The sequence below is a fragment of the Pelodiscus sinensis genome, chromosome 1, assembly GCF_049634645.1.
Source record: "Pelodiscus sinensis isolate JC-2024 chromosome 1, ASM4963464v1, whole genome shotgun sequence".
NCBI lineage: Eukaryota > Metazoa > Chordata > Testudines > Trionychidae > Pelodiscus > Pelodiscus sinensis.
The window spans coordinates 173,328,614-173,400,702 of record NC_134711.1 but is presented as its reverse complement, the minus strand read 5'-3'; the positions used below and the strand labels follow the sequence as shown (position 1 = coordinate 173,400,702).

The following is a 72,089-nucleotide window of genomic DNA, read 5'->3' as shown; positions in this document are numbered from 1 at the left end:
AGACTATAGAAGAATTTCACCATGATTTCAATAGCTTCCACCCCACCATCAACCTCAGCATGGACCAGTCTAAACGGGAGGTCCATTTCCTGGACACCACGGTGCAAATAAGTGACGGTCACATCAATACCGTCCTATACCAAAAGCCTACCGACTGCTATGCTTACCTGCATGCCTCCAGTTTCCATCCCGGACACACCACACGATCCATTGTTTACAGCCAAGCACTGAGGTACAACTGCATATGCTCCAACCCCTCAGACAGAGACCTACACCTACAAGATCTTCAACAACCATTCTGTAAACTACGATACCCACACAAGGAAGTGAGGAGACAGATTGACAGAGCCAGATGTATACCCAGAAGCCTTCTGCTACGGGATAAGCCCAAGAAAGAAACCAACAGAACACCACTGGCCATCACCTACAGTCCTCAGCTAAAATCTCTCCAACGCATCATTAGTGATCTTCAACCCATCCTGGACAATGATCCTTCGCTTTCACAGGCCTTGGGAGGTAGGCCAGTCCTTGCCCACAGACAACCCGCCAACCTGAAGCATATTCTCACCAGCAACTACACACCGCACCATAATAACTCAAACTCAGGAACCAATCCTTGCAACAAACCTCGGTGCCAACTATGCCCACATATATACACCAGCAACACCATCACAGGACCTAACCAGATCAGCCATACTGTCACTGGTACATTCTCCTGCACATGTACTAACGTAATATATGCCATCATGTGCCAACAATGCCCCACTGCTATATACATCAGCCAAACTGGACAGTCCCTATGTAAAAGAATCAATGGACACAAATCTGATATAAGGAATGGCAACATACAAAAACCTGTAGGGGAACACTTCAATCTTCCTGGACACACAATTGCAGATCTAAAAGTAGCCATCCTGCAGCAAAAAAAACTTCAGGACCAGAATTCAAAGAGAAACTGCTGAGCTACAGTTCATCTTCAAGTTTGACACAATCAACTCTGGATTAAACAAAGACTGTGAATGGCTTGCTAACTACAAAGGCAGCTTCTGCTCTCTTGGAATTCACAGCTCCAGATCAGCTACTAGAAGTGGGCCTCATCCTCCTTGATTGGATCCACCTCTTCATCTCCAGCCTGATTCTGGCCTGCATATTTATACCTGCCTCTGGAAATTTCCACTACATGCATCTGACGAAGTGGGCCTTTGCCCACGAAAGCTTATGCAAACTTGGTATTAGTCATTAATGGTTATGCATTACTGGCTGAAGATACCGTTAAAGCTGCACATATGTTTATTTTAATTAAGTAAAAAATGGGGACTGCAGACTGGATCTACAGGAAGTCCCCGGGTTACATGGATCTGACTTACATCGGATCCCTACTTACAAACGGGCTGAGGCAACCCCGCACTAGCTGCTTCCCCCCAGCAGACCAGGGAGACACGAAGCTAGCGCCCCCCCCCCCTCCCCGCAGCAGAACAGGGAGACGCGGAGCGGCTTTTCTCAGCAGACACCTCAGCTTGAGAATAAAGGACTGAGGGTATGTCTACACTACAAAGTTAGTTCGAATTAACTTTGATAGGCGCTACACTAGCAAACTGCTAGTTCGAACTTAATTCGAACTAGCGGAGCGCTTAATTCGAACTAGGTAAACCTCATTCCACGAGGACTAACGCCTAGTTCGAATTAAGTAGTTCGAATTAAGGGCTGTGTAGCCACTTAATTCCAACTAGTGGGAGGCTAGTCCTCCCCAGCTTTCCCTGGTGGCCACTCTGGGCACCACCAGAGAAACACTTCTGCCCCCCTCCCAACCCCGGAGCCCTTAAAGGGGCACGGGCTGGCTACGGTGCCCATGCCAGGTGCAAGCCTGCCAGCACCCAGCCAGCAGACCCTGCACCTGGCATGGCTCGAGCCAGCCACCCGCTGCCACCCAGCCCTCCGCCTCTTCCTGGGACCAGACTGGCGGCTCCCGGGAGCCTGCCCAGGTCCGCAAGAGGCGGGCACCCGCCTGGTCTAGTGCAGACATCGTGGACCTCATCCATGACCTCCACACTAGGCACAGGAAAGTGGCCGTCTAGGGCAGGATAGCTGCCAGCCTGGCCACCCAGGAGCAGGTGTGCATGAAAATCAAGGTGGCCCACTGAGACCCCCGACCCTGAGCCCTGAGCTTAGAATGGCCATACTGGGTCAGACCAAAGGTCCATCTAGCCCAGTAGCCTGTCTGCCAACAGCGGCCAACACCAGCTATCCTGGAGGGGATGGACCGAAGACAATGACCAAGCCATTTGTCTCGGGCCATCCATCTCCAGCCTTCCAAAACAAAGGCCAGGAACACCATTTCTACCCCCTGGCTAATACCACTCCATGGACCCAGCCTCCATGACTTTATCTCACTTCTCTTTAAACTCTGTTCTAGTTCTAGCCTTCACAGCCTCCTGCAGCAGGAGTTCCACAGGTTGACTATTTGCTTTGTGAAGAAGAACTTTCTGTTATAAGTTTGAAGCCTGCTACCCATTCCTTTCCTTTGGTGTCCTCTAGTCCTTCTATTATGGGAACTAATGAAGAACTTTTCTTTATGCACCCTCTCCACACCACTCATGCTTTTATAGACTCTATCCTATCCCCCCTCAGTCTCCTCTTTTCTAAGCTGAGAAGTCCTAGTCTCTTTAGCCTTTCTTCATATGGGACCTGTTCCAAATCCCTGATCATTTTAGTTGCCCTCCCCTCTCCCACCCTCTCTCTTCCCCTCTCCCACCTCCTTTTCCCAGTCTCCCCCAGTTTTGTTCAATAAAGAGAGTTTCTATTTTTGAACACACGTGTCCGTTATTTTGTACATCAGGAAGGGGGGCTAGGGAGGGGTAAGTGGAAGGAGGTGAGGGAGGAATGGAGTACGAGCCTCCAATGGGGAGGACTGGGGTGGCTCTGCGGGCTCCTCGGGGTGGAAGCTCTCCTGCAGCCCCCCGATTGACCCCTCTCCCCGGATGGCAGCCTGTTGCAAGTGCAGTTGGGCTGATGGCCGAGTGCTGTGATGTGCCAAGTGTGAGCACTCAGGGCACTCCAAGCCAGGACTGCTTTGCTGTCCCTCATCGAGTTAGACAATCGAGTGGGGAACCCCTGATAACTGTCTGACCGGGGTGGGGGTTGGGTCCCTTTAAGCACAGCCCTCGGCTAGCCTGAGACAGCAGCTCCACGCTCTAAGTCCTCATCTGATGCCCTGCCGGCACTGCTTCCGGCCATCCTTAACCTTGGTTCAGGGTCCACTTAATGTGGACATGCTAGTTCGAATTAGCAAAATGCTAAATCGAACTAGTTTTTAGTTCTAGACGCGTTAGTTCGAATTAGCTTAGTTCGAATTAACTAATTCGAATTAAGTTAGTTCGAATTAGTGCTGTAGTGTAGACATACCCTGAGGGAAGTGAGGTGTGGGAGAATAAAACTGAGCTCTGGAGAAATGTTTGGCTAGAGTTTCCCTTACAATATGTACCAGTTCCGACTTACATACAAATTCAACTTAAGAACAAACCTACAGTCCCTATCTTGTACGTAACCCGGGGACTGCCTGTATTAATAGTGTGTGGATCAGTTTTAGAATTATTTAGTGATCTTGAAACTCTCGGAATAATGGCAGAGAAGAGAATAAAACGGTTAATATGGGTCTGATACAAAACTACTTGAAGTCAATGAGAAATCTCCCAGTATGTTTAAGGACAGTTTAGTTACATCCTTGAGGTCAAGACCTGGAATTGCTAAACCCATCTCCCACTGCTGGCACGGAGATGTACTCTGACTGCTTGTAGTGAAGCACTGACATAGTATTTTATTATGAAAATCAGAGGCTCTCACACTTTCCCAACTATAATATCCTTTTCCAGGAGTCTGATTTGTCCTGCATACCCCAAAGTTTCACCTCAGTAAAAACTATTTGCTTACAAAATCAGACATACCCCGCCCCCCCAAAATAAGTCACAGCACATTAATACTGAAAAATTGCTGATTTGCTTATTTTTAACAAAAAAAAAGTGAAAGAAATATTGTACAGGTTGGACCTCTTTGGTCCTTCACCCTCGGGACCTGAGCCATCCCAGACCAGGGAGTTTGCCAGATCTGGAGAGATCAGTGCTCCCCTGCTAGCTGTCCCACTGCCAGCTCCTCTCCCTAGGGCTCTGAAAGCTGGGACTCCCTGCCCTGCTGCCCCCCGCTGCTGCTGGGGGTTCCCAGGAGTTCCCCAGTCAGGGCCACCGGCCACTGCCAGCCCCGTTCAGCTGCTGCCAGCCCCACTACCTCTGGGATTTCTGCAGGGTTTTCTGGCCATGGGCCACCCAAATGCTGGCAGCCATGCTGCTGTGGCCCAGCCCTACTGCCCCCAGTGTTTCCCAGAGTTCCCCAGCCAAGGCAGCAACCAGGGATTCCCCTGCTGCCATCTGGCCCCACCACCAGGGTTCCACAACCAGTGCTCCTGGGCTGCTACCTGTCCGTACTGCTGCTGAGGGTTTCCCAGTCAGGTCTGCTTGGCCATCACAGCCCCACTGCTGCCAAGGGGTTCCCAGGATTTCCCGGCCAAGGCTGCCCAGACACTGCCAGCCCCACTACCAGGGGCTCTGCAGCCACCTGATGCCACTAACAAGGGGGGTTTCCTGGCTGGGGCGAAGGCTCCCCAATGTCACCTGGCCCCATTGATGCTGGGGTTCTCCTACCCAGTTGCTGCTGGCCCAGCCAAGACCCCATGTTCTCCCGGCTGGCTCCCACTCCTGGAGCTCTTTGGTTCAGCAACACCCATGGCCTTGCATGCTCACAGATGTTGCATGACCATAGAGTTCTGGATTTGGAAGGTTCAACCTGTACTTATATTTAAGTACACAGCAGTATAAACACTTGTATGACATTGTAGTTCGTACTGACTTTGTTAATGCTTATGTAACCTATTGTATAATTAGACAAATATCTAGATGAATTGATTACCTTCTGAAAGACCTCTGAGGACCCCCAGGAATATTGGTACCCTTAGTTGAGAACTACTGGTCAAAATCATAACCAAGAGTTTATCAAATTTAAAATGCAGAATATCCTAGCAAATCTCAAATATTGGCTGTGTAACCAAAAGGTCAGTCATTTCACACTGTAATCAGAACTGATTCACCAAAAATGCATTTTTTATTCAACACAACTTCGGTTCCACTGAAATATGCCCAGAAAAGTTTCAATCAATGGGCCAGATCCTCAGCTGGTGTCAATGATTTACAAGCATTTAGATCCATCAGCCAATGATCTGGCCCATTGCACTTGCAATTAGTTTGTATCCCCTTTGTTCACTCTGTTGAGAAAGGGATCCCCAGGGGGCCAAATTTGAAATAGAAGCACATCATGGGTGATGTTACTAGGGAATGAAAAAGACTTCAACAGAACATTTGATAAGGGTATGTTTCATATAATCTTCTTTTCTCCCCTCTTAGCTTGGTTCCAAGAGTAATGAATAGTATTTTATTTTATTTTATTTGAGCTATGCGTATTCAGATGTCACTGTAATAACATAACAATGTAACGCCATGGCAAACACCTGCTGCCAGGTACATTGATTGTTACCATCAGTAGGTCAGGATTAAAACACTATTCTCCAAAGCAAGTGTTTGTAAGACCTGGCCCTTACTTATTTCATGATAGCATCATTCACAAAAAGTCTCTTAGAACTCTTTACCAATGGCTGGAGTCAGGCAAGCGAGACTAAATTCTTCAGACTGCAAAACAGATTTCTTCAGGTAGCTTTTGGAGACCAGAGATGAAAACATGGGAGATTTCAGAAGCCAAACAGACTAAAGGATCATATTTCAACTAACAGGTTAAAGAAGTCATAAAAGCCCGTTTTAAAAAAAGCACAAAAAAGTGAAATAGTTTTCACAGCTCTCTCCAGTTCTCCATTTTGTAAAAATGAGAAACAGTTTGTCTAGGTATGAACGTATAGTTTTGCCCTAAACTACTATTGTCAGTAGTGGAAGTGGCTAATATTTTAGTTTGCATCACATTTTTCACTATAAAAATCTCAATGGATATTTGAAAAGTGAAAATTAGCTGTTTCCAACAACTCTACATACTGACACATCATAGCACTATCTGCAGCCTATTATCTTTATAGCCTGCACCAAACTACTTTTGGTCCATTTCACATAGAATTCCGACAGAAGATTGTTAAATAATAATTAATAGGTTCCTTAATATGTTTTCAGCTCTAATACATGGGAAGGTCATTCTGCTGATCTATTAAATGATGCACTTGAAATTTGAATGGGCATAAATAATCTTTATATCTCAGCTCTGAACCAAAGGTCATGTGCTCTGATAATCCTTTTTGTTGTCCATACTGAGAATTATTGAGTCCTATTGTGAAAAACAAATAACAGGTGGTAACCCTTCAGTGCCATCTGACAGTGCAATTATCCCACTCCTTTGCATATGTTACCTTTGAAATTAAATGTAATTGATTATAGTTTTAATTTGTTTTTCAATCTGCAGTTGAACTCTTACTGGTAACTACATCTTCAATAAAGAGACACTAATCTCCTGTAGCTGATGTTCCATTTTCCATGTCTATTTACCTACACAATCCCAATTCATTAGGATATTTTACACATTATGAGAAAACAAGCTTCTTAAAGCACTAGCAAAGTGCCACTTCCTCCATTCTCCTCAAACCAAAAGTAAATAGTTTATCACCACGTTTGTTCTGAAAGGAGAAGCTATGTCTCAGAGCCTTGTTCACAACACAATTAACCACCTTTATAATTAATCAAGTTGGAGAGCACTGCTAATCAACAACCTTCTTTTAAATATATGACATGCCATTAAACTCAGTCAGGGCACGTATCCACGGCAGGGAAAAAGTCGAATTAAGCTATGCAACTTGAGCTATGTCAATTGTGTAGCTTAAGTCAAAATAGCTTAATTTGGCTTTTGGCACTGTCTACACAGCAGGGAGTCAAAGGAAGAACACTTCCTTCAACTTCCCTTACTCCTTGCAAAATGAGGGTTACAGGGGTCAAAGTAAGAAGTCTTCCAGTTTGCCATTATTTCGACATATTGGCTTGGAGCGTAGACACACTCTGTTATTTTGGAATAAGGTCAGTTATTCCGAAATAACGCTGCTGTGTAGACATAGCCTCAGTGATTACCTCTCTTTCAACTGTGAATACTGCCCCATACATCTAGAAAAGTAGTGGTTCAAATGTTTTCATGGGGCTGAGGTAGCTGACAATTTTCTCATTATTCTCCACACACCCTGATACTTTATAAAAGAAGAAATAAGCTTTGTTTTCAGCCCCTCATCTAATCCCCCAGTTCAGGAAAGCATTTAAACACATGCACAACTTGTTTTTACTTAAATCCCATTGCCTTCCATGTGAATTAACCATATGCTTAACTGCTCTTCTGAATATGGGGCTTGCCTTAATAAGGATTTGAGTCTTTTTTACTGTGCAGAAATGGGAGATGACACCCCTCTGCACTATGACTTTGATAAAGATTCCTACATTACTGACATACCTCGTAAGGTATTCTGTGATTAGGTACATCTGTTGAACTAACGTCAATCCCCTTTAAACAACAGCCTCTTGTGTGAATTTCTTTTATTTAAGATATATACTGCAGTATGGTTGATAAGGTCAAGATCATGAAAAGAGTCTGTTGGGTGCTGTGTAAAACTCACAAAGTCCCTGCCCTGAAATGTTTCACAATCTAAGGTGAAAGACAAATAAAACTGGGTCTACATTAGAAAGTTATATCACTTTATTTATACTGGTATAATTAAAGCAGTATAAAATCCCCTCATCTCCACCACTACAAATGCATTTATGAGATGTTTATACTGGTATACCTATTGCCTCATAGATTTAGGAGAATAAGATGTATGGGTGTAAGTCACTTTTATATTGATATAGCTGCACTCACACTAGTGATTGAGCTGATATAATTGTTTAGGTTAAAAAAATAACAAACACTCCCTCACCCATCTCCAAACTCAGATAGTTACACTACTACAACTTTCAAGTATAGAGAAGGCCTTTCCAATAGTAGGGAAGAAGGATATTATAGGTGGGCGTTACTGGTAACATTGCCTCTACATAAGATTGCCTCATATTTCCCACTTAAACCCCTGTTATTAATTGACTATAATGTTGCCAAATTTTAACTATTCTGGCTGATGACATATGGGATGAAAAAGCACTAAGGAAAGACTAGGAATGGCTGAGGAGACTAGGAAAAGTAGGTGAGAGACTGGGACTGAGAGCGGGGTGGGGAGAGGATGGGGAGGGGAAGACTGGGATTGGATTAAAAAATGGATGTAAAGGTGAGCTGGGACTCAGATGAAGAGCCTGGGGGAAGGGAGCAAAGATTGGGATTGTCTGAGCAAGGAGGGGTGGCAGAGAACTGGGATAAAGGCTGCATGAAGAGACACTGGGAATCAGGATTGGGGAAATGATGGGAACTCTAGAGTGGTAGACTGGGGCAAGGAGCCTGGCTCAACAAGGTGCCTGAGACTGAAACAAGGATGAGGAACCAGGAAGATAGGAGAGGACAGCAACAGAGGAGAGAGGACAGGATCAAAAGGTATGATACTTGGGGGATCATGGACAGAAGGTTTTGTGACTATTAGACCTCACTGTTCATCTGGTGTCAGCAAATAGCTATGAAACTCACTGGTGAAGTGCCTCTCTCACCCCTTTGTGGTTGGGTGCGCACAACCTTAATTCTGCTTCCTTATGCCTCCACCCTATATATCGAATAAAGCAGGGGTCCTGTGGAAAAAAATAGCAGATGATCACGTAATTAAGACTCTATCCATAAGGTATAATCACAAGGGAACTGAATACAGATTGCACAAGCAAACTCAAGTCTCTCATTTCCTATCTTTTGAAAGCTTGGTATTGAAACCTGTGGGTTTGGTTTGGTCTGAAGGTACCTCAACTAGCCTGCCCTCTTCTCCTCCTCCAGTTACTGCTGCATCAGCAAGTCCCAAACATTCTCACTGCAGCATCTTCTACTCCTGCTTTGGTGATGGCATGAACCTACTCTTGTGAGGAATACAAATAGCAGAAGTGATTTTCAACCATTTATGTTGTAGCAAATGGGATGGAATTTCATAAGACACGGAAAAGGCACTTCTCTAGCCTAAAGAGTTTCTCTCTATTCAGTTTCAAAGGCCTGTTGTTAACAATGGAGGTCATAGAATTTCACAATAATCTTTATAATGGAAAATGTTAAGAAACCAAAATATACCAAGTCACTCTATCGTAAACATATTTTAATTTTTAAAGTTATACAAAACAAATAAGAGTGTCATAAATCTGAAGACTTCATGCTGACTTAAAAAATTATGTTCTGTTTCTGTTAAATTGCACTGTGAAGCAGGGACATTCAAATAATAGAAAAAACACTTCAATCCTTCAAATTACAGTGTTATAGAAGAATTCTGAAAATTCAATGGTTAAAGCATGTAACCTATGAAAAGTATTGCAGATGGTTGGAACGCAACAAACACTAGAGCTTTTATGAAAGAGAGAACTGATTAGCAGGGCATATTTTAAGAGTTCCAGTGAGCGATGTATGGTTATGGGCACTGGAAGAGAAAAGCTGATGGCAGAAGAACACGAGGCACTAAAACAAGATCTTGGACTGACAATGTAGTATGCTGGGTGGATCAAAAACTCTGTATATCGACAAAAGATTAGCAGAGAATCATACAGACTTGGGATATCATATTTGCAAACCTGAAATAAGGGAGATGCCACATAAGAAGAAAACAACCATCTAACCCTTTTATGTCCCTCAAACTAACCAACATTAATTTTCTTGTTTCTTATAGGTATCACGGCAAAGGAGGATTTTAAGGAAGGATTTGAAAAGGAGAGTCATGACCTTACAAATCAGTTCAGCCAGAGTGTTCCTTGTATAAATCTACATCTTCAATACTGAGTTAATTCTTGTGACTGGAACTTGGGTCTGAGCACCTAGTTTTGCCATAGTCTGTGTGTAAGCAACACAATGGGGCTATGGTGTCCTTGCTGGGGCTACACCCACCCCTATGTGTATTGTGAGAAATTCTGGGTGCATATTCAATGATTCTCTTTGCTCCAATAAGCTGAGACACTCTATGTTTCTTTCCCAGTGAATTATGGGAACACTTATCTGTCCTTCTGAGCACAAAAGGGTGAATTATGGGAAGACACTAGAGGATTATCAGCACTCAAGTAGGTTAGCATGCATATACACCACAAACTGGCTGGGGGTTACCAGCTGAGTGAAAACTTTACTTACGTTTTAGCCTTTTCTTCAGGATAGGCATGGTAGCCCAGGTTGGAAGCAGCACCATACTCAGCTGAGAGGGTTGTGTGTGTGGATGGGAAGGAGGTTAGAAGCCACACTCAGGTATAAGCCTGGATTAGCTCTGCAGTGAAGACATACCCTAAGGGAAACAGGAATAAATCCCAGAGATGTTCATATAAGAAACTATGTTAATATAAGAAAAATGAGCAGGAAAGGCAGGCATTATTAACAGAGCTGGGGTAGCTGAGGCATGAGGGGCAACATGACAGATGCAAAAGCAGACAAGTTAAAGTGAGGCAGAGTTGTTTCAGTGCCAATATCAGGTATAACAAAAGGAAAATATACGTAACACTTTAAAGACTAACAAGATAGTTTATTAGGTGGGTCTGGCCCACGAAAGCTCCTCACCTAATAAACTATCTTGTTAGTCTTTAAAGTGCTACATATTTTTTTCTTTTGTTTTACCAAGATCAGACTAACATGGCTATCTCTCTATTACTAATATCAGGTATAGTGAAAGAAGATCTCTAAAGCCATAAACCAAATAAAGAATAAAATAAGATATATAAATAAATAGTCATAAGCTATCTGAAGGAAATAAACCTCCATGCTCATTCTTTACCTTTCAAATGAAGCAAACTTGATTTGCGTGTTTCCTAAATCTACTTAAGAAATTTTTCAGATAGAATGTCAGACATCAACTGCAATGGTCCACTTATGTATGATCTTACGTAGCACCTCACCCTCTTGGATTATCATCTGCTAATCTTCCTAATCATGTCCTTGCACATCCAACCATGTTATTAAGACAGCTACTCCAGGATGAAAACTACGTCTTTATTCCGACTCAAATCTTGCCCATTACAAGACTTTCTTGATCAGTGTGACTAAAAGGAAAATTTTCAAATCACAGTCAAAGAGCATTATTTTATTGCTATTCCCCAGGAATTAAAGGGATTCGCTCCCTCAAGTCCTCTTCAGTTCCTCGGACATTGTTTCTCTTCTGAGTACACCTCAGTTTGCTGAATTTGTGCCAACCTGAACTTGACAGTTCCCACGTAGTTTTCAACTGAGCATCCATTAGAAATCTTCTAAGATATGTATCAGATTGTGACATTGTGATGCCATGAATGGTTTCCCATGGGCATCCAATAGGTGTCAGAAAACATCTCTAACATATATATTTCTAATTTGATGTATAAAGAAAATAAAAGAATAAAAACATAAAAAATCCTGTCCATCTGGGATTTGCTAATTTTGTTTGACAGGTGCCTTATTCCCACTCCATTACCTAATGTGACAATGGATTGAGAGAGTAGAAAGCTTTTGTCTTTTTACTCACAGCACTGAAGGGATGTGTTAATGTCTGAAGCCAGCAATTTTTTAAAGCATATGGTTCAGATGGATTATCCTACTAATCCACTCCTAGCCAGCCTTAGTCCAGATTAGATCATGAAAAGTAATCAGAAAATGAGCAACAAGAGCCCTACCAATCTCCCACATGCTGCAGCTGCACTGCCTGTCATTTCGGCTGTGTGTGCCATTTCAGTGCTCTGTGATATCTATGGCCAATCCACTAGAACATTGCTTGGTCAACAAGCAGTTAGAGAAGATTAGATTGCAGAAGTAGACATGTCCCCTTCCTCCCCCCTAGAAAGAAGGGAAATGTATCTAGGCTTGTGATGTCATCTGAACCATTATCTTTTATTTTGTGGATGAGATGAGTAAGGAGAAGAGTACTGTTATTGTGCAGTAGGTCCTTCGGAGACAGACAAGCATGAAGAAAATGTCCTTAACTCTGAGAGAAAACAACATAAGCAAGCAATTTATAGACAGATGGTTTGCAACTGAAAGTCAGTTAGTTCTGCTTGGAGTTTAGCATGTTCCTCATAAGCATCATGATTTTTGTTTCTCTACAAGACTTTCAGATGTCTCTTCTGTTCACACTTCAAGAGACAGCTAGGGTTTCTGGCAGTGGCAACTGAAGACAATCTGCTGCTTGACGCAAAATATGAATGAGACACCCTCTGCGACTACCCTATTAGTTCCACAGCCAGAGCTTTTACTTAAGACACATGAATTTGCCATCAGATGCCTACAACACACATTATACAATAATTTTCATTGATGTAAAGATTTATACAACTTGCATCATTATCTTCACACTACTCTAAAGGAAATGTGCCGTCTTAGAGTGGTGATTTTCTAAATCCCTAAAAGTTAGACACCACAATGCAGGGTGTTGCAATGCTTACATTGTTTTCTGGTGTTGGGCCTGAGCCTTTTAGCTCAGGTATTTTAGCTCTGGAGGCCCTGGGTTCAATACTCAGCAAACAATGACCAAAGTCATTACACCTGCTTGCGCTGCTCCTCCCTACTAACAGAAGGTGAATGAAATGCTTCTTCCAGATGCCAGCAGGTATTCATGTCCCCATCTAAGCTAGCAATCCCTTGATGGTGAACAAGACCAGTGACAAATCCATGCTGAATTTTTGGGCAGGAGCGCATGTGGGGATCAAAGGTCGTATCGTGAAAGTAAATGGGTGCGCCTTGGTACACAGCTCCAGCAAGAGCTGGCTGAGATGGGGCAAAAGCCATCAGGGAGCTATTTAGGGTATGTCTACACTACAAAGTTAATTCAAATTAACGGATGTTAGTTTGAATTAACTTTGATAGGCGCTACACTAGTGCTCTGCTAGTTCGAACTTAATTCGAACTAGCGGAGCGCTTAGTTCGAACGAGATAAACCTCATTCTACGAGGACTAAGCCTAGTTCGAACTTACTAGTTGGAATTAAGGGCTGTGTAGCCCCTTAATTCGAACTAGTGGGAGGCTAGCCCTCCCCAGCTTTCCCTGGTGGCCACTCTGGGCACCACCAGGGAAACTCTATTGCCCCCCTCCCGGCCCCGGAACCCTTAAAGGTGCACGGGCTGGCTACGGTGCCCGTGCCAGCTGCAAGCCTGCCAGCACCCAGCCAGCAGACCCTGCACATGGCACGCCATGAGCCAGCCACCCAATGCCCCCCAGCCCTCCGCCTCTTCCCGGGACCAGGCTGGCAGCTCTCGGGAGCCTGGCCAGGACCTCAAGAGGCGGGCACCTGCCTAGTCTAGTGCAGACATTGTAGACCTCGTCCACGAACTCCGCACTAGGCACAGGAAAGTGGCCGTCTAGGGCAGGAGAGCTGCCAGCCTGGCCACCCAGGAGCAGGTGTACATGAAAATCAAGGTGGTCTACTGAGACCCCCGACCCTGAGTCCTGAGCTTAGAATGGCCATACTGGGTCAGACCAAAGGTCCATCTAGTCCAGTAGTCTGTCTGCTGACAGCAGCCAACCCTAGGTACTCTGGAGGGGATGGACCAAAGACAGCAACCAAGCCATTTGTCTCATGCCATCCATCTCCAGCCTTCCACAAACTTTGGGCAGGCACACCATTTCTACCTCCTGGCTAATACCACTCCATGGACCCAACCTTCATGACTTGATCTAACTTCTCTTTAAACTCTGTTCTAGTTCTAGTCTTCACAGCCTCCTGCAGCAAGGAGTTCCACAGGTTGACTCTTTGCTTTGTGAAGAAGAACTTTCTGTTATTAGTTTGAAGCCTGCTACCCATTCCTTTCCTTTGGTGTCCTCTAGTCCTTCTATTATTGGAACTAATGGAGACCTTTTCTTTATGCACCCTCTCCACACCACTCTTGCTTTTATAGACCTCTATCATATCCCCCCTCCGTCTCCTCTTCTCTAAGCTGAAAAGTCCCAGTCTCTTTAGCCTCTCTTCATATGGGACCTGTTCCAAACCCCTGATCATTTTAGTTGCCCTCCCCTCTCCCACCCTCTCTCTTCCCCTCTCCCACCTCTTTTTCCCAGTCTCCCCCAGTTTTGTTCAATAAAGAAAGATTCTATTTTTGAACACACATTTTCTTTATTTTGTACATCAGGAAGGGGGGTGAGGGAAGGGTAAGTGGAAGAAGGTGAGGGAGGAATGGGATACGCGTCCCCGATGGGGAGGACTGGGCTGGCTCTGCGGGCTTCTCGGGGTGGAAGCTCTCCTGCAGCCCCCCGATTGTCCCCTCCCCCCGGATGGCAGCCTGTGGCAAGTGCAGCCGGGCTGATGGCCGAGTGCTGTGATGTTCCGCGTGTGGGCACTCAGGGCACTCCAAGCCAGGACTGCTTTGCAAGCGGGGAACCCTGAGAACTGTGTGTCTGGGGTGGGGGTCGGGTCCCTTTAAGCACAGCCCTCGGCTAGCCTGAGACAGCAGCTCCACGCTCTAAGTCCTCATCTGATGCCCTGCCGGCACTTCTTCCAGCCATCCTTAACCTCTGTTCAGGGTCCACTCTGTGTGGACATGCTAGTTCGAATTAGCAAAACGCTTATTCGAACTAGTTTTTAAGTCTAGCTGCGCTAATTCGAATTAGCTTAGTTCGAATTAACTAATTCGAACTAAGTTAGTTCAAATTAGCGCTGTAGTGTAGACGTACCCTCAAAGAGTAGGCAGGATTTTGGTTGCAATAGGACAGTACCTGCAAGAAATTTCAAGTTACTTTCACTGGTGGGGGCACCGAGAAATTTCCTTTGTACTTTCTTTCCTTGGCTGCACAGGGTGGATTCTATCTGAATCATATTTCTCCTACTTTTTCCCCTGTATGGGCTAAGTTTCTACAGGCCTTAAGGAAGAAAATTGGGTACTTGTCCTATGAAGCTTGCTCTGTTTCACTTGATCACTGAGCTCTGTTTTCCCTGAGAGCAGCACCCTATGGCCTTTCTCATATTTAAGACTCTAACATAATTTCAAATGAAACAAAATAAGTATTTATGGTCAATTAGCAGAAGAGAGAGAAAATAAGTTTTAACACATGTGAACGGCTGCTAGGAAAGGAGCTCTTCTCTTCTCTTCTCTTCTCTTCTCTTCTCTTCTCTTCTCTTCTCTTCTCTTCTCTTCTCTTCTCTTCTCTTCTCTTCTCTTCTCTTCTCTTCTCTTCTCTTCTCTTCTCTTCTCTTCTCTTCTCTTCTCTTCCCTAAGGACTTGAGTCTTAACATTTAAGTTCTAGAATACTGTAGTGTAGGACTTCCTTGTTTATGTAATTTCAGAAACTGATCTGGCTTATTATGCTAGCTGGTTAGAGATACTGTTTCTTTGGACACATCCTGGTACAGGCCAGGTCAGAAACAGTGTTCACTTTAAGCTGTGTACTTGTGTGGTCACTCAGGAGAAATGCGAATGCCATCCAGCTGATCAGCAGAGCGTCCACAGCTAGGTGTTTCGTTTCTATTGGTGATGCACATTCACACATGCTTTGGTGCATATAAAAATGTATTCCTCATGTAACCCTTCCGCCAGGTGGGCCCGGCAGCAACGAGGGCTGGATTCAATATCTAGGAGTCCATCTCTTACAGAACCAGCTCGAGCCTCCCCCCCCGCCAGTAGCCTGGGAAATTCACACACCCCTGGGTGCCTCTGAGAGGCAATGCTTCCTCACTCACAAGCACAGAGTCTGAGTGTCGAAAAGAAACATTGCATGAAAGAGAGAAAGAAGTCACATGGCATTATCTTGGGAAAATACCACAAACAGAGTTCGTAGCCCCCTCCCCCACGAGTAACTGTCTCAGCTCAAAAGGATTGAACAATGTCTTTTGCCTCTCAGGATCACCAGTCCAACAAGGTAAGGGTTCTGTTCACTTACCCAAATTTTCTCCGTACCCCACATCAAACACCCCACTTACAGCTCTGTCCAGTCAGTGCAGACCCTGACACATCATCCTGATGACTCTACTCCTTGGCTGTGTTGAGACTGGCCAGTGTTTCCGGAAAATCAGCCGCTTTTCCGGAAAAACTTGCCAGCTGTCTAGACTGGCCGCTTAAATTTCCGCAAAAGCACTGACTTCCTACTGTAAGAAATCAGTGCTTTTTGCGGAAATACTATGCTGCTCCCGTTCAGGCAAAAGTCCCTTTTACACAAAACTTTTGTGTAAAAGGGCCAGTGTAGACAGCTGAGATTTGTTTTCCGCAAAAAAGCCCCGATCGCGAAAATGGTGATCGGGGCTTTTTTTGCGGAAAAGCGCGTCTAGATTGGCACGGATGCTTTTCTGCAAAAAGTACTTTTGCAGAAAAGCATCCCTGCCAATCTAGATGCTCTTTTCCGAAAATTCTTTTAACGGAAAACTTTTCCGTTAAAAGCATTTCTGGAAAATTATGCCAGTCTAGACGTAGTCCTTGAGTCGTTCCCGCCAGCCGCTCTGCTAGCCACCTGCTAGTTGTTCCCACCAGCTGCTCCACTGGCTGCAATGGGTCTGGCTCCCAGCCAAACCAGTGATTTCAGCTCTTAACGATTTCAACTCTTTAGCCCCCAGTTAGGCTGGCCAAAGACTCTAGCTTCCACTGGACTAGCAAAAAGACTCCTCATGAAGTCTGCTTTAGGTCTGTCCTTAAAACCAGGGGGAAAGGGGCAGGTTGAGCCAGTCTTACAGCTCACACGTGGCAGGCATGAAGCAGGCTGACTCAAGCCCTCTCCTCCCTCCCCCAACTCAGTTCACTCAACTCTGGCAGGGGGGAGGGTTATTCCTCTGAGACCTTTTACAATGATGGTGTCTCTCCTGCAAGCACTGGTGTCATATTTTACAGTTCCCACATTTAGGGGTAGCATGATTTGTGACCCCCCTCAACAGCCCCAAATTAGTTACAATATATCACATTCCATTCCAACACTGATCCTCCATCAGCCCTGGCTGAATTAGATTTACATAGCCACACCTCGGATTCCTTCCCCCTTCTGGCATGAACTGTATTTACATATCAACAGTTAATTATCTTGATGAGCTAAACAATTGGAGTGAGCACACCCACTCCCAGAGCAGCTCTCTCCTTTTAGCTGGCTGGTAGCATGCAGTAATTCAGCCCCGGCTTACACTCACATTGATGGAAAGATTTATTCCTCACATTCTTGCACATGGATGGAAAACATTAGAAGGAATATAGCTCAGAATTAAGGTGCTTGCTCCTTTAATTTGAAAAAAAGTGTAAGGAATGATATACAGATGTTTCCTTTTATTCTTTCTTTCATCAGGCTTTCGTCAGCTGTATAACCAAATTTGTTAACTGACATTCAGAATACATATACATGTGTGTTGAGTATCGTTTGGTTTTCCAAGTGCATAACTAATAACTATATAGAATATTGTTTTTAAAAAAAATCTTTATTAACAAGTAAAATACAATTGTATACTAAGGCTGCTTGATCTGATTCTCACTGAAGTCAGTGTAAAGCTCTAAGATCAGACAGATCCTTTGTGCTCAAGGTGAAATACAAACAGAGCCATCCTGTCCACAAGATGGTTTGGGGCAACCACTCTGGGCCACCTACTTTGAGGAGCCTCATGGCAGCCACCCCAACCATCCTGTGAATGAGATGGTCCCCCATATTGAGGTTAGCCCAAGGGGCTCAGGGTAGCCTGCCCTATAAGTTTACCTGTGGGGCCTGGGGCTGGCATCAGGAGTCACCCCCCCCACCACCCGTGCTCACCACGGCAGCAGGAGCCGCGGGAAGTGGAGCCGCATAGCAGCCCGCTCTGTTCTGCTGTCATCTCCCAGCTAGGTCACCCTGTCTCACCACTGTAACTACCCACTGGGGAGTTAATCACTGCACTCAGTCCCTGTACCCATCAAGTTTAGCTCAAACAGCAAGGCTGTATATTTCCTGGTGTCCTATGCAAATCTGTAAACATACCTAGTCCTCATCTGCTCCCTTTCTTTATCCCACGGCGTGTTATGCTGTGTCTCTGTCCTTTGGTGGTTGTTTTTTAATAAAAGATTTGTTTTGGTGTGCAATCTTGATTCCAGTAATTGAAAGCAAGCATAGCACAACACAGTAACTTGCACTTTTCTAATCAGAGCATTGTACAGAGCAATCACAGTCACCTACTAGCAAAGCACCCCAACCATCCTGTCAATGAGATGGTCCCCTATATTGAGGTTAGCCCAAGGGGCTCAGGGCAGCCTGCACTCCTGTGCATGGCAACAAATATTACTGGCTTTCAGCATCAAATTGCGGTATCAGGGCACCTATGATCCTTATAGCCCCATGCGTTGACCCTTTAATAGCCATATTCTCTGGCTGTTCAAATTGGGTGCACCTATACTGCAGGGCTTATCTTGAAATAAGCTATACAAATTGAGCTATGCCAATTGCATAGCTTATTTTGAAATTGAAATTGGGAGCGTCTACACACCACTTATTTCAAAATAGAGCACTCTTCCTCTGACTTCTCTTTTTCCTCGTACAATGAGGGTTACAGGAGTCGAAGTAAGAAGTCCTCCTGCTTGACAGAATTTCCACATTATTTCGAAATAACTGCCTACTGTGTAGACGTGGAATAAGGTATTTCAAAATAACGCTAGTTATTTCAAAATAATGTTGCTCTGTAGATGTACCCATTCAGCCAGCAGGTGCTGAGCCTCTGTGGTCCATCTTGAGTGAAGCTTTCCCCCTTCCCTTCACAAATATTCTGAAGGGTACAGCATGTGGCTAGCAGTACAGGAATGTTGTCATCGGCCAAGTCCAGCTTCCTATATACACATCCCGAGTGGGACTTTCTTTGGTCACAGACACATTCCACAGTGATTCTGCATTTGCTCAGCCTGTTGTTGAACAGCTCTTTGCTTCTGTCAAAGCTCCCTATGTATGGCTTCAGCTGCTATGGCATTAAGGGGTAGGCAGGGTCTCCCAGGACCACAATAGACATTTTGATTTCCTTTACAGTTATCTTCTGGTATGGGAAGAAAGTCCCCATTTGCAGCTTCCTGAACAGGCCTGTATTCTGAAAGGTGTGAGCATCATGCACCTTTCTGGATCAGCCTGTGTTAATGTCCACGAAACACCTGAGGTGATCCACAAGCTCCTAGAGAACCATGGAAAAATATTCCTTCCAATTAATGTACTCAGTGGCTAGGTGGTCCAGATGCCAGAAATGGAATATGTGTGCCACCTCTCACATCTCTGTAGATAGGGAAGCTCATTTGTGCAAAGCCATCTACAATGTCATACACATTGCCCAGAGTCACGGTTTTCAGAGCTGGGTGCAATTAATGCTCTGCACACTTCCATCAATGTAAGTCCAATGGTCGACTTTTCCAGTCTGATTAACTGATTAACGACTAATCAGCTTCCACAGTACAATTGCTACATGTTTCTCCATTGGCAGGACAGCTCTCATTCTCGTCTCCTTGCACCACAGCTGGGGGCGAGCTCATCCAATAGTCCCATGGAATTGTGATAGAAATGTAGCAATGTTAGTCTGGTGTAGCTGAAACAAAAAACAGGACTATGTAGCACTTTAAAGACTATTAAACCATCTTGTTAGTCTTTAAAGTGCTACATAGTCCTGTTTTTTGTCCCATGGAATTGGCTTTCCTCATCCAGAAGTTCTGCAATCATTGCTTGTCTTCCCAGACTTGCATGATGCTGTGATCCCACCACTCCATTTTTTTTCCTGGGCCTAAAAGCAGTGTTCCACTGTGGTCAGTACTTCCATGAATGCCACACATCTTAACATGTATTAGCTATGACACACGGCAAGATCAGAGTTGGTGTCCCCTTCTTCACTTTGTAGTTTAAGGATAACTTGACTGCCATTTGTAATTTGTTGGTGAGACCTATTAGCATTTTCTTTAATAGTTCAGGATATGTTCCTGCAGACCAAAGAGACAGAGCACTCAGTACAAAAGCCAATGAGAGATGACACCAAATGCAGATGGAAGGACAGGTTTTACCAGGATTTGAAGTAATGCATCATAGGGCACTGGGACAGGACCTAGGATGACCTGTGTATTCCCCTGTGTTCCCACAAGCCTCAGCAGCAGAAAAATAAAAGATGCTTTGTGGGAGAACTGCCCAGAGTATAGCACTCTGAATGAGGCTGCAAGCGCCACAGGTGTGGTCTCGCTAATACACTGGCAGCTGACAGTGTGGATACATAACAGTGGTTTCCTAACTGCAGTTGAGTAACTGCAGATGGAAATGGGCATGGGGTTTGCTGCCATAGTTATCTGGGCATCCAATTCACTGAGGAGGAAATATCCAGTTAGCACAGGACGTAAAATCCTTGATAAATATATTCTCATCAAAATAAGTAAACTAGTCCTGATAATAAATGGAAGTAATATCACAATGTCTTGGTTGATATGCATGCATACAACTGTGTACCAATTATTTCTATTGGATGGGCTCAACTGCTTAATCCTTGATAGTGGGGGCACATCTACACAGCAGGGCTAAAGTCAAATTAAGCTGCCCAACTTCAGATACATCAATTGTGTAGCTGAAGTTGAAATTGTTTAATTTGGCTATCTGCACAGCAGGAAGCCGAAGGAAGAACACCCTTCCTCCAACTTCCCTTACTCCTTGTGAAATGAGAGTTACAGGAATCAGTCAGAAGTCCTCCAGCTCAATATTATTTGGAAATAATGGTTTTCTGTACAGACAGACTCTTTGTTGTTTCAGAATAACATCAGTTATTCCGAAATTACGCAGCTGTGTAGACATAGCCTGGGAGACCTAACAGTGTTCCCTTTTAGCTCATGGATTTCCCCTTCTAGGGCAGGGGAGTCCAAGTTCTCTTTCTAACAGAGCCTTGAAGTTCCAAATTGCTATGGCATGCAACCATGGCTTTCTTAGATAACAGTGTGACGGATCTCCCCTCCATGCTTTATGAAACAGACTTATGGACATGAATTTATGTAATTCAAAGGTGCTTTGAACAAATGATTTCATGTAACCCGTCAATCTTCATGTCATGAGCTGCTGATTCTGTTTATCTTACTTCGATGTATGTATCATGTGTGTGTGTGAATTTTGACATATGGAGTGGAGAATTCTTTGTGTGTTTCAAATGTGTGAATGAGAGACATAGAGGGTGTTAACCTTCAAAGTCTTGATGAGCAACTGTTAAACAATCTTTTTTGTCCTTAAGTCTGAGCAGTGGTAATTAGGGAGTAACCTCAATTCTTTAACAAAAAGAATAGGAAAGCAGAGGCCTTGGTCATTTGGCCCTGCTGTACCTGAAGGAAAGGAACTAAAGATCTCAGGGGCGGCGGGGACACAGCCCTGTTTTGGAGGAGTAGATGGAAAAGAGGTTTTAGGGTGAGTTTGTATAAGTTTGTACTGAGGTTTCAGTGTAGAATTAGCTAAGCCTTTTTGTTTCTTTTGATTTGTAACCTACTTTGTTCTGCCTGTTCTCACTTACTATCACTTAAATCCTAGTGCTTGTACTTAATAAAATCATTTCTCTTTTCTGTCAAATCCAGTGTAAATAATTGTTACCTGGGGGGAGGGAAGGGGGGCAACCAGAGTGTACATTCTGCCTTTCATTGTTAAAGGTGGCTTACCCTTATCTAATTTGGGGGGGGGGGGGGTTATCCCATCTGGGAGTAGTGTCTCAGGAAGCTGAGCCCTAAACTGCACTTTCCTTGGGCCTGAAGAGGTTCAGTGTCTGTACTACTTCTCGATGGGGGCAGGAACCTCAGCTGAGGGTCTTGGCTGGGGGGAGCTGGCCTGGCAGGACCGGGCAGTGAGGAGCCCCAGAGAATGGGAAGATGAGTGGCAGTGTCCATGTCAGCACCCTGGAAGGTACCCCCGAGAGGTTGTCTGTGACCGCACCCTGTCACACACAGATTTGTTGCAATTCTGATTTCTTATATTTAAAAAGCAGCTTGGCAAAACCGTTATGAAATTTTAACACCCAGGCATAAAATGACCTTGTTCACTTTTTATTGTGTCACTGATAACAAAAAAAACATCTCTCTCACCCTCGACCAATTGCTTCCTGGGCATGTAGTTCAGTAGAATTTTGTAAGGCTAGTCTAATGCTTTGCATTGAGGCTCTTAAGGCACTTTTGCACATTGATTTCCAGGTGATTAAATTTAAGCAATGGACAAAGCAAGTCATGTGAATAGAGCCCTTTTCCTCCAGACCTTTTCTTGTGTATGACTCATTATCAGGAGAAGCATTCAAAGAAGAAGAAAAAGTGACATTCTTTTTTTCTCCACCCTCTAAACAACAGTGAAGTGATGGCTTGATATAATCATCAATGGCTCTCCACACTGACTGAAGCCCTGATGCACAATAGAAAACCCTCAAATATTAAGTGGTTTAGTAAGTAACAGGTAGCACAGGCAGGCTCAGCTCAAATAGCACAATCTGTATCTCACTGCCTAAGGTCTCGTAAAGCACAGGGCTAAGAGGGGTATGGGTGAGTTAGATGGATAAATAGTCCAGATAGTATTGTCAAGTTGCAATTCCCTGTTGCCAGCATACTTCATGGTCCATCTTTTCTTTTCATATACATGAAATGTCCAAGGGTGAAGGTAATAAAAAAGTCATGTCTAAGGCCAGTTCCTGAGAGCACATGCAAATGCTGTTGGTTTCATCTAGCTTTAATATTACACTTTTCATCTGTAGAACTCAAAGCACTTTGCAAAGGTGGGCAGTGTCCTTATCCCCATTTTCCAGATTGAGAAACTAAGGAAGGAAGCAACTTGCCCAAGGTAATGCAGCAGACCAGTGGCAGAGCTCAGAATTAAATCAACTCTTGAGTCCCAGTCTAGCACCGTAGCTCCTGTATTATGCTGAACAAGTGCCGAGGGGAGACACGTTTGGTTGGTATCTCTCATCATTTGCCCTGTAGTTGTATGGAACTAGACTTTTTCAGATCACAAGCACTGTGCTCTTTTTGTTTTCTTTTTCTGGGAGATGTAATCATTACAGAAGTCATTGTTCCATGTGCAGGAAGCCTACCATACAAGGCATATCAATGCTCACCATTTAAAATTGTGTTTACAAATAATATTACTTGGGTATTTGCAGGATCCTCTATACTAGAGAATAATATGAATGCTGCAATAATATTTAATAAGCAAAAGTTAAAACTGTAAAGATCTTACTGGAATCTAATAGAGTGTTCTGGTTTCAGCTAATGAATAGGGTGAATAATTGGTCCTAGGGGCCAGATACTTAGCTGGTATCAATTACCATGGCTTCCTTGAAGGGAAGAGGCAAACCCATAAAACCACATTCCCAGACACCCTGCCAGCCTAATCCCTTTTCATTTACGAAGGCCGAGATCATGGACTCAGCTGGTCTGATATGCCCCTACAGTATGCCAGAATTCCTTCTAGCTTCTCCCCTCTACTAATTTTTGAAGCCTGTTTCAAGCCAACTCCCTACAACTGTCTTTCACAGCCGACACACACAGCCACCAGACTGACTGAAAACTAAACTGACGAGGTGGAAGTCAGAAAAAGGTCACCCTTTGAAAAGCCTTGCTACGGCACAATTCTGTCTGTGGAGTCTGATCTCCATTATGTTCAGAACACTAATTCCTGCCTTACAGCCATTTGGACACTGCAATGACTGTCACATTAGAGCAGATAGTTTTAGTTAGTGAACAGAACATGAGAAGGAAAGGAAAGCATTTGGCACAAAACCCATAATACCCTACTATCTGATTGACAGGTTTTTGGATGGATGCATGCAGCCCAGGACGCTCTCCTGGTACTGAACATGCTCTAGCTCCATTATGTTTATAATATGTAACTCATTTCCTTTGCAAGAGACCTCAGCCTGTTCTTTGGACCGTGATTACTTTCTCTCATAATCTTTACAAGCTCCCTGCCACTGCTGATCTTTTCTAATGGTGTGTCTACCCTAGGAAAAAAAAATACTGCAAGCAGCAATGATACAGCTACTGGGCTAAGCCACCAGGGTTCAGCTGATTTAATTTAAAACAGGTTCTCATGAGGCATCCAAGCCCTGTTTAATTTATCAACCCTCCAGGTGTCACCTCATATGCCTCCTCCACTGAGCTATCCTTTCATTTATCAAAATCAAATCTGACTCCAGTTGCACTTGCCTTGTTTTCTGACTTTAACTTAATTCAAATCATTCCCAGGAATAGTTCAGAATCACTGACACATTTTGGCCCTTCTATCGGCTCTACCATCCAAAAGTGCCTGCTGAGAATAATCCTGATTTTGGTTTGACCAGCAAGAGGATGGGCCTGGTCTGGGGTAACATTGTCAAAACAACGACATGGCTTAGGCACCTGAGTGCCACTTGTGAAAGTGCCTTAGGCACAGAGGAGCCTGCACAGCCGTGGCTTTTACTAAGTCTTTGGCTTGTCCGTGCCTTAGTCACTTTGGAAACTAGACTTTTGTGAATCAAGTCAGCACTTTTGAAAACATTAGCAGTGGTTCTGAAAGCCAGACATCCTGTCCCAGCCCTGCTGGGTCTCCTGTATGCTGCTCCATTGCCCTCCCAAACAGACATGGTGGCATGGTTAGAGATTCAAGAAATGCCACTTCTGGGTTAAAAAATACTGTAATTGTTGCAAATATTTTTTCACTGAACATCCAACCATGCCCATCAATAGTCGCTTTCTACTGCCTACTCTTTGATCTTCCTTTCCATTTGACCATCTGGCTGCCCAGCTCTAATTGTTGGCTCCATCACTTTTCAAAGTTACCTCTCACTCCTCTAGCATTGCACTCTCTGGCAATGGGCAAGACTTAAAAGTCTTCTTACTCTCCCCTGTATTCCAGTGCTCAACTTTCACATACTCTCTTCTGTCTGGTTTAGATTAGGTTGAGGGGAGATTCATATGTTCCAGTTAGGTCCCCACTTGGGATGAGACAGGAAAGATTCAGCCCTCTCTCTCCGACCAAGACTGCTCTGATTCTGCTCCTTTGTTAGCTTATTATAAAAATTCATTATTTGTATTATCATGGTGCCAAGGAGCCCTGGCCATCAACCAAGACCCCATTGTGATAGGTGCTGTATAAACAGCTTAAAGAAAGATTGTCCATACTGCAAAGAGCTTAAACACACAAACTGAAAAAATAAACCAACAGGACTAGGTTTAGGCAAAAGCTTATCCCAATTACCTAGTCTAACAGGTTTTGTTGTGCTTGCCAGAAGAAAACTCATTCAGGCAAATGTGTGAGGTGCCTTCTCTACAGGATAATTTTATACTTATTTGACTCTCTTGATTAATTTATACCACTTCAAAACCAACAATTTTTAAACCAGAGCATTAGTGACACACATGGGTTTGCGCCGGTTTCACTAACTCAGTAAAAAACCCATTTCAGTTAAATGGATACACTTATTTCATGTAGACTCCAAGACCCGAGAGAATGTTCTATGGACAGAGCAACCATCCCACTCCTTCTATCTACAGGCAATATAATTATAACACCCTAACATTCTCCACTACATCTTCTTCTCTTATCTGCGGGGACAGAGGAAAGAAAGGAGGACTAGGAAACAAGAGGAAAATCACTTTATTTTCATGAGCACTCTACATCTTTTACATCTCCTAGTAGCTAATGAAATTAACATTTCAGGAAAAGCAAGCCAGAGGACATTTGTTGAAGTCAGTTTCTTTTAATCTGCTGACTGCCTTATTGCTGGGTTGAATGAGAGTGTGTTGTTGCAGTCAGTGGATTTTGATTCAGAGGCTCTGATATTTCCTTTCACATGAGACTAAGTGGCAAAAAAAAATCTCTCTATAAGATTTCCAACAGCTAATTCATTTCAAGGGAAATTAAATTTCACTTCCTTCACATGAGTAATACATTGTCTTTTTCACTTCATACTAGTGGAACATATTTCTTCTCCAAGAGAAGATGCAGTAGCACTACAAAATCAACAACAACAAACCTTAGCAGCATTAAATAACACAGTCAAATCAAGGAAGTAAAATGAACAATTACATAGATATTGTTCCTTTGCTCCTGCGAACAATATTTGTTTGTGGTTTCCATTCAAGAAGTAAACAATGTGGATAGTCATTTCTCTGGAAATAAGAAGAGACAAAGCACCCTCTTGTGGCAACTCATGAAAATACAAGATACCTGCTCAAACATACAGTAAATACAAAGGAGCTTCAGGGGGTAGCCGAGTTACAGGAAAAAAAACCAGAAAGCAAATGGTCTAGTATCACTTTATAGACTAACAAAACATGTAAATAGTATCATGAGCTTTCATGGGCGCAGCCCACTTCTTCAGATGACCGGAGTTATGATTAGAGGATAAGGTAAGCTCCATAGGCGTGCGCAGCACATTTCATTAGGGTGTGCACCCAAAGAATTTTTTAAAAATGTACTCTTTGACCCCCATTAGCCACACCACCCACTGACTCCCATTAGCCACGCCTCTGGAGGTAATACTTTCGGGGCAATATGGACACATGACCAGATATAAAACGTGTCATATGACCCCCCCCCCCCAAGGATTTTTCCCACCATCCTCTTACCAATAGGGATTAGTTTGGCCCTCACCAAACTATCCCCCCGCCCCATGCAACTATCCTGCAATTGCTTTAACCCAATGTGTGTGACATTAACTTGCAGGGGTGGAGAGTCTGGGGGAAGTGTCCCCTCTAAGAGTTTCCTCCCATGAGCACAATACATTTTGTGTTGTATACCAGTACTGAGTTTGTGGCTTGTTTGGATGTGCCAGTGTGGTACCCAAGTTATTAATAAGTATCTTATGAACCTCTACCTTTCCCCTCTGTTGCTCTTTCTCCTCCCCTTGCTCCATCAGCTCCCCTGGTGCCTGCTGCCCCCCCCCCACAACCCCTCACCCACCTCTGCTGTCCTGACTTATGCCCTTCTCACTGCCCTCAGCCTTCCTGAGACCTGCCCCCCTCCACCAGCCCTTCTCTCCCCCCTGTGCCCACTCCTCCAGTAGCCCCACTCTGATCAAGTGAGCTACCCCTCCTCATCCCCTCTCCTAACACCTCCCTCTACACACCTGCCCTGCCTCTCTCCTTTGGTGCTGGTCCCTCCTCTGCAGGTGTCGGCCTTCTCCTTCATCTCTAGAATCCCTTAGCCCTGCACCCTCCTGGTGCCTTCCCCTTCCTTCACTGCCCCTGTCCCCTTTTTCCCTGATAACCACCTCCTCACCACTCTCTGCCCCATTCCCCTCCTGCCCCTCTGTGCCCTCACACATGCCTTGCTCCATCCCCACCTTCCTTATGCCCAGCCCTTCTTCCAAGCCTTCTCCCAGCACCTCCCCTTCTCCCCTCTAGCCCTCAAAGCCCTTCCCTTCTCCTAGCATCATCCTGTCCCCCCTCTCACTGACACTTCCCCTGCTGCCCTTTTCCTCATTGTCTCGACTTGGACCCCTGGCATTTGTCTCTCCTCCACCCAGTCCCTTGGTGCCTTCTCCTTTCTTCTCCCAGCCTTGCCCCCGCCCTCAGCACAAGCCCCTTCCTCTCTGACCCTTCCCCCTATTTTTCCCTCCTCCTCCAGCAGCCGCCAGCTGGTTTGTAACAGAGTTCCAGGGTCGCCCTGACTGTCACCCTTCTGGTGCTCCCCCTACTCTGTCTTTCTTGGGTTTCTCAGCCCCCTTTTGGGCCACAAACCCTCACCTCACAGTCTCTGGTTCCCAAAGTTCCAGCAGTCTCCCCATCACTTGGTGTCTGCACCCAGTCCGACTCATAGGGTTGCCAGGTGTCTGGTTTTCTACCGGACAGTCCGGTTATTGGGCCCTCTGTCTGGTAAAAACATCCAGAAAATATCCAACATGTGCAATTTCTGGTATCTCCTGGTTTTCTGGCTGGATACCAGACCCGGGCTAGCCACGCTGCTCCTGATCCCTTGTCCGGGGCACACCTCCACCTTCCCTCTTGGAGTTTAAACTTACCTCGCTTGCCAGAGAGGTGCTGCTTCCTGCTGCCTGTTTCCCTGGGGTCCTAAGACCTGCTGATTTTGGCTGAGCATTTGTGGCAAACCTGGCACAGCATCCCTTCCCCAGTGCTCCAGGGCAGCCCTTTGAAACATTAGGGTGTGCCTGGGCACACCCGGCACACCCCGTGCACATGCCTATGGTAAGCTTTCATTATTAAAAACACAGAGAAAGATGAATAATTTTTCACCTCATGGCCCTAATACTAAGCAAATGGTGTTGGGCAATGTTCAGTAATACTTAACTTTTGAAACTTACCAGTTGTGTAATGAACGGATGAACTTTCATTATTGTCCCTTCTGTTTTAGAATCCAGTTCTACAATCCACTTGTAGGGAGTGTGCTGTGTGTCCAAGGAATCTGAATTTAAGATGGTTGTTGTGCTAGGTATGGTCTCAAAATATTAAAGACAATAAAGTTATAATTGGCAGAACTTTTTAATTTTAAAACTTTACATTCATCGCAACATGGCGCAAAATTGCAAAGCTGCCTACTGTTTAATAACAACATATTCCAAAGGAAAAGAAAAAGGAACAAACCCACTTACCTGAATTTGAATTGAATCCTGCCCTAGTATAAGTTGGTGGAAATGGGTCTAACTCAGGGGTAGGCAATAAAATGGTGGTGGTTCACCAGGACTAGCCCCTGTTGGGCTGCCACCGGTATATTTACCTGCAAGAAGAAGCACAGACCGGGACACCACTTCCCGCAGCTCCCATTGGTCAGGAACAGTGATCCATGATCGCTGGGAGTTGCAATTGCCCATATCTATGGTGGTATAGGCAAATTTGGTGGCAGCAACCTGCCAGGGGCTAACCCTAGCAAACTGGATCCAGCTCAGAGGCCAGTGTTTGCTCATTGTTGATCTAATTGAACAGAGTATACAACCTCACCCTTAATATGTCCAGTCACAAATGCACAAAACTAAATTATTTGTCTGACAGGCAAAAAATCTGCCAAGTGATTATAAGACGCTTGGAACATCACAATTACATTTGGACTAAAATACACAGATCATTGTAAGTCAGCTTTATCTTCTAATCTTGTGGTGGATTAAGATGTACGAGCTTACCTGCACTGGTATGAAGTTGGAGAGATTGCTCTATATATTTTAAAGATTTGTGCATGCTTGTCTGTTTGTTCAAGAACTCCCCCTAAATGGAAAGAGGTAGGACCACCAAATATGGAATGCACCTTCCTCTTATCCTAACTTTTTATCCTAACTTATCCTATCCAAAGGTCAAGGATAGGTCGAGCCAGCAAAACAGGATGTGCCTGGAATGGGACTGTTTTCCATAACATGGAAAGAGATGGACAAAGAGAGGAGGGACACCATACTCACAGTCACCACTCGGGGCAGCAAGCCCAAAAGGGACAGCTGTCTTGCAGAGTGACCAGTCAGGGCAACTGCAACACCAAGGTAGTTCCTAGATGGGGATAGGGCTTGCCATCTTGCTTGCAACTGGCCCAGGTAAGTGGCCCCATTTTAAACCTCTTGCCCCCAACCCTTGGCCCGAAGATGGGGGGAAAGTCCACTGGCTTCACTGCTATGCCCCTCCTCTCTCCCAGGAGCACCACCTGGGCCAGGAAGCTGGCCAATCTGTCCTGTCCCAGGCAGGGCTCAGAGAACGCCAGTGGGAGCGGCCAACACTGACCTGATCCCTTCTCTCTTGACCCTGGGCCAGGCTTGGGGAGTCCTGTGTGGCCTCAATCCCTGATAGTTAGCTCAAATTTGAGTTAGTTCAAATTTAGATGAATGAGTGAACAGGAGGGGTCCTGAAGCAATTTGTGTACTGGGGGTGATGAGAGGAAAACTGTAAGCCAGAGGTCGGCATCCTTTTCAAACCAAAGAGCCAAACTACATCAAAATTCAGAACAATTGGTCAACAAAGAGCTGTATAAGAATGTCCATTTGCATGACTGAGAATATACAACTTAATATAATTGATGATTGACATGATGATTAATAAAAGCATAAATGAAACATTGTACTCACAAACATTATTTAATAGGATTTCTGCTGCTGGTGGGGTGCAGTTTGTGGATGTGGAGGTGCAGGAGTCAGGGTTGGGATGTATGAGGGGCTCAGGGCATGGGGTTGGGGTGTGTGGGAGGTGCAGGAGGTATAACACTATTATACCTGCTTTGACAGAGCCAGGGCTCCAGTCCTGACTGTGTAGGTGCAAAGGCAGCCATCTACTGAGACAGTCTGAGATACAATGTCATAATAATCACACAACATCAAATTCATCAAATTTCTGTTATTCATGGACAGATTCCGCAAATTATCTTAGGAATTGTGTCAAAATGTCCATACTCTAAATTAAAAACTCAGGGTTCTGATTTGGAAAGAGGTGTCAAAGTGTGTGTGTGTGTGTCTAGAAAGAGTGTGACCTGGGGCTTAGGTCATTGATATAGTTGGCCCAGGTTCAACTCCCTGTTCTGTCTGGTTTAAAGCAGAGTTCTCCTAGGGTATGTCTACGCTACAGCATTATTTTGAAATATCTAATTTCAGAATATGTTATTTCGAAATAATGCATCTAGACACAAACTGCATTTTGAAATAGCATTTTGCTATTTTGAACTAGCCTATCCACACTGATTCGATGCTGAATCTCATTTAAGGCTGGCCAGAACCGGTTCTGGCAGGGCATCAGGTCGGGAGTTACTTTGTGTGGCTGCTGCCTGAGGCCTGTGCGTAAAGGGACCCCACTGGACAGCCACTTCTCAGCTTTCCCTGCTTGCTTGCCTACCTCACTGAGGGACAGCAAAGCATTTTTTCCTCTGCATGATCTGGTTGCCCTCACTCAGGACACCACAGCACTCTGCAGCATGGAGCCGGAGCCACCCTTGGGCACTCTGGTGCTTCTCTTGGACTTGTTGCTGAGAGCCTGGCAGCACTTTCTGCAGGCTGCCTCGCAGGATCTGCAGCAACCCCACCCCCAGGTCTTCTTCCAGACCCTCCTGGGGTATGTGGAAGAGCAGCTGCAGCTCCTGGATGCCAGCGTGCCCCACCGCATCTGGCATCTGGACACCAGCACTGACTGGTGGGACCACATCATCCTGGGGAGATCAACAATGGACCCCAAACTTCAGGATGAAGAGGGACACCTTCCTGGAGCTCTATGGGTAGCTCGCCTCTGCTCTGCGGCAACGGGACATGCACATGAGGCCCGCCATTCCCCTCCAGAAGCATGTGGTCGTCACCCTCTGGAAGCTCTCCATGCCTGATAGCCACCGATCTGTGGTGAACCAGTTTGGCGTGGGGAGATTCACCATCGGAGCAGTGCTCATGCAGGTATGGCAATCTCCAGCCACTGTGCCAGAGGGGGGGGGAGTGCAAGGAGGGAATGGGCTGCCTGGCGTGGCAGGGAAGGGGGAGGTGGTGAAAGTCCCCTCCCGGGCGGGGGCAAGGGGTTGTTCTGTCCTGCCCACGGTGGCCAGGATTGCGGGGGGGGGGGGTTGCTCCTGGGGAGTAGGGGCAGGGGGCAGTGGTGGGGAGGGAGCACTCTCAGTCACCCTGGCACTCAGTGACTCTTGGTTTTGTGTGTCCCTCTGCAGGTGGTCAAGGCCATCAACAGAGTGCTGCTCCACAGAGTCATCTGCCTCGCCAATGTCGATGCGGTCATCAAGGGGTTTGGCACCCTGGGCTTCCCCAACTGTGGGGGAGGCTATCGATGGGACACACATTCCCATCTGTGCCCTGGACCACCAGGCCTCCATGTACATCAACTGGAAGGGATACTTTTCCATCATCCTGCAGGCTGTGTCTGACCACCGGGGCCACTTTGTGGACATCAGTGTGGGCTGGTCTGGCAGAGCACGACACATGGGTATACCGCAACTCCTCCATGTGCCAGAGGCTGCACACCGGGACTTTCTTCCCCGTCCGTCACATCAGGGTTGGAGATGTGGACATGCCTGTCTGCCTGGTGGGGGATGTGACCTATCCCCTACAACTCTGACTCATGAAGCCCTACATGGGACACCTCAACCCTTCCCGACAGGCATTTAATGCCAGGTTGAGCAGGGCCCGCATCGTAGTGGAGGGGGCCTTCAGCCAGCTTAAGGCCCAATTTAGATGCCTCCTTACCCTCCTGGACCTCTCTGAGAGGAATATTCTGCGTGTGGTGACAGCGTGCTGTGTGTGCTGCACAATTTGTGTGAGCGGAAGGGAGAGGCTTTCCTGCCAGGCTGGATGGCAGAGGTCGACCACTTGGCTGGCCTGTATACACAGGCCTCCATGGCTGCCATCCGGGAGGTCAATTGGGGGGCTGTGCATATCTGGGAGGCACTGTGGGAGAGCTTCCACCCAGAGGAGCAGTAACTGTCTCCCTGGTGTGCCCCACTGGGGGCTTGTGATTAATTCCTCCCTCACGTCCTCCACTTACCCCTCCCTAAAGCCCCTTCATGATGTAAAATAAAAGACACATGTGTCCATGAAAACAAAGTCTCTTTATTGAACAAAACTGGGAGGCGGGGGGGAATGAAACTCAGGTGAGACTGGGGAAAGAAGGAAGGAGAGGGGAGCAGAGAGGGGGAGAGGGGGAGGGGGAAACCTGGGAGGAGGGAGCTGGAAGGGGGAGGCAAGGGGAGGAAGGGGGAGGAGAAGCTTAGGGTTGGGGGTCTCACCGGCCCAACTGTCTCCTAGCAACGTGGGTACGGATACCTCAGCATCCCCGGAGGAGGGGGAGGGGTTGGAGGGTATGGAGGGAGAATGAATGGGAGGAGAAGCGGTAGCTAGGGAGACAGCAGGGGCTGGAGCGGCAGGAGGCAGCAAGCTCTGCTCCAGGATCTGCAGGTGCTGGCAGATGGCATGGCCCTGGGCAAGCTGCTCCCGCCAGCTCTCCCACCGGAGCTGCAGGTCTTCTTGCACCCAGTGCTCCAGCGTGTGGTGCAGGGCTTGTAGTGCCCCCAGGTGCTGCCACTGGTAGTTCTCTTGTGCACGGGTCAGCCTGCAGAGTGCTCGGGTGCGGGAGGATGTCCTGGACAGGGCGGTACGCCCTGCACTCGCAGCTGCTGCGGCTGTGGAGAAACAAGAGAAATGGTCAGTTATCCCTGGGGACACAGTGGGTGAAGCCCAGCCACTCTCTGCAAGCGAGGACGACAATTCTCTGCACCATCAGAGCCGATGTGCTTGCACACAGGCCATATTCGGGACGTCCTGCTATCTCCGGGAGTGGGAGCTGCCCTGAGACTGCACCCATGCCCCTGTGCTGCATCACTGTGTGTGTGTGTGCGGGGGAGGAGATGTCCCCTGCCTCTGTGTAGAGGGGGCTTGTGGAGGGAGGGAGTCCTGCTGTGTCCCACCCCGGGCTCAGGAGCATGTCATGTCTCTTCACACATGTGTGTGGCTAACAGGCCAATGCCCCTGTGTGGCAGCCAGCTGGGGTCATGTGCCCAGAGGTGGCATGGCACGTGCTCGCACATGCACAGGTTGCTGCATGATCTGTGGTCAGCAAGGCCCACGTGCGCAGTCCCTGGTCTCCTTCCCCTCCCGCCCCTGCATATGGGGACAGTGATAGAATTCACATGTTGTTGCCTCACTGGCCTCAGATGACACCAGCGACAGGTCCGCTGGGATGGCTCAGAGGTCCTGGCTGTACGGCATGCTCCCTCCGGGCTTCTGTGACTCCTGGCCCTCCTCTTCATCCTTCTCCATGCCCTGGTCAGGGCCCTCTGCCTCAGGGTCGATGACCACCTCGGGGTCACCGACCATCCCGCTCCCCAGGATGCAGTCCAGGGCATCCAAATAGGGGCAGCTCTCTGGGTCTGCTCCTGGTTGGGAGCTGTCCCTTGTGGCTCTGGCATATGTCTGCCACAGCTCCTTAATTTTCATCTGAACCTGCTCCTGGGTTTGTATGTGGCCTTTGGTGGCCAGGCTGGCAGCCATCCGGCTATAGATGGCCACATTCCTGCATCTAGTGCGGAGATCATGGATGTTGGCGGCATCTCCCCAAACCTCAGTCAGGTCCATGATCTCCACACTGGACCAGGAAGGTGCCCGGCTTCTCCTGGGAGCTGGCAGTCTGCTCCTGGGGAGCGGTGGAGGGCTGGCTGCCAGCGGCTGGCTGGCTCATGTTATGGCCGGCTCTGGACTGACAGGCCTGGTGCTAGCCACAAAAGACTGAGGCTAGACTCTACCCCTTTAAGGGCTCCAGAAGGGGGAGGGAGGAGAGGAGTTTTCCTGTTTGTGCCCAGAGTGGCCACCAGGGTTGGAGAACCGCTATTTCGAAGTAGCCCCTATTCCCTGCCTACACAGCACCTATTTCGAAATCGCTATTTTGAAATAGGTGCTATTACTCATAGAATGAGGTTTACCAGTTTTGAAATAAGCACTCCGCTATTTCGAAATAATTTCAAAATAGTCGTTGGCTTGTGTAGACACTAGGAAAGTTATTTCAAAATAACGGCTGTTATTTTCAAATAACTTTGCTGTGTAGACATACCCTAAGTCTCATCATTCTCATGTAAAGGAGGGACTTGCACCTTGGTCTCCCACATCCTAGACTACTGCCCTTAACATCAGTCTATGAATTCCTTCCTCCAGCTCCCAATGATAACTGCAAAACATTTCTAACCAGTTCTAGAAATAGCCAGTGTGGCAGTTAGTGAAGTACAAGGCAACAGTTCCTTGCCAAAACAAGACATTATTTTTCACCTGCTAGAACTGTGGCTGAATAAATGGTTTGGAGACTTTACATGTAGTAACAGATCCTAATATTAACTAATTATGCGCCGATGAAAAAACAGCCCTCAGTTATTTTTTTCTTTTATGTTAATTTGCTCAGTTGTTAAGCACAAAAATAAGGTAAAAAACTAAAGATTAGGATAATGAAAGACTGAAAGCTCTCCTTTGACATTTGTAACCAGGATTTAATCATTGGTTTTTAAAGATCTTCCTTCTGATATGAAAGTATTCCTTCTCAAAATATGAATAAGTAATGAGATACCCAATTATGTTTTTGGAGCTGTATGGTGCAAACACTCATAATCTTCTTGTAACTTAAATAGCTCTTTCTGTATCCAACAGTAAGTGCTAACTGTTTTAGCTCAGAATCAATCTGTTGTCTGCAGGGTTTTTTGTTTGTACAAAGAGGAGAGTTTAGAAATAAGATCAGATTCAGAAGGCTCAGGATTACCCATTTCTACAGTTTTGTAAGGTTACTTTTTATAAGTTCCCATCAGCCTAAATTTTCAAAAATGACCAGTGACTTTGAATGCCTCAGTTTTGGATAACCAACCTGAGATGACTTTAAAAGGCATCTGCCCTCTGGAAAAAAATCAGATTGTTTTGCTGTACCTAAAATGGGGTAACCCAAAAGTGGAGGTGTCCTGAATCCCTCATCACTTTTGAAAATATAGACTTTCATTTTGCAGCAAAATTGCATGTAACAAATTGTTACACTATAACATTGCTTTAGTATATTGAATTAAATTCTATAATTAGGTAATCTCTTTCAACTAGTACCTCATAGAATACTAATATTTTTCCAGCAGACAAAATTTTTGTCCATAACTTTTGAAAATAACACTTGAAAATATTTTTTTCTGCTTCACTGATTGGCTCATTATCATGCCTGATCTATTTTTATTTCTACCAGTATCATACATCAGAGTAAAAAGCTTACTTAATAATGAGTTTTCATCAACAAGTTACTTCTGTTCTGTAAAATCTGAGATAAAAGACAAAAGGCTTGGATGATAATTTCCTCCTCATCTTTCCAAAACAGCCCAGGCAAATAAAACATAGAAAAGTTCTAAAATACTCAACCATTTTATTGCCAGAAAGGAAATTCTGATCCAAATCAGGGTTGATATTGTGTGCTCTATAGAAGGAAATGTGGTCCCCATAGAGTTCAAATCGTGTTTTTGAAAAGACATTCCTTTGTCCTGTTCTTAAAAAAAAAAAAAAATAAAAATAAAAAAAAAAAATCCCTCTTTCCCCCTACCCTTCACAAAGAGATACATTTACCGCAGTGCTGGGTGAACAACTTAACTGGGTCCTATTTGGTATCTATCAGTATTTGGTCTTCCAAATTCAGTGTGTGAAAAAATGGTAATCTGTTTGAAAAGACACTGCGGCTGCGTCTAGACTGGCAAGTTTTTCCTCAAAAGCAGGTGCTTTTGCAGAAAAACTTGCCAGCTGTCTACACTGGCCGCTTGAATTTCTGCAAGAACACTGATGATCTCATGTAAGATTGTCAGTGTTCTTGCAGAAATGCTATGGTGCTCCCATTCGGGCAAAAGCTCTCTTGCGCAAATGCTTTTGTGCAAGAGGGCCAGTGTAGACAACACGGTATTGTTTTGCGCTAAAAAGCCCCGATGGTGAAAATGGTGATCGGGGCTTTCTTGCGCAAAACCGCATCTAGATTGGCACAGATGTTTTTCCGCAAAAAGTGGGTGTGCGGAAAAGCATCCATGCCAATCTAGACACTCTTTTCCGCAAATGCTTTTAACGGAAAAACTTTTCCGTTAAAAGCATTTGCGGAAAATCATGCCAGTCTAGACGTAGCCTGCCTGTATACAACTGTCAGTGGACATTAACATATGACTACTTCCACATAAAAGCAAGCATTTAAAATTATATTTTAAGAGAATTTAGTGTTTGTGAGTAGAGCTAATCAAATAGTTTTCCCCCTCAAATGTAAATTATTTTGGGGAAAAATCAACTGAAATCAAATATTTTTATTTTGAAATGCTACTTCAGTGCCTCATGAAACTTATAATTCATGTGCCTCATTTAAATCAGGTTCTCTGGTCTGATTATATCTTTCATAATGTTCCATAGTTTCCCCTCTCCAACAGGGGAAGTGGCGCACTGCCACTGTCCCAGGCCTTAATGCATCATGGGAAGTGTAGTCTGGCTGGGGAGCCTAGTCTGCAGAAGAGAATGGGACACGAGGCAACCAAACTACAGTTTTCCCAAATTGAAATATAGTAGTTTTCAGCATACGTAATACCCAAAATTGAAAATTCCCGTGGAAAGCAGGCACTTTTTGAAAATAATTTTGTGTAACCAATAACTCCATTTTCCATCAATAGTTTTGATGGGAGATTTTCACCCAACCCTGCTTGGGACATGCTAGACCAACCTGACATGGTAATCCCTCTTGGTTCCCAAGAATAGGTACAAAACTGGCAGCAGCAGTGCAGGTTTTTCCACCCTGCTCACCTTGCACTACAGTGAACACAAGGAGCAGAGGGATGTCCAGATGCACAGCCAGGTTCATCACCACCCTGTACCTTCTCATTTCAACCACTGTAAAATGTTATCCCTCTGATGGGCAGTGAGGCAGAGATAAAGTGTCCCTAATCAACCACATCACTGGCTCCCTACATACCAAATACAGAACCAGCTCCGTCAGCCATATGGCACTTACTCAAAAGGCATTAGACTAGGCATATTGTTGCCACAGCAGGGGCATGCCAGGGCTGTCTTGAGGAAGGAGCCAAAGAGGGTGTAGGTTAGAGCAGGAGGCATGGTTGGAGTAATCCTGCAATGTGGCAATACTGTGATGTTGTAAGCCCCAAAGTGTGGTTTTGACAGCAAGGAACTGAAGTCAGGGTAGCCCTGAGGGTTCAGCTAGCCAGTGATGAGGTCAAATTGGCCCTTGCTTCCTAGAACTGGGGAGTCTCATGCTGCTTTCCTCTAGTCTGTGTACTGGTGGTAGGTCAGCATAGGGCAGGGTTTATCCCTTTCAGGCCCGCCAACAGGGGCAGAGGTGGGAAGAGAAGGGCTAAGAAGGCAACTGCCCTAGTGCTCAGTGATTTATAGGGACCTGGAGGAATGGTTGCTGCTGCTCTAGCCACGTGGCTTTTACTACATTAAAAGGCAGAGCCAGAGTGCCGCTGCCTCCCTTCTCCCCCCACCCTGCACCACAGAGACAGTGCTGAGGGGACCTGGCTTTTAAACCAGCACCAGCTCCTGCTTTTCCCCCTCCCCTTGCTGCCTTTGATATAGAGGCAGCAAGAGTGGGGATGGGGGGAGGGAGGAATGCAAGTAGTCAACTCGACTAGCTGATAAGCCTAGGCTTATTGGGTAGTCGAATAATCAACTACTTTTTTACATTCCTATGCAAGTGGCTGCAAGGAGGCAGAGGAAAACACTTCAGGTGAATTTTTCCTTTTCTTTAGTAAGGGAGGGAGAGCTTCATGAGATGTTTGCTTTTCTCCCATTCAGTCCCTTGGGCATTCATCTCAGCCATGATCTACACTTACAAAGTAAGGCAGCTTGCCCTGATCTACTTGTGTCACTGTCTACACAGTGTCTTGCTCCCACTGATGTAATTGCTACACTGTCATAATAATTTCACCTCTGTGAGAGACAGAGGACTTACATTAATGGAGTAGGATGATGCAGTGCCTATGTAGACCCTGAGGGTATGTCTACACTACAAAGTTAATTCAAACTAACGTCTGTTAGTTCGAATTAAATTTGATAGGCGCAACACTAGCGCTCCGCTAGTTCGAACTTAATTCGAACTAGCGGAGCATTTAATTCGAACTAGGTAAACCTCCTTTTAGGAGGACTAATGTCTAGTTCGAATTAGCTAGTTCGAATTAAGGGCTGTGTAGCCACATAATTCGAACTAGTGAGAGGCTAGCCCTCCCCAGCTTTCCCTGGTGGCCACTCTGGGCACCACCAGAGAAACTCGTCTGCCCCCCTCCCGGCCCCGGAGCCCTTAAAGGGGCACGGGCTGGCTACGGTGCCCGTGCCAGGTGCAAGCCTGCCAGCATCCAGCCAGCAGACCCTGCACCTGGCATGGCTCGAGGCAGCCACCCGCTGCCACCCAGCCCTCCGCCTCTTCCCGGGACCAGGCTGGTGCCTCCCGGGAGCCTGCCCAGGTCCGCAAGAGGTGGGCGCCCACCTGGTCTAGTGCGGAGATCGTGGACCTCATCCATGACCTCCGCACTAGGCACAGGAAAGTGGCCGTCTAGGGCAGGATAGCTGCCAACCTGGCCACCCAGGAGCAGGTGTGCATGAAAATCAAGGTGGTCCACTGAGACCCCCGACCCTGAGCTTAAAACGTCCGTACTGGGTCAGACTAAAGGTCCATCTAGCCCAGTAGCCTGTCTGCCGACAGCGGCCAACACTAGAGACCCTGGAGGGGATGGACCGAAACAACGACCAAGCCATTTGTCTCATGCCATCCATCTCCAGCCTTCCACAAGCAGAGGCCAGGGACACCATTTCTACCCCCTGGCTAATAGCACTCCATGGACCCAACCTCCATGACTTTATCTCACTTCTCTTTAAACTCTGTTCTAGTTCTAGCCTTCACAGTCTCCTGCAGCAAGGAGTTCCACAGGTTGATTATTTGCTTTGTGAAGAAGAACTTTCTGTTATTAGTTTGAAGCCTGTTACCCATGCATTTCATTTGGTGTCCTCTAGTCCTTGTATTATGGGAACTAATGAAGAACTTTTCTTTATGCACCCTCTCCACACCACTCATGCTTTTATAGACCTCTATCATATGCCCCTCTCAGTCTCCTCTTTTCTAAGCTGAAAAGTCCCAGTCTCTTTAGCCTCTCTTCATATGGGACCTGTTCCCAACCCCTGATCATTTTAGTTGCCCTCCCCTCTCCCAGCCTCTCTCTTCCCCTCTCCCACCTCCTTTTCCCAGTCTCCCCTAGTTTTGTTCAATAAAGAGAGTTTCTATTTTTGAACACACGTTTTCTTTATTTTGTACATCAGGAAGGGGGGCTAGGGAGGGATAAGTGGAAGGAGGTGAGGGAGGAATGGGGTACGAGCCCCCGATGGGGAGGACTGGGATGGCTCTGTGGACTTCTCGGGGTGGAAGCTCTCCTGAAGCCCCTTGATTGACCCCCCCCTCCGGATGGCAGCCTGCGGCAAGTGCAGCCGGGCTGATGGCCGAGTGCTGTGATGTGCCGAGTGCGGGCACTCAGGGCACTGCAAGCCAGGACTGTTTTCAAGCAGGGAACCCCTGAGAACTGTCTGTCCGGGGTGGGGGTCGGGTCCCTTTAAGCACAGCCCTCGGCTAGCCTGAGGCAGCAGCTCCACACTCTAAGTCCTAATCTGATGCCCTGCCAGCACTGCTTCCGGCCATCCTGAACCTCAGTTCAGGGTCCACTCAGTATGGACATGCTAGTTCGAATTAGCAAAACGCTAATTTGAACTAATTTTTAAGTCTAGATGCACTAGTTTGAATTAGCTTAGTTCGAATTAACTAATTCGAACTAAGTTAGTTTGAATTAGTGCTGTAGTGTAGACATACCCTGAGTTACCTACATCTGCTGCTAGTTGTCATTCTTGTCAATTTCATGGATCCCTGCTGGAGTTGTGAAATTGAGAAGAAAGACTGTTAGTATCTCTGCTATGAACCCCACACCTAGCTTACAGCTCAGGCTGTAGCCCCATGGCAGGTAGGGGGGCTCAAGGTAGACCCTGGCTGCCTCCCAGTGCCCCACTTTGGGAGATGCAGATGAGATTCTGTGGGTGTGGGAGCTTCAGGGGGAGGAAAATAGGGGTGGCCAGGCTGTCAGTGAAGAGAAACCAGGTGACAGTAGAGAGCAAGGGTGGGAGGGCAACCTGGCTCTCAGCAGGAAACTCCTCAGGGAACTGAGGCCGTAGCCTGGTTCTTCACATAGAGCTCTTCACAGAGCTCAGCCAGACCAGCAGGAAATGGAGCAGAAAATGTGGGTGACCAGCGCTGACAACCCAGGCAGCAATTGGGCTCACAGCAGGTAGTTTCACCTGGTGCCAAAAGCCCAGGCTCTCTGCCACCCGCCCCTCCTCCTCATTGCCCTGTTAAGTTGGTAGAAGTGCTTCTGGTGAGGATACACACCACCAACTGAAGGAGAGTAATGTGAACATGGAAACCATAGTAAGTGGTGGCTGTAAGGTGGCTGTGGTGGCTGTAAGTTGGCCTAACATAGGTTGACTTAAATTTGTAGTGTCAGTTGGAAGACAGGCTCAGACTTCAAGAGTAAGAAAAGGCAGGCTATATAGGTCTGTCACAGCTAGTCACATCTTTCATTTAGGGAGAAGTGACCATGCTGACGTTTCCTTCATATTTTTCCACATCTGTTAAATAGGCACATATCAGTACCAAGGAGTCAGAGAGAGAGATGTGAGTCACTTACCTAAGGCCACACAAGAACACAAGAGTCCTTGCTTCCAAACTTGTCCTCTAGCCTACTCACAATACCTTTCCCCATAGAACAGGAAATCATTCCTAGAAAGAACGAATAGTATAAGGAATTGCTCACAAATCTCATATATAGCTTATGATTTCATTCAGATGGTTTTAGGATCTAGGTTTTTAGTGTTATTAGTTGATACCATATCAGCCAATATGATATGATACAAAGAAGAATAGTCTGAACATTTTGATACATTATTATGTTTTTCAATTCTCCTGGTATTGATACAAAATATTTGGTGGAACTGGTAACCCAAAGTAATGTTCTATAACCGAGATCTAGATGTGTCTGACCCACAGTTCCTATTGCTAGCTATTTTATGCATTTCATTGATATAGGAGCAAAACAAAGCAACAAATAAACAACCCTTCCTCCTCTCCCACCGAACACAATGTAGCCCAGAGAAAAAATAGTGGGAAGAAAGAATGTACATATTTGTTCACCCAGCTGACTAAATACTGTACATTGGCTGATGTGTATTTTTTATCAAAGCTTCCCGCACAAAGGAAGCTTGTTTCAAACACTGGCACTGTAAAAAGAACAAGAATGAGCAAAGAAAATAGCATAAGCAACTCTAAGCATGTGAGCAGTGGCTTGCCACAGAACAACATATTCTTTGTAAATGATTTTATATAGTTGTTTCATCCTAAATTGGTGCATATTTTGATGAACACTCTCAAAGTAACTAGGACATTAGCAAGAGTTACAATGTTGATCATGGTTTGGGAGGTGCCCAATGGACAGAAACTGTTCTACAGAGAAAGCTCCGTATATACATCTAGAGATTATTTTAACGATGGTCATCTTAATCTATTAATCAAAAGGGCTCGTCTACACTGGCCCCTTTTCCGAAAGGGGCATGCTAATTTCACAGGTCGTAATAGGGAAATCCACGGGGGATTTAAATATCCCCCGCGGCATTTAAATAAAAATGTCCGCCGCTTTTTTCCGGCTTTTAGAAAAGCCGGAAAAGAGCGTCTACACTAGCCCCGATCCTCCGGAAAAAAGCCCTTTTCCGGAGGATCTCTTATTCCTACTTTGAAGTGAAATTAGCATGCCCCTTTCGGAAAAGGGGCCAGTGTAGACGTAGCCAAATAGTTACACAAGAAGTAATACAGTGGTTTCCAGTGGTTTCCCTTAGTTTTCTTTGCTTTTCAGGTTAAGAGACTGATTACTTAGAATCAGCTAGTCAGTGTTTCGGTCATTTAGTTGTAATAATGGATTATTCAAGTTCTTTATCTCTCTCCATCTATACAAATCTGGATCTGCTGTTTGTTCTCCAAATTGTTGTCTAGCATGTACCATTGTGTTTGATGATCCCAGAGTGAAATGGACTAGGCCCAAAGCTTAATTGTTATAGGCGTGGGGAACAATGCAGAAGAAGAGGAAAAGACAGGGAGGCCACAAAACCCAGAATGTTTATTCTTTAAAACCATTCTCATTTTCTTATATGGTTGAATGGGTCAAATCACCGTCTGCACCACTTTGTGACTGGGCATAGTGTGGCAGCTCTCTCTTCATTGGGGCTTCTTGTCTGCTCTGTGGCCAACTCTGCGGTGGCCTTCTTCTCTTGCTGTGACTAGGCCCTCCAGCCAGGTCACTTTAAATTATCACCTCTTCTAGGGTTGCCCTCAAATAAAACACCAGTAGAATAAACACAGATAAACTGAGTTAGTGAGAGACAGAAGGAAACTACTCTCTCTCAGGGTGTAACAAGGTCTGACCATCCTTTCCTGCAGGGAGTGGCTTTCAGGAAATAGTTTCCTGGGAAGTTCTTGTCTTCAGTCAGTGTTTGCTCAGGAGCTGAGGGTTAAAGGTCTGTTTGCTCCCCTAGTCTGCCAACAAGGGAAATGTTTTGCTCCCCACCAGGGCATGCCTTGCAGCTGTGGAGGGTTATAGCTCTTTTAGAAACAACCTGTAGTTGTCCAGTATGGAGTTTGCATACACCTTCAAACATGAGGATTAACATTTTTTTATATTAGGAGATTCATAATTAATAAGAGACAAAGGCTAAATGGAGCCTTTACAATGGAGTTATACAATTACTGAATAGTTCCAAGTAGTTACTACAGAGCAACCTTATAAAGGGAAACCTATCAGGATGTCCTTTCTGAGGTGGGTCAGTTTTGTTATGGAAGAAATAGCACATATTTTTGCAAAGCATTTATCAAATGGTAGAACTTATTCCATTCTGCACAGCAAACAGAAACAGCAAAGAGGGTTAAGGATAAGTTGGCTTGAATCTGTTATCAAGTCTTGAAGACTAATCTTGAAGACAGCTGTATCTTCCCTCCCCTGAAAGATAGAAGAAGGACTTTGCCTGTAACAAGGTAAAGGAATAATGTAACATTGTATATCCCAGTTACCCTACAATCCAAAGGGAAAAATTAAGTGATATTTGTGATTCTATTTCAATGTTTATCACAAAAATGATGTGAGATTGAATGAGCACATAAGAGAGATTGAAAGACAGATGCCATAGAAGCTAGAAATGTTGGGCCTGACTCATTTCCCCTTTTAAAATAAATCAGGGGAAACCAAGTAAAGTCACTGAAGTTAGCTGGTGTGCAACTAGTGAAAGGGAATGGAGACTCACAGTATTGTGCAGCAGGATGATGCCTTGCTCAGGCACTAATCTATGACTTTGGATTTCAGTCCCTACTGTGCCACAGACTTCTGTTACCTTGAACAAGTCACTTGATGGAGGCCAAACTGAGGCAATGATAATGGAGTGACCAGGGCCTATATCAGTATCTGACCCAGACTAGCCAGAGCTCAGGTCAGTCCCAACCCCTGCACATTATGCCCTAGGCACATACCTAAGTTGTCTACATCTTAATCCGTCCCCAGCAATGATACACAGCATGTGTATGGCTGTGAGCAACTTGGTGATATTCCCTACAGAGAATAAACACACTATGAGTCCAGGTCCTGCAACACTGATACCAGTGGAAATTTTGTCAGTGACTTCAACTACTTCCTCAGGTCCTCCCTACTGCCCTCTATTTCCCTGCTCCCACTAAAACTGCCTCCTGCTCACCAGTACCCTGTCCCCACACCCAAACTTCCTGTTCACCTTTCATAATTTCTTTACTGCTTTCCTTGAGTCATTGCATCCTAATAGTGTCCTGCCTGATTCTTTGGACCATCTAGTGCCATCTGTTTTGCTTGTAGCCATGTCTACAGTCTCAATGGAAACAATGGGAGGAGGCAGCCATTTTTATTAGGAGCAGCCTGACTTCCACATACACATAGATTATTAGAGAACCTGTCACCATCTTTGCTGGCTTCAGCCCCATTGGCAGTCATGGAAGATAGTGGCCATTGTGGATGAGAAAGTTTGTGAGTCCATAATCTTTCATTGCATTTTCAGGAGACAGAAAAATACAACAACAACAACAAAACCCTTCCCCAAATTGCTAAACTCATGACTGAGCCACAAGAGCTGGCAATACTGCATCAGTTTGGAATGTTTGCCCTGGCAAGAAGCAAGCTCTGTGTCCTGCTGGAAAGCTGGGAATCTGAAGATTGATATGAACCATTAAGGTAATCCAAGCAACCTTGTCTCTTGTCCCACAGCACTATGCTGAGAAAAAGCTTCTTCCCTCCAACCTAGCATAGCTAGTCAGACAAGGAAGAATTCTGCTGTAATTCCTCTTGCATGCTTGGGGACATTTGGTTCTCAGTCCCACCTGTGCTGTCCTTTTCATTCGCCATTTTACCCTTTGTTTCAAAGTGTTTTAAAATGATCTAGAATTCAAAAACTCCACTTCATATTTTGACATTTTCTGAGGATGGATTATATCACAACCATTTATCTTCAACTTGTTTCATTGCTTTAAAGCCTCATGGTCATTTTGGACTCTTCAGTGCTCCTTAGGTCAATCCAAAGAACTATAGCTGCACTGGAAGCACCCTCTTCTACTTGTAAGTGTCCAGAAATACCCCATCCTACTGAACTCAGATTCATGATGTCCTGAGCCATACTTTTACTGCCTCTAATCTTGGTTATGTCAATTCACACCTCAGAATGAAGCTGCAGAGACCTGGAAGCTGCCTGAGTAGATACAAATTATAAGAAGCTGGTTTGCTTAGAAACATAGGTTGTCATGGACACATCATTCCAGTGCACTGGCTTCTTACTGAATACAAAACCCACTCAAAGGTTTTTCTCTTACTGAATAGCCCTAACAAGCCAAGGGAACATCTTTCCATCCATGATCCCGACCTCCCAAGATAGTCAACAATTTCATTCTTCTGGAATGTAGCTAACAGGATTGGCTCATGAACACACGAGACAGAACTTTCTCAGAAGCTGGACCAAGACTCTGGAACTGATACCAAGGACCTTGCCACTTTCAGAATGAAATGCAGAACTCATTTCTTTGACTTCACACTTCCTTAATACTTTCTAATCCCCATATTACCAACTCTCATGCTGTATAATCAAAACACACAGTTTATCTCTATCTAGGAGTGTTTGGCTTTTTTAGAAACGTGCAGGCTCTTCAGGTTCCACAATAGTGGGAAGGTATCAGAATCTAGCTAAATACATAACACAACTTAGATATAGTGGCATCACCATGAATCTCTTCATGTGAGGACACTTCTCCCCTCAAAACAAAACAAAACAAAACAAAACAAAACAAAACAAAACAAAACAAAACAAAAGAGAGAGAGAATAATCCTGTAACATTTCACCTCCCCTGTAAGAAGTTGTTGATAATATTTATTTTTAGGTACTATTCTTGAGGGGTTTAGTAGGTTTACTTTCTGTTGTGGGTTAGCTTTTGCAGAAAGGCAGGATTTGCCCTATGCTCTGTAGGCACTAATGCTACAATACATTTTAGCTACTTCTGACAGGGCCTACCATAGCTCCCTTTTGTCTCAATAACCTCTGGGTGGTTCTAGTTCTGCTTCTCCTCATTAGCATGATAATGTAGCAAGGTCACAGGCTGGGCCAGATTAAGCCCTTTAGAGGCCCTAAGCACTGAAAAGATTATGGTGCCCCTCCATATGGAATTCGAAATAAAAACAATACTATATCGTAAAATCTCTCTCTTTTTTTTTTTTGGCGCCCCTGCTTTGCTGGTGCCCTAAGCACATGCTTAGTCTACCTATTGGGTTATCCAGCCCTGGTCACAGGTAATGAGACAATTTCTAAGACTACCTGGTCCTGATCCAAGATGACATTTAAAAATTAAGATTGGAATGGTGAGTTGGATCTGATGATAATATGGAATCAGGGAACAGAACACAGCTGTGAATTATTTTGATTTAAAAATGGTACCTTACATGATATAATGCTTATATCAATGACATATATAACTAGCAGTTAATGAAAACGTTACTCTGAGTAAAAAGTTGGTTGAATCAGATGTACTCTAGGGCATTATTTATAAATTAATGTCCATAAAAATGAGACCAAAACTTTATACAGTTACGGTGTCCATTTATGGTCTACATAGTAAGAAGCATCGCCACTTAAATTCTGGTAAAAATCTTTTCACTTGTATATGAGGGTATGTCTACACTACCACCCTAGTTCGAACTAGGGTGGTAATGTAGTCAACCGGAGTTGCAAATGAAGCCCGGGATTTGAATTTCCTGGGCTTCATTTGCATGTTGCCGGGTGCCACCATTTTTAAATGTCCGCTAGTTTGGACTCCATTCCCCGCGGCTACACGCGGCACGAACTAGGTAGTTCGGTCTAGGCTTCCCATTCCGAACTACTGTTACTCTTCGTGGACGAGGAGTAATGGTAGTTTGGAATAGGAAGCCTAGTCCGAACTACCTAGTTCGTGCCACGTGTAGCCATGGGGCACGGAGGAGTAATGGTAGTTCGGAATAGGAAGCCTAGTCCGAACTACCTAGTTCGTGCCGCGTGTAGCCGCAGGGCACGGAGTCCGAACTAGCGGACATTTAAAAATGGCGGCGCCCGGCAACATGCAACAGAGGAGTAATGCGTGGAGTAACGCGTGGAACGAGGAGTAACGGTAGTTCGGAATAGGAAGCCTAGTCTGAACTACCTAGTTCGTGCTGCGTGTAGCCGTGGGGCACGGAGTCCGAACTAGCGGACATTTAAAAATGGTGGCACCCGGCAACATGCAAATGAAGCCCGGGAAATTCAAATCCCGGGCTTCATTTGCAACTCCAGTTGACTACATTAACCACCCTAGTTCAAACTAGGGTGGTAGGGTAGACATACCCTAACAGTCTAGAAAATCTGCAAAACATGCAGCTTAATTGTGCAAAAAATATTGCTTGTACCATAATGACTGCTAAAATGTGGATAGATAAAATGGGGGTTCTTTTTTCCTTCCACTTCACATGATGAGGGGGTTCTGGATCATCTCCTTCTCCCTCCTCACCCTACACAATGAGGAGTTGGAGAGGTATGTATGTGAAAGTTCAGCAGTTCCATGTGATCAAAACAATTTGAGAGATTCCACATGCACAGGATGTGGTGTCATCACTAGCCATAACATAATGCAGCATGTCATACCCTCACCTTGATAAAAGGTGGAAGAAGTCTAGATATGCAGGTGCAAAGCATGTCTTGTGAAACACCACATGGGATCAGAGGCAGACCCTATGACTGGCAAAGACAATGGTCAAGGTCAAAAATAGCGCAGTTAAACAAACCAAATGAAGCTTATCATTTATACTAAGGCTTTGAAACTCCAGTGATAATAGGAAACTTTGCAACTTTAATGAGGTGGATGTAAATATCAACTCCCTTGCAACCACTGTAGATCTTTTCAAGAAAAAAATTCCTGCTGGGTTGAATGGAATTATCCCTTTGACTAGCTGCAGGCATTGGACACGGGCTGTATTCTCTGACTGCTTGGGGTTGCCTTACCCTTATCTATCTACAGTAGCTCTTACAATACAAATGATTTAATTTTTCCACTGGAAAAAGAGGGCATGCGGCTGAAATGCCTTCTATCATTCCATGAAAGGAAAAGAGAAAACCTGCAGTACACAGAGCTGCTTTACGTGATTATAGCAACTTGAATTCTGAAAGAAAGGAGGCTCAGAAGAAATTTCTTTCCCCTCCCAGCTAGATCTTTTGTGAAACATTGTCCTAAACAAATAAAAGAATTTTGCTCAAATGATCTACCTTGCTGTTTTCCTTTCCTTTGAAGAATCCTTTGATACAAGAGGCAACCCATCAGGAATAATTAGATTATATGGCAGCATCCATGGAAACAATGAAGCTTTTGAAAAGAACTCCTACAGAAGATCTTAGAAATCATATCTATTATGGCTATCTTCTACTATTTCACAGACGACACAGCTCCAAATTATGGGAACTAACAGTGGGCAAATTCTGATTGCTCTATGCTTTGTCCTTGGTCAATAATTATTACTACATGAAACAGTCAACTATTGCACCACGGAAATCAGTTGGGTTTCAGGAAGAAATTGATCACTTTTTAAGCTTCAGCAATGAGTAATGCAAACGACATATGCATTTTACATAGCATATTTAGTAAATTTGCTTTTCATAGCCACTTTAAACAGGTGCATGTCCAGGCTAAAAATACAAGAAAGTATAGATAAGTCTAAATGCCTCTAATCTTCATCACAGATACAGACATTGGAATTTTGGGGCTTGAACTGATCTGTTTAAGCATGTTGAAAACAAGACCCTAACTGTCTCAGTTGTTCTCTTTTTTTTACTCCCATTTAATTCACAATTTTCAGTATTTCCAAAGGTGGCACTCTCTCTCCGGCCACTAACCTAGGATAAGGGAAATAACATGAATCAATAAAATAGGAAACGGTAGCAAAATAGCCCTGTTCAGTTATTTTATGTAAAATGTTCATAATGCATTAGAAAAAGTGAGAAGTCTGCCTTCATCAGTGAAAGCAGCCGGTGACACACGAACAATTAAATATAGAGTTCACTGTTTCCATAGATCTCACTACCCTTGCAGTCTTTGTGAATGAAGGGGAGGGGAGGGAGGAAACGGTTACATATTAATTAACTGCTTTTTAAAATGTGAAAAAAAGACCTTCTTGAAAGTGCCAGTTTGACAGCACTGAATCGAGGGTGAGATTTTTCAAAAAACACCTAAGTGATTTAGGAGGACTAGACCTTTGAAAGTCAGGGAGACCAGTGCTTGGTCACTTAGGACATGACTATACTGAACACAAGATTGATGCTCTGGAAGTTGAACTTCTAGCATTCGATTTAGAGGATCTAGTATAGACCCGTACATCAAATGCTGAAGGCAGCCCCCACTGGTATCCAGTACTCTTCCTTCTGCGAGGAGTAAGGAAAGTTGACGGGAGCATGTGCTCTCATTGGCCTCCCGTTGTGTGGATGCCGCCATGGCTCAGCTTAAGGTAAGCTGACTCCAGATATGCATTTTGTGCAGCTCGAGCAGCATACTGTAAGCTGGACTTCCTAGTCTAGTATGGACCAGACCTTAAGTGATTTGAAAAGCCCATTTTGAAATCTTGTGTTGCTCCACTGCACAGATCAGCAATACAAGTCTCCTCTAAATGGCCCTGCAAACCTGTCTTAAAACAAGTTGACAAGCCAACTCTCAAAGGCTGAGACTACTGTCTCAACTGCTGTGACCCTGTTTGGTTTCTATTGAAAGACTGACAACAGGTATGTCCGTTAGTGCTAATTAGGATGGGCTTTTTTGTGATAATAGATACTTGTGCACTAAGAACCAAGTTAACATTTGTTGTTCATTTCACTGAGGTCAGAGAACAGCTATAAAATAGTACTAGGTTGAACACTATCCATCAGGGCTGAACCTGACCTGGAAACCAACACTCAAATAGACCATTAATGGATATGGATAACAACCCAAATTGAATAAGATCTAGGGATGAAAGACTTCATATCCATTACCAGATTCCTGAGCCAGCTGGTTCCTGTGTGGATGAAGTTCTGTGGGGGGAAAAACCATATTCCTTCATGCAAATGAAGCCCGGGATATTTAAATCTTTTGCAACTTCGAATGCCTACATTAGCCTCCCTAGTTCGAACTAGGGGGCTAGTGTAGACATAGCCATGATGAGTGATGGTTAAGACACAGTTCCATTTCTTCAATTCAGGCCTTAATTCGGTGCTGTGCTGAGCATCCACAACTGCCTTTGGCTTCAGTTGGAGTTGTATGTGCTCAGTAGCTCAGGTAAATGAAATCTTCACCTACTATCCACTTTGCTAGTAATGAGCTCCTTATGTCAGAATACTGTGTATATAAGGACTTGAACTACGCTCCATGCTTTGGCCCAACAAAACAGAATCCATCTATTTCATTTTTTAAAGTAATTATATTCAAATCATGCAAATAAAGGTGTGTGGAAACCACACATTCTTAAAACAAAGAAACCACAATACAACTCTTAAAAAAACTAGATATAACTAATTGTGGTTGTCTCCACCATTACCTAGGCACACTCTTAAATGAAAAACTGGTGTTCATGGTAGTACTAACTATTGCCACTAAGGTGTGCTAGATCTCCAAATATCACCCACACCCTATTCTGACGTTACTAAATGTACTGTTATAACCTCAACAATGTCCACCATTGTGTCTCAGACTGCTAACCCTTTCATGCAACCATTTTATACACAGCATGTTTTCATGCAAGAACAACATCATATTGTAGAGGAAATCTGCTAAAACAAAACGGTGATTTCTCTATTTTAATCTTGACTGGGTGATTAGTTCCTGTCTCAATCTGCTTTCCTTTGTGAAGGGGTGTTACGGATATAATTTTGATTTAATAGAAATGCTTGTGTATGTAGTTTTGGGAGAATTTGGAAAGCCTTAACAGTGTGAGAGAGGAGTTTTTCATGCTGTTTTGACATTCGTCTGCTTCCAGGATCAATTGTGTGATGTTGTACCCTCACTATTGCTGTCACCATAAATGTAAGTGCCTTTTGCTTTTACATGAGGCTGACTCTTCCATTAGTCAGAGAGACATAAACCAAAATATTTCCCAGACACACTTATTGATATCTGAAAAACAGAGAACACAGTGGAGTATTTTAAAATAAGCTGTCTACTCAGGGGTAAAGGTTTAACAAAGACCTGTCTAGGAATGGGTGAGGATGAGAAGATTTAGCTTCCCCCACCCCTTGCAAACTCTGAAAACACATCACTTTGTATTTTAAGAAGAGTTCATTCTGTTTGAAAGCAATAATGACACAATAATTTTCAGCCAACGGGTAATCTCTTGAAATTGATCTCTGGTGAGAGGTCACACTCTCCCACCATACAGTTTGTGGTCCTCTAGTGCTAACAGAGGGAGTTTACCTCAGAAGCTAACACATTTTCAATCAGATGTCATATGTGAAAAAGAGTAGTGTGCCTGTAAACAATGGAATTTTCACATCTAATAAGCAAATAAAAGCTTGTTAGAAAATGATAGGAAGCTACAAAGGGTGCAATTAACAGTATACATATCAACGTTATTCTTTTTTCATGGAAAAAGCAATTGTCTCCCATACCATTTACAGACAGAACACATGAATTTCTCTGAAATGCAGGGAAACAAGGGACAAAGGACCCCAGGTGATATTGTTGCCCTCACTTAAGATATTCTGCACCATTCTGGCAGCACAAAGCACATTTAAAAGGCTGGCTTAACTGCCCAGTAAAACTCCTGAGAATTGCAGGGGTGGCATCGCTGGCTCTGAATTACTTCTTCCGTGTTCCATGTCCCAGGGTAAGAGGTGAAGTCAAAAGGTGAGGGGGAACAGGGAATGGTCTTTTATTCAAATTTGTTGAATAAAATTTATCAGCTTTGTTGAGTTGCCTGTTGTGAGCTGCTGCATCCCAGAGTCTGCTCTAAGATGCTCCTCAGGATTAGGTGAGACCCGGTGGCTCAACGACAAGGAAACCACAAGCAGGACAGTTTGGGTAGGAAGAATCTTGACCATCCTTCCTTGCCTGAGTTCAGTTGGTTGCCTCTGTTGAGGATGCGGACTAATGGGCACAAACAATCATTTGGTCATCCATCTAGGACCTCTACTTGGAGACAGGCCTCCAGGAAATTCTCAATTCCGTTGTTTAACAGCCCCCAGTTGTCCAAGTACATGGGGGCTGGAACAATAAGGGTATGTGTCAAGGAAGTGGGCAGGGGAACAGGTGAACAGACACTTAGCTGCTCCCAAGTAATCCACAATTGGTAGTGTCAGAGACAAGATGAGAGTCACTGATGAAGATGTTCAAGTGAAAGCTCCTCATTGGCTGTTTTACAATCTGTACTGTTAAAAAAGAAATCATACCAAGAAATGTACCAGAGAGATGGCCAGCCAGGCACATTTTAAAGCAGTGGGAAAAGTTTTGACGTTATGACATGCACACTTATAACTATAGGGTTTTGAAAATTGTCTGTCTGGCCATCCATCTGAAGTCTGAGCACACAGACACTATAAACAGCCAAATATTTGACCTGGTTTTCAGACATCCTTGGATGGCCTAGTACTACTTTAAAAATTCTTTTGGTCAGAGCCGTCAATACTGCCCATGCTATGCAGAACAGGCTCTTTATAAATTCACCTGAATCCATGTGGAACCCATTACACATGTATAAAATACAATTTTAAAGATATTTGCACTTTTAAAATTTTGTTTCTTTATTTTGCAAGAGGAACGCTGAAAAGCCTTTTTAAAAATGTTTGAAGGTGCTTGAATCCAAGGCAATTGCTCAGTCCTCTTACTGCGACAGCAGGAAACCACAAAGTTTAGGTCTGGATCTCAGGTTTCCCAAAGGTCTAGAGCATGCGGATTGAGGATTTTGGTTTGAATTAATGTATGATCATAATATCAGCATTTGACTTTGGCTTTAAAAAAATTATTTTTATAAATGACTGGCCAACATACAAATAATACATTTGCCATTCACCGAGTTAATTTAGCTGTATCAGTATTATTGACAAACTATGAAGATGCCTTCCATTTAATTGTTATTTATAGATTGACAAAAGTGTGCCCTTCTACATAATTTAGAACACTTGTATAGTGCAAAGTGGGGCAAAAACAGTACATCTTCTTTCCCCCCTCCAGGATATTGTAAACAAAAGGCTAAAACCCCTTCCTTTGTCTTGCACTCCACTCATCCATTTCCTCAATATTATTTTTAAAAAATTCAAAAAAGAGAGGGGTTTCTGGTTTTGTTAGATCATCTGTAAAAGTAGATTCTAGAGCAAAGAATGCCCTCCCAGAGCACAGCCATCACACTTAAATCTGGAAATTGTAAGCACAAATACCACCCAAAACCTTCAACTGTATGTCAGATCATGAGGAAAGATGAAATCTCTTTCGATTGCCACAGGCCAAGTAAATACAGGGCTTTATAGGCCAAAGACAATGACTTCATGGCACTTAGGACCCGGGAGCACAAAAGAAGTAAATGCAGCGCATGCAGGATGAATGTGCTATAGTCCCATTAGCTAACACCATTCTACAAACAATGATCCAGATGTCTAATGGTCTTCCAATGTAAAGTAAAAGAAAAAAAGACATAACAAATGGGATTACTGTAATGAGGGAAAGACCACAAAGAAGAGGACAAAAATCCCTAGTGAGATGTTAATGGAAAAAGTGCACTTGGTTTCCAACATAAACTAGGGTTCCAGGAGCAATCTAGGATACTAGAGTGACTTCAGATTTCTAAACACTTGAGCAAAGGTTGGCCAAAACACTGACTACTGCAGACAAGGATCTCTAATGTCACCTTTGTAATGAGGACAATCAGGCAAGCAGAGAAAGCTGGATCACACCTATGAGTCTATACCCAGAAGCCCCAGGCTATTCTTAACTGAGTTCATGGCTGGAGACAAGACAACCTCAGGAATTAGAAGCCAGCTCCCTGACAGCCTTTCTGTCTGATGAGACCAGCAAAAGTTGGATGAAGCAGATAATCTGGGCCTGCAATATGCATGCATATACAGTATTGAATGGAAGAGCAACCCTCTCTCTGCTTAATTATAGAGGTTTTTCTTAATATTTTAGAGCTGGAATGAAAAAAAACCTATTCAATTAATTTTGAGGTTCAATGAATGCCAACATGTGTTTGTTTTCTAAGACTTCTCTCCGTTTTCTTTTAGTAATAAAAAAGCTAAATGCATCAAAACTAACACAAAGAAAGAATAAGGGTAAAATTCACTCCAATTCAGAGGGTTTTAATCTAAGAAATATTCATAATTTTTGGATTAATCATTTCCCTTGATTTATTAACAGCTATAGATATAACACTACTTAGATGGGGCAGATTGAGGTGCGCTGACAGCCTCCCTGGGCAAGGTGTGTGAAGTGCGGAGCCAACCCCCCTGGCAGCCCAGAACACTGCCTTGAGTGCATTATCCGACCCTCCATCCCAGCCCTTAACACCGTGTGGTGATGGAGCAGCAATTTTAAAGGCCAGGGCTAGGTCCACCACTCCTGCCGCAGCAGCAATTATGGTGGCTGGGAGATCAGGGAACCTTTGAATTGCAGGGCCCTAAGGCTACTGCTCCCTTTGCTTCCCCTTGTCAGCAGGCCTGTTTGCCATTAGTTTCAATGGAGTTGCACCAGGCATGAAAGTGGACCACTGGCTTCACATTTAGAAAACAAGCCTGTATAATTGCTACACACCTCATATAATGTCTCTGCCTTAATTCAAAGAGATTTTTCCAATAGCTCCCCTTTTTAGGCACTTTTACCTTTCCTCATTCTTTATTACCACAATACCCCTCGAACATGATTGCATCTGCGTTTTATTAAGTTTACTGCATATGACTGAGGAAAGCCGATATCTCACCATGGCATGCTGTGTTTTAATATGCTACACTCTATTGGGTTGGTACTTTCTTTAATAAATAAGCATATATTTTGAAATATTTGGAATGTTAAGGGGATAAATTAAAAATAAAATTGGCATCCAGAAAGCCAACCAATCAGCCTGTGTGACAGGCCCAGAGGAAATATTAAAGTTGCCAGTCCTATTGTGTGAGGAGTCAGATTATAGCTGGTGTCAACTGGTGTCAACTGTCTGCTGGAAATCAATTATCTCATTAGTTAGATTCTAGGCATACCCATGGTACCTCCCCTTCCCCAAAAAGCATACACACACACACTAGCATTGAGCCTCAATGATTTCCGACTAGAAAGAAAGGAAAAGAAGAACAAATGTGGAGCAAAGAGTACTTGCCTCAACTCCACTTCCATTTTAACTTTTTCCCCCCTCAAGGCTATTCAATCCCAAAGCCTCAGGGTGTTCACCAATTCTTTCTTTCCCCCTCTTTAGACTCCTTTGCCCAAAAATCTGTATGGAAACAATCCATATGTGGTTGAGAATGCCTGGATGGGACTCCCTCTTTTTAACTGGCCAGTGGGTTCAACTGCTGAATGACATATAGGTGCAAATCATACTCCTTTCTTCCAGTACAGTCTTCCAAGAACTTCAAGTGAGAAAGAAGATTGATGTGGAAACTGAGCCGAAAATCTTGCATGGCAGAAAAAGAAGCTGCAAGATTAATTGATTACTGGACAAATCATTCATTTAATTACTTGCTTTCCCCTCCAGCTTTTGTAAACAATCAAAACATATGCCATTCCCAGTACCTGTATGTTCTGAACACCTGATGAGAGGATTGTAAGAAAAAGAAAAGTAAATAAAAATATGCAAGCAGAATGGGGAACGACGTGGATGACTGCCCTATAATTAAAACTGATATTGTGGATGCCAATGTAATAATTCACCTCAGCTGATAGACTAGCTAACTGCAAATACATTGTGAGTACAATAGACAGTCTGGGCCCTGTAAGATGAATGTTTTTTTCTGCATGCGAGTTGCAACTAAAAGGTTTACTTTTTTCCTTTATTAACCCAAAAATAAATAATGGTTATAATATTACATATCTTCTTACCTTATCTTTGACAGTTTCTTCATGCTGAAATAAGAGATTGCTGCATTATGCAGCAAAGCTTCTCAATGTATCATGCACGTGAGAGAGAAAAAGAAAGGGTCATTCATGCTATAAAATATCTGGCAACATTTCAAAGTTGGCTTCCCTTCTAATCAGTCTTGAACATGACTGCACTATGTTCCTGTAATTTAAAATAAGGTTAGATTTACATTTCCTTTTATGGTGGTGTGCTTATTCCTTTTTATTTGTACAATTTATCATCCTCAGTTATTCTGGATAGAGATTAATATTAGCATGATGTTCTAAGATGAAATATATAAAAATATCCACTTTTCATTTTGGAAGTCCCCAACAGGCATGTTCCTAACCCAAATAGCCTGTTATGCTATGTAAACCATGCAGCAAACATAATAAATATAGCAATGTATTTCCTGTGACCAACTTACTTTCTGACAGACTTGAAAAGACAGACAAGGTAAGATCAAATATAATAATCTTGTAAATTCTTTAAAATTGTATTTGCATTTGACATTCATCTCCCCCAGTGGCAATTTTTCTCTTCCTCATCTACCCCCCTCCTTTCACTAAATCATTGTTAGTTGCAAAACCTTAAATTTGCCCTTTGCAGATTTGATTCCTAATTCATTATGAAATAAGGACTAGAACTGATGAATTTAAAGATGTATGCCCTTCAAGTTTGCTATTAGACCTGAAAATATCTAAGGACCATATGAAAATTGTCACATGTGGGTTTGAACTCTCCATGACTTTTAGTTTTGTGAAGTGAATCACAGATTCTATGTGCAATTTGATCCTGGTTGTGGCTATCACAGAAGAACATCTTACTAACTACACAAAGGCAAGACTGGCATACAATAGATTTTTGGAGGGGGCACTGGGGATGGGGGTGAGTACTGTATGTGAATTCATGCAGAAAAAGCCAAAGAAAGCTTTGTGATATACTCCTTTGTGTCCATGCAAAGAGTTGCACACTCAATTAAAATCTGGCACTGATGTGAAACAAATAATATTCAGAGAATACAAGAAGCCGCCATTTTACTGCTTTCTTCTGGAATAGTGACAAAATGGTGGAACAGAAGACAACTGACAGACACTCCATTAACTTTGGATCCTTCTTTTCCCCTTAAGACTTTTGAATTTGTCTCCAAACTAGGGAGTCATGGAATTTATATATAGTTCTTAGTCTACAGAAGCAATAGAACATAATTATTGCATTCTCTTTATAAAAACTTTATTAAATATAGGTTCTGTTGCTACTCTGTCATATCTGTACAAGAACAGTCAGAAATTAAACTGATATGACATTCTATGACAACTGAAATTGCATATAAAATGAGTTTGATTGGTAATACAAGAACAACAATAATGGATGTTCTGTCCCTTTATTTAAAAATATTTCTATCTTTTAGGGATAGAAACCATTTCCCCCTTTTTTCTCAAATCTCCCTTAGGCTGTGTCTAGACTGCAGGGTTTTTTCAAAAAAAGTCACCTGCGTCTAGACTACAGCTGTGTTCTTTTGAAATTAAATCGAAAGAAAGCGGCTTTTCTTTTGACGGCGGTACTCCTCATTTCACTAGGAATACCGCCTTTTTCCGAAAGTGCTCTTTCGAAAAAAGGCGCTATGTAATGCAAACTGTGCTTTTTCGAAAGACAGCATCCAGACTGCCTGGGTGCTCTCTTTTGAAAAAGCAGCTTGCATTTTCGAAAGTACTGATTATAGTCTAGATGCTTTTTTTTTTTTGAAAGAAGCTTTTTCAAAAGTATCTTTTGAAAAAGTCTCTTTTGAAAGAGTCTTGCAGTCTAGACGTAGCCTTAGTGAGAGAAAGATGGATGTTTCATAATTGGCAGAGTTTATACATTTGGTAGGGTCACAAAAAATAAGCATCTTTTATATGGAGAATGTCCAAATTGCACTTTCACCATTTAAATGTTAGTAAGTTATCAACAGACTTTTCCCCTTGGTGATTGCTGAATATTGTACCCAGATGCTCTGATTAATCAAAATCTGACTTTAAAAAAATGTGATTAGGTAGTGCTTTATAACTAGATAATTTTCTGCTGCCACAATAGTTACAGAGGGTACCTTCCACATGAGAAGGGCCTATATTCCTGCAATTGTATTTTACATAGTCTGCTTATCTCAGTGGAAAGGGACAGATTTCCGATTATGTAAGTAAAAAGAAATATACTCTGTACTTAGGGTGAAAGGGTATAGCAGTTCTCACGCTCTTTGCGTTCTCAATTTACAACTTTTTTTTTGTTACATGGATCAGAATTACCACCTTAAACCCTTCTTAGCCACTATGATATGTGCTGGGGCTATCATGAAAACAAAAAGAATACTCAAGCTAAAGTAGCCAGATTCTACAAAGTAATTCCATTAACCACGGTGTAACTGAGAGCCAAATCTCAATCCCACCGAAGTACTGTAATTGGTAAAATTATTGTGGTCAGATTTAATCTGAGGACAGCTAGACCCAATATTTGCTAATGGAGGTTATTCACATCTTTGGAGAACAGTGATGCATAAGTCTCGTGCTACTCTCCACGCATTTGGGATATGTCTAGACTGCTCCCTCTTGTGTAAGAGAATATGCAAATGAGGCAAAGCAGTGAATATTACCATGTCTCATTTGCACACTTAATGAGCTGCCATTTTTGCGCAAGGGGCTTTTACGCAAAAAGGAGCCATCTACACAGCTTCTTTTTGCACAACCCCCCCTTTTGCGCAAGAGCTGTTCTTTCTGAAAAAAGCAGCAGAACAGCTCTTGCACAAGAGGGGGGTTTTGTACAAAAAGGAGTGGTGTAGACGGGTCTTTTTTGCACAAAAGCCCCTTGTGCAAAATGATGGCTCATTAAGTATGCAACTGAGGCATGGTGATATTCATTGCTTCACCTCATTTGCTTATTCTGTTGTGCAAGAGGGGGCAGTCTAGACGTAACCGTAATGTTTCTAAAAGGTGCATTCCTTCACACCCTAAAAATCCCTAAATTTAGGATGTTTGTCATGCCTCCAAAGGATGACATAAGTGGACAAAGTCAAGAATACTTTTCACAGACCAAACCAAAATAAAAGGGAAAGTTCTTATCCCCTTGAAAATGAATATCTAACAAATCATTAAACTTGTTAAAGAAAGAACTTTTAATAGACAAGAATACAGGATCAAGAGACCTTTGATCTGACAAGAAAAGCATTGAATACATTGATTTCTGTGGCTCAACTCAAAACATATTTCACAAAATATAAATGGAATAAAATTATTGTTAAAAGAACAGATACCTTGAAGAACAAATAAAAGGAAATGGAGGATGATCTTGTGGTTGAAACACTGCAAGAAGAATCAGGGACTTCTTGTGAAACCAGGCTTAGACTAATCACTTAATTTCTCCATGTCTCAGTTTTTCCATCTGTAAAATGAAGATAACCTGTAAATTATCATACACATGGCACTGTAGAATGTAGTATCTGTCAACATTTGAAAGGTAAACAGCCTAACTAAAAATGAAGACACAATTGAAACCTACCAAAGTTCAACACACTATGATGTATCTTGTGCTCAATCTAAGCTTTGCTACAAAATCACTCATGAAACATGCATAAATTGGATGGAATTTATGGAAGAGTTGAATTTACACTGAATTTTTTTGGAATTTGCTAACACAACTGCAGTTCCTTGTCTCACTTTTCTGGGACACAACATAAGATGATACATTGACTTGCTCCTGCAACAGACAATAATGGTACTCTTTGTCAAACATCAATTTATATCAACTTATTATTGAGAGTGACACAGAGGGAGACAGAGAGAAATGCGGAAGTAGAAATTTAATACTGTATGTCAGTATAAGTAGGAAGTCTGTAAGGGACATTAAGCTTTAATGATGGCATTCATTATCATGGTATTCAATTGAGAAATGGCAGGTGGCCAATAAAATTCTTTGATGATGTTTATGTGTGTTGATGTTTGGCCATCCATCTCTACCAATATATATGTGATTTTTTATTGCAAGTGATGGACAAGACAATTGTTTATCAGATTTGCAGTTCTAAGCATTGTAAACTTCTTTGAATTTCATCTCAGATAACAAGACAGTTGTAATTCAGTTTTTAGAATGCTCCAGAAAAGCATTGTTACACCCGCACCTCTTGAAGCAAAGAAAAAATAAAGGTGTAACATTCTCCTTAAAGAATCCAGAACTATAAGCCACCATGTTAACCCTCTGCCTCAGCAAAGCTGTGTCTACGCTGCACTGCTCTTCCGAAAAAAGCTACACAAATTGCGAATCACAATTTGTATAGCTTTTTCCGCTTCTTTTTTTCAGAAGAGGCTTTTCTGACATTTGGCCCATCTACATTGAACCAAATTTCAGAAACCCTCCCCCCCTTTTTCAGAACATCCCTTCTTCCTTGTAAAACAAGGTTTACAGGGATACCAAAAAAGTGTGTCTGCTCCTCTGAGAAAAATTTCGGAAGAGCAGATGCATTCTCTGGACGTGGTAGAGTTTTTCCTCTAGTATCCCGGAAAAACTCTGCAATGTAGACATAGCCCAAAAGTGAGCTTTGCTAGAGACCATACTGTATGCCAGCTCTTTATCTAACCAGTTTGTCTACTTTGTCAGCAAAGTGCTGGAGGATCTACCAAGTCTTTACATAAGAACGGCCGTACTGGGTCAGACCAAAGGTCCATCTAGCCCAGTAGCCTGTCTTCCGAAGGTGGCCAGCACCAAGTGCCCCTGAGAGGGTGGATCAAAGACAATGATCAAGCGATTTGTCTCCTGCCATCCTTCTCAAGCCTCTGACAAACAGACGCCAGGGACACCATTTCTACCCCCTGGCTAATAGCCTTTTATGGACCTAACCTCCATGAAATTATCTAGCGTCTCTTTAAACTCTGTTATAGTCCAAGTTATATTTACCTTGCCTTGCAGATTACAGTCAGTGAGTCCCAGTTCTCAAGTTTCCTAGAAACATCTCTCTGTAGGGCCCAGTCTGTTTCACCATGATACTCATAGAAATTATGTTTGCTGACTCCAGAGAGACAGTTTACACACCAACACCAGTGTGCTCAGAATACTGTTTCTGTTAATTTGACTGCTTTGTTTACCTTATCTGTAAATGTACTTTCTTTGATGTTTTGCTCATTGTAATCAATTTGGCTAAGGATCTCAGCTGGCTAACATATTACACAGGCAATTTCCCCTCTTTGTGATCGTGCCAGCTTCAAGCCTGCCAGCCCAGAGCCAACAGTGGCTACCGGGGCCCCTGACGCAGTGGCCCTAAAACATGAGCTAGCAAGCCAGTGGCAGCCAGCCCTCCACCGCTCCCCAGGAGCAGTCCGCTAGCTCCCAAGAGCCTGACAGGGACTGGAGAAGGCGGGAGGTTTCCTGGTCTAGGGTGGAGATCATGGACCTTATTCAGGTTTGAGAGGGATGCCCCCAACATCCATGATTTCCGCACTAAACGGAGGAATGTGGGCATCTATGGCAGGATAGCTGCCAGCCTGGCCACCGAAGGCCACATGCAAACCCAGGAGCAGGGTTGCATGAAAATCAAGTTGGTCCAGTGAGACCCCCAACCCTGGGCCCAGAGCTTTCCCTCCCCCTGCTTCCCCTTGCTTCTCTCTTCCAACTCCCGCCTCCCAGTTTTTCCCCTCCCCTCTCCCACCTCCGTTTCCCAGTCTCCCCAGAGGTTCATCCCCTCTCCCCAGTTTTATTCAATAAACCCAGTTTCTATTTTTGAACATACGTGTCTTTTATTTGACATCAGGAAGGGGGGCTAGGGAGGGGTAAGTGGAAGGACATGAGGGAGGAATGGGGCATGAGCCCCTGGTGGGGAGGACCGGGGAGGCTCTGAGAGCTCCTCGGGGTGGATGCTCTCCCTCAGGGCCTCCTGGCTCCTGACAGCCCCCCGATGGACTCCCTGGATGGCAGCCTGCAGCAAGTACAGCTGGGCTGATGGTAATGACCCCACAAAATGTACCGGCATGCCAAGGGGCAGCTCTGGCTCCATGTGGCCGAGTGCTGTGGTGGCCCGAGTGCAGGCACTCAGGGCACTCCAAGACAGGACTGCTTTGCTGTCCCTCATTGAGGTAGACAAGCAAGCGGGGAATCCTGAGAACTGTCTGTCTGGGGTGGGGGTAGGATCCCTTTAAGCACGGCGCTCAGTTAGCCTCAGGCAGCAGCCCCACACACTAAGTCCTAATCTGATGCCCTGTCGGCACTGGTTCCGGCCAGCCTTAACTTCGGTTCAGGGGCCACTCAGTGTGGACACGCTATTTCGAAATAGCAAAATTCTATTTCGAAATAGTTTTTGTGTATAGATGCATTATTTCGAATTAGCTTAATTCAGATTAACTATTTTGAATTAAATTAATTCGAAATAGCGCTGTAGTGTAGACATACCCTAAGGCTGTGTCTACACTACATCTCTTTCTCAAAACAGGGATGTAAATCAGACACTTCAAAATTGAAAATGAAGCCAGGATTTAAATTTAAATTTAATTGTGCTTCATTTGCATAATAGTGGCTGTGGGGTTTTTTGACATGGGGCTTTTCGATAGAAAAATGGCAGTTTAGACGGGGATCTTTTGAAAATAAAATCCTTTTTCAAAAGATCCTGTACTCCTCAAAAAATAAGGATTACAGGATCTTTCAAAAAAGGGTTTTATTTTCAAAAGATCCCTGTCTAAACTGCCGGTTTTCTATTGAAAAGCCCCGTGTTGAAAAAACTGCGTCCGCCATTATGCATATGAAGCACAGGAAATTTAAATCCCGGCTTCATTTTAAATTTTGAAGTGTCTAATTTGAGAAAAGGGATGTAGTCTCGACACACTCTATGGTGCCAGAGGACTCCTCGCCATTTTTTGAGATTCAGACTAACACAGCTACCCGGTGAGACTTTCCTATTTGCAATGTTTTAATGCCAAGTTATTTCCCTCTCTTTAAGTTTCTTTTTTTCACTCAGACTCTGTGCATGTGAGTGGGGAAGCATCACCTCTCAGAGGCGCCCGAGGTGGTGTGTTCAAGCCGGATCTGTGCTGGATGAAGAGGAACCCATAGATATTGAACCTGTCCCTGACTGCTGCTAGCTCCAAGACTTGGCAAAGGGTTACATATACAACCTGTACATCCACGATGCAATGATATTTATGATCTATGCACCACCCGTTTGAAAATAACTTATAAGATTTCTTTTGGATACATATTATGACACCATTGCATAGGGGTTAGCGAGTGTACTGGGCCTGAGTTCCAGTGTAGTGGGGCTTCTTTCAGTGGTTATTGAGGGGCCCATAGGATCACAAGGGCCTTCCTAATTATTTTCATAATCTGTTCCAAGGGATTGGACACTAGTGCATACAACTTGTAATTTACTGCCGTGATGTGCACATGTTCTGTCTGTAATAAAAGCAATGGGCTCAGAATAGGTTCTGCTTTTATTGGAAACATGTAGATGTCTGACATTCACATCTATGAAGCTAAGGGGGCTCAAGAAGCTTAGAAACTGCAATATTGTATTGCACCTTCAGTGAGAGCTGTAAATCGGTTTGTATTGAATCAGCGCCTAGGGGGTTGGGAAGCTAACTTACCTTCCTGATAGTGATATGTTTGACTACAAAATTGCAAGTTTGGGATACAAGAAAAAAATAAATGTCTTTGACTTACCTATTTTTGTACAAAATAGCAAAAAGTTTTCTCTGGTTAGTTGGTGAATTTTCAATTTAATTGGTGCATTTTCTGAAACACAAATTTTTTTTATGGGTTCCCCAAACACCTATATATACTTGAAAATATTTTAAGATGTGAGCATCTCAATTTTTTTGGCAACTACTTTGAAGAGTACATTTCATGCAGTGCGGGGCAGATGCCCCATCACACCATCTGAGAGTTCACTTATTCAAGAGCTCCTCCTAATGGTAAGAGCTAGGACCACCACATTTGGTCTGCATTTTCCTCTTATCAGAACTTAAAACAAAGTCAGGGTTTGGTTATGCCAGGATAATGGGATGGGCATGTAATTTAATTGTTTCTCATAAAATAGAAAGGGCAGGGTCTTGTAGGAGGAAGTTATACTACAGAATGAGCACAGGAGCAGCAAAGGGCCAGAGATGGGGACCAGACAAGCTAAAATCCCATTGGGCCAGCAAGGGAAGGAATAAGGAAAGGGACAGCTATCTACTATATTTTTCCGGGTATGTCTACACTACAGTGCTATTTCGAATTAACTTAATTCGAAATAGTTAATTTGAATTAAGCTAATTCGAAATAATGCATCTACACACAAAAACTATTTTGAAATAGAATTTTGCTATTTCAAAATAGCGCGTTCACACTGAGTGGCCCCTGAACCGAAGTTAAGACTGGCTGGAACCAGTGCTGGCAGGGCATCGGGTTAGGACTTAGTGTGTGGGGCTGCTGCCTGAGGCTAACTGAGCTCCATGCTTAAAGGGATCCTACCCCCACCCCGGACATACAGTTCTCAGTGTTCCCTGCTTGCTTGTTTACCTCAATGAGGGACAGCAAAGCAGTCCTGTCTTGGAGTGCCTGCACTCGGGACATCACAGCACTCGGCCACATGGTGCCAGAGCTGCCCCTAAGCACGCTGATGCGTATCATGGGGTCGTTGCTGCAGGCTGCCATCCGAGGGGCCCATCGGGGGGCTGTCTTGATCCAGGAGGCCCTGAGGGAGAGTGTCCACCCCAAGAAGCCCTCAGAGCCTCCCCGGTCCTCCCGACCGGGGGCTCGTGTCCCATTCCTCCCTCACGTCCTTCCACTTACTCCTCCCTAAGCCCCCCTTCCTGATGTCAAATAAAAGACACATATGTTTAAAAATAGAAACTGGGTTTATTGAACAAAACTGGGGGGGGGGGAATGAACCTCTGGGGAGCCTGGGAAAAGGAGGTGGGAAAGCGGAAGAGAAAGTGTGGGAGAGGGGAGGGGGAAACCTGGGAGGAGGAAGCTGGAAGGAGGAAGCAAGGGGAAGAAGGGGGAGGGAAAGCTCAGGGTTGTGGGTCTCACCGGATCAACCTGACTTTCAGGCAAACCTGCTCCTGGGTTAGCCTGTGGCCTTTGGTGGCCAGGCTGGCAGCTATCCTGCCATAGATGGCCACATTCTTCCATCTAGTGTGGAGATCATGGATGTTGGGGGCATCCCTCTCAAACCTGAATAAGGTCCATGATCTCTACCCTGGACCAGGAAGCCTCCTGCCTTCTCCAGCCCCTGTCAGGCTCTTGGGAGCTGGCAGATTGGTCCTGGGGAGCAGTGGAGGGCTGGCTGAAAGTGGCTTGCTAGCTCATGTTTTAGGGCCACTGCTGGCTCTGGGCTGGCAGGCTTAGAGCTCGCACAGTCTCTGTGGCCAGGGTCTATCCCTTTAATGTCTCTGGGCTGGGAGGGAGGAGATTAAGTTTTCCTGGTTGTGCCCAGAGTGACCACCAGGGCACCCTGGGAAGGGCCAGAAGTCCCCTTTTTCGAATTAAGTGTCTACACAGCACTTATTTCGAAATAGCTATTTCGAATTTGGCATTACTCCTCGTAGAATGAGGTTTACCAAATTTGAAATAAGGGCTCCACTATTTTGAATTTATTTCAAAATAGCGGTTTGCCTGTGTAGACGTTATTAAAGTTAATTCGAAATAGCTGCTGGTCCTTCAAATTAACTTTGTGGTGTAGACAGGCCCTCCGAGAGTTTATCTGTGTGTCTGGCTGTACCCCAGGTGGGGGAGACATGCACTCCTCCCCCAGCTGTGCCCACTGCAGCTGTTGTGGCGTTTGAGAAGTGCTTCCCACCTGGTCCTAAGCTGCTGTGGTGAGACAAGGCTCCTCAGGACATCCTGCAAACTGAAGCCCTCATCCCAGCCTCAGAGCAATGATGTAAATGAAGAAAAACAAAACTGATTTGAGTTAAGGGCCCAAACAGTGTATATCTTAGAGTATTTAAACACACACACACACACACACACACACACACACACACACACACACACACACACACACACACACACACAGAAATCTACTGCTATCTTTTCTGTTAGACTTATAATGTGTGTATATGTATAAGGATATTTGTTGCAGAAATTACCCTGTAGGATCCATTATAGTAAAAACAATATGTCCAGTACATATAGGGAGACTTCACCAAGTTTGCAGAAGCAGTGAAAAAATTTTCTACAATTTTCATGGAATTAAAATAGTTTCCACAGTGTGTCAGTTAGTACTTATTTGCATTAAAAATCAGTTCTATAAGAAGAAAATAGCAGTGAAAAAGGTAAAAAAATATTGAGTTCAGTGCATAGAGTCCACTTGTTGACCATGCCCTATAGTTACTTGGCAAACACAAGAATTCATGCAGACAGTTTATGGCTTCAAGAGGACATTAAGGGAGCCAAGGACTGCTGGGATGCATGGATACCCTCACCTTGTCCAGTTACAGTACCTGTGCCAACTGCAAGAAGGAGGTGTGGTGCTGAGACTGTGACAGCTATCTTTCAAGAATCCTCTCTCCACAAGAGTTGCCTATGCCTGTTGTCTGTGAACTCCAAACTCCCACTCCTTGCCATAGAGTGGAGAATCCTTCGTATTTAAGGAGGCGAGAATTCATTTTTATCAGCAAACAAACTGTCCCAGGTGCCCCTCCAGCTTCAGCTCCTTATACATGATTCAGGAGCCTGTTTCCCTTAGGGGATTCCACTGATTCTCACATGCAATACAAATGGATGACTATCACACAGAACGGCCACCTTCTACAGCATTCAGAATCTCAACTTTCTAGGTCCCACTCACAGCAACAGCATGTTGTCCACTCCAGAGTAGGACTGCCAGATCTGACTGAGCTATTCTGAAAGATTTTTCTCCCCAACATGCTGTGATGTTGTTTTCTTAAAAAAAAAAAAAAAAAACCTATTAAAATCTCCTGGATTGCTTTCAGTAGTCACTGGAAGATTATTGCTGGTTCTGGGAGACAGGGGCGGCCTGTGAGTATAGGCAGACTTGGCGGTCGCCTAAGGTGCTGCCTTCAATGGGGTGCCCAATGATTACATCATGGCCATTGATGGCCATGCAGGCAGGGGCACAGATTGTGCGTTTCACCTGGGGCGCCAGCTGCCGCAGCCGGCATCAGGCTGCTCCTCCTGGGAGACTATAGGCCACGAGTAGGGAACCTTTTTTGGGTCAGGGACTGCTGACCCACAGAAAAAAAATCAGTCAGAGGCCACACAAAAGTGAGAAGCAAAAAAGAGAAACCTAACCCTCCCTGACATGGCCCCTGACTAAGAAGGAGAAAGATACTCCTCACGGTGGGAGGGCGGGTGGGCTGGAATGCCAGAGCATGCTCCCCAATGCTGGGGGGAGCTCAAAGCCAGATCCAGGCAAGCCATGGGCCACATCTGGGCCTTAGGTTCCCCATCCCTGCTCTAGGCCAATTCTGGAGAGTTGGCAAAACCTACTCCTGGGGTCCTCATAGTCATTCTTCCAATGGCAATCCCATCCTTCATTCATTGAGCTAGCAGGCAGAAATAAGGTTGGAATTTCCTATCAGTTCTCTCTCTATCTAGAGATGTGTATGAAGAGGTGGAGAGGCCATCTTGTTCTCTGTCCACCCTCCAGCTGATCAGATTCTGGGGGGCAAGGTCATAGTTTGCAGCACTAGTGCTAATCTGTGGCATGGGAGTTCCACAGTAGCTTATACTGATTTTGGCCAGCAGAGCACTGCATAATGGCATCCGACGAGGGAAAGCTCTAGCCCTCAATCATCTACATTTATATAATTGTATTTTATACAGATTGGGACCTATCCTGCTCCCATTAAAGCTTAAAAGATTTTAGCCATTGATTGGAGGCAGGAAAAGAGTCCTTCGGTCTCAGAGATTATTTTAAGGCAGCTGATTTCCAGGGACAAAGTACTCTTTGTCAAATACTGCCACTGAGAAATGGTTAATTACAGAAGAAAAAGGCTGCTCTGCTTTGACAGGGAATTACAATGCCTCCCATCTTTAAAATATGAGTCCAGATATAATAAAACCACAGATCATTTTGAGCCATTGTAAAACCGAGAAATATCTCCCGATGCCCCTTTCTTTGTTTACAGATAGCCACACAATCATCTTCATGGAAATATCCACAGTAAATTGGGTGCATTCATTTACTGGAAACAAAATACTGAAGAACAATACAACAGTGTTTAGCCTATACACTAGAATTTTAAAAAAATGGTTTCAGGATAATATTTCCTAAACATATCTATGTCGTTATTATTAAAGGATTATTTCTTAGGCTTCTGACAACTTTTATTATTGTTTATTTTGCATTAGATTCGACATGAAACATTCAGTAATCAAAGGTAATTTTACTAACACAGAGGAAAGGGTAGACATGAGAAAAATGCTGCTATCCTTTCAGTGCACTTAGGGCCAGATCCTGAGGGGTGTTTTGCACCTGCAATTCTCAGCTCTCTCTCCTAATCACAATATTACCAGGTTGCTGGGCACCGATGACAATTTTTCTTTTGGAGCTGTGGAAAACAGAGCAGGAGGGGGTAAGAGGAGGAAGCTGTACATCTCAGCAGTGTTCGTGTTGTCAGCTATATTCATACTCCTGGTTGCTTTTGCCCTGTTATATTATTTATTATTATTATTTATTATGATTATTAATTGATTTAATTATCTGCATGGGTCTAGTATCTAGATGTCTGAATCAGAGGTCAGGGTTCCACTGTGCTAAGCATGACACATCTACAACAAAACGACTATCCTTTCCCCAAAGAGCATGCTAGCTAAGTATAAGATGAGATCAGTCAATATCCTCTTTCTCCTTTCTGTCCTTCTCTCTCCCTGTCAGAGTCAGTGGGGTATGAGGAGTAGCTTGTCTTTGGCAGCAGTGGCACCTAACAGTAAGTATCTAAGCCCTAATCTACACTAAGGTATTATTTCAAAATAACCCCCCTTAGGTCGAATTTAAAAGTAGAGCATCTACTCTACCAAGCCTGTTATTTCAAAATCTGTACTCCGGCTTTCCTTGGGGCATAACACTAATTATGAAATAATTATTTCAAAATAGTATTAGTGTGGACTCACTGGAGCTACTAATTCAAAATAATTTGCCTCCAGCTGTAACCACTCTGGTCAGACCTGCAGCTGTAACCACTCTGGCCAGACCTGGCATCTCCACTGTTTCCCCTTCTCCTGTGGAGCTTAGAAGTTGGGGAAGCAGAAAGACTTGTGCCATGTGGAGAGCTGTGAGAGCCCTGTGTGACACAGCAGCAAGTGAGGTAGCCATGAGTGACCCTAATGCTCCCCTTCGGGCCCTCCCACAGCTGACAGCATTCCTACTGCTCTCTTGGTTACCATTGTCCAGGGATATAGAAGAACTCGGGCCTGGACTGGTGTGGAGATCCTTGACCTCATCAAGGGTTAGGGGGAGGAGACCCTCCTCCAGGATCTCTGCACCAGGAAGAGGAATGCAGAAGTGTATGGTGGGGCAGCCACCAGCCTGGCTGACAAAGGCTACACCCAGACACTCAACCAGAGTCAGGTGAAAATAAAAGAGCTCTGACAGGCCATCCTGGGATGGGGACCAGTCACCTTCCCTGCCATTGTTGCTGAGTCCATCAGGACATGCCCAACGTCAGCCTCCAGAAAGGGAGAGAAAGGGTGGCAGAAGATGACGAAAAAGAGGAGGAGGAGGAGGCAGCCAGCCAGGCAAACATGCCTGCAAGCCAGGACCTGCTTCTCACCCTGGAGCCAGTCTCCCCATCCCATAATGTCTCCCAGGCTTTGAAGGAACACGGAGAGGGCACTTCAGGTGAGTTCTATAACTTTTGCTATCTACACGCAGAGGCTGGTAACAGGCTGCAAGGGGCTGCATGCTCCTCTCTTGGCCTACTCTGTCTGGAGGCTAAACAACAGCATATGCACATAGGTGCATGTGGAGTGCCAGTCTGGAGCACTCAGCCCCATGACACTCTCACACAGGAACCCCTTGCTCCTTCTCACAAGGTTCTTGGAGAAACCTGCCTTACTCTAGCCTCCATGGTTGGACACCTTCCCACAACAAGCCTCCACTAAGGAGTCTGGGGTCATGGAATTACACAGCAGTGCTGGACATGGCCCATGGTCATGCCCACACTCAGGCAGCATCCGCTCCTGGTCAAGTGCAGAGATGTGGAAGAGACTGGTCCCATGCCTGGGGACCTGCCGGGGGAGTAAGAGGAAGTGAACGAGTGGCACTGTCTCTGGCAAACGATGTCTGCTGCTCACACATACCTCCCCCAAACACCTCCCCTACCCTCTCCTAGTGGGCAGGGATAGAAGTTCTCTCTCTGCAGGATGCTGCCAGTGCCAGACCCAGCATGTAAGGGACACAGTAGGAAACTGAACCACCACCATGTTCCCTTCTCCCTCCTGCATGCTCCTCACCTGGCCTGCGCCTTCCTATGCCTGCTTGTCCATGGGCCATGGGAGTAGGGATGCTCCACTGGGTGTCTGTACCCCTGATGAAACTGCCCACTGCCTAGACAACACATGGTCTTGCTCGAAGCATGTAACCATTGTCTGAACTGAGACTTTTGGTGTCGGCTCAGAGATTAGGGCTAAGCTTCAAACACCGTGTCTCCTGAAATGACAGCCCTTGTGACTTTTCTTCTCAGCAGGCCCAGCTGCAAGCTTGGCATGTCCACTCCCTCCCACACCATGTACCCAACTCTGCAGGATCTGCAGGAGGAAATGCACCCAGTAGGACCTCCTGAGGGAGCAGATGGTCTACCCTGCAGTCCTAGGTCCAGGGACTCAAGGACAAGCAACAGGGGCAAGCTGCTGACTGGGAGGAGCACTGGGCTGAGCGGGAGCAAAAGAAGGCCACCTGGGACCTTGGTGATGGAGCACATGGTGTCATGCATGAAGCAGGTCACCAGTCACCTCCCTACTCTCCCCATGCCTTCCCCTCCTAAGATCCACTCTCAGTCCCATCCCTAAGCCTCCTTCCCCATTCCAGGTTCCTTAACAAGTTCCTCTCCTGTTCTATGTCCCTGCAATAAACAATCCTGTTTTTTCAATACAGTGTAATGGGTTGGACTCATTTTCCGCACGGCTTCTTCCCTCAGGGTGGCTTTGGGGAAGTAGCTGGACGCTCCAATGCCGACGCGCACCCTTTGGGTGAGGTGTTCTCTTCAGGGCACTGCCCTCTGGCAGTGACCACTCTGGTCTTGGCCGACGCCCCCTTCCGGGGGGGAGTCACTGTTCTTCCTTCGCTCCTCCTCCAGGGTCCTTCCTACTCCCTAGGATCCCCAGTTCTTCTCCCACTCTGCCTGCCCAGTTGCCTCCTGCAACCCTGCCTTGTGGACTTATGGCCTGGGGCTTCCCTGGCTCAAATTCTCCCAGCCTACTGCAGCTGCCTCCTTGCAGCCCAGCCTTTTAGGGCTGCCTCCATGCGAGCCACACCCTCCATGACTGCCTCCTTGTAGCCCTGGGCCTCAGGCTGGGTAGCCTGGGTTTGCTAGGCTGAATCCTCTCTCATTGCAGGCAGGCAGGTCTCTCTCCTCCTCCCAGGAGATTCTCTTATAATCTCCAGCTGGGACCTCCTTATGTGCCTCAGCTGGGCTTCCCCTTGACTCCAGCCCCTTAAAGGGCCAGTACCCCTTTAAGGTATCAGCCCCTTAAAGGGCCAGTACAGGGCAATGCCCTGCCACACCAGATGGCTTTATTGTTTGCTCTGCAGGGGAGGGGGAAAGGTGTGAAGGGAGGAGTTGGGGAGGAAAGATACACAGAGGGAATGCAGGGGCCCCTTGTGGAGAGGCACGGGGTAGAGTCTCACAACTGGCTTTGCTCAAAACTCTCCCTCAAGGCCTCCTGGATGAGCAAAGATCTTTGAAGTGCTCTCCTGATGGTGCTGATGTCCGACTGCTCGAATACCCTGGCCAGCCATTCAGTTCTCTCAGCAGGACGCCAGCACAAAATGGATGTTCTGTCTGGACCTCAGC

At 44.6% G+C, this 72,089-nt stretch overlaps 1 long non-coding RNA gene across 1 annotated transcript; it reads right to left on the bottom strand.

The window, feature by feature from the left end:
- Nucleotides 1-32,521: 32,521 nt before the first annotated feature.
- Nucleotides 32,522-56,188, bottom strand: LOC142826927 (uncharacterized). Its single transcript, XR_012901203.1, has 4 exons — nt 56,100-56,188; nt 41,152-41,243; nt 35,819-35,942; nt 32,522-33,069 (listed from the first exon to the last, which is right to left on the bottom strand). It is a non-coding gene; the product is annotated as an uncharacterized LOC142826927 (long non-coding RNA).
- Nucleotides 56,189-72,089: the final 15,901 nt, after the last annotated feature.